General features: G+C 39.3%; 1 protein-coding gene across 9 annotated transcripts; it reads left to right on the top strand.

Annotated features, from left to right (window-relative positions):
* The first annotated feature begins 38769 nt into the window (after nt 1-38769).
* LOC128867309 (uncharacterized) lies at nt 38770-66699 on the top strand. Of its 9 annotated transcripts, none has more exons than XM_054108419.1 (6): nt 38770-38835; nt 52447-53898; nt 57778-57913; nt 57988-58130; nt 58197-58544; nt 58644-59492. In XM_054108419.1, exons 2-6 carry the CDS (start codon nt 52512-52514, stop codon nt 59174-59176), a joined length of 2547 nt encoding a protein of 848 aa, XP_053964394.1. In that variant the 5' UTR covers nt 38770-38835; nt 52447-52511; the 3' UTR covers nt 59177-59492. The 9 variants fall into 9 exon arrangements, with proteins under 9 accessions (XP_053964394.1, XP_053964400.1, XP_053964392.1 ...); XM_054108425.1 differs by lacking the exons at nt 57778-57913; nt 57988-58130; nt 58197-58544; nt 58644-59492 and adding exons at nt 63134-63263; nt 65490-65632; nt 65696-66043; nt 66134-66699 and having other exon boundaries at nt 38802-38934; XM_054108417.1 differs by having other exon boundaries at nt 38808-38934.
* Nucleotides 66700-72089: the final 5390 nt, after the last annotated feature.

Raw genomic sequence — 72089 nt, 5'->3', positions numbered from 1 at the left:
TAGTTCAAGGGTCATATAACCTATTTGGTATTATTTCACTACAAGTAGAACTCACACATTAAATATCTCATATACCTGTATGTAGGCTTGCATGTATTGTGGAGGGTGTTTCAAAAACATTTTCTTTTTAATAAAACTAACTGATTTTATAAGAAACAGAAAAAATCTCCATTTTTTATGGAATGCAAATTGACGTAATAATTTTCTAGCCAGCTTCGTAGTTTAATCCTAACCCACGATTATATAATAGGACTATGAATAAGTTCGTGCGGTTTTTTTTCGAAATTTCAAACTTTATTGACGTAAAATGGTTACAAATTTAATATTCAAAATATTGTCCATCGCTTACTACTACTTTTTCCCATCTTTCTGGCAATTCACGGATTCCCTTTGTGAAAAATTCGGTCGGTTTTGCCGCAATCCACGAATCGATCCATTTTTTGACTTCATCGTAATTACGGAAGTGCTGGTCAGCCAGGCCATGTTGCATCGATCGGAAGAGATAGTAATCGGATGGCGCAAGGTCTGGACTATACGGCGGGTGGGGTAGGACATCCCATTTGAGCGTTTCTAAGTATGTTTTGACCACTTGTGCAACATGTGGCCGAGCATTGTCATGTTGCAAAATAACTTTGTCGTGTCTATCGGCGTATTGCGGCCGTTTTTCTCGCAGTGCTCGGCTCAAACGCATCAATTGTCGTCGGTAGACATCCCCCGTAATCGTTTCATTCGGTTTCAGTAGCTCATAATACACAACACCCAGCTGGTCCCACCAGATACACAGCATAACCTTCAGGCCATGAATATTCTGCGCCGACGTCGATGTTGAAGCATGGCCAGGGTATCCATACGTTGCCCGACGTTTTGGATTGTCGTAATGGACCCACTTTTCATCGCCAGTCACAATTCGATGCAAAAAACCCTTTCTTTTGTGCCGTTGAAGCAGTTGTTCGCATGCCATAAAACGGCGTTCAACGTCTCTTGGCTTCAATTCATACGGCACCCAATGGCCTACCTTTCGGATCATTCCCATGGCTTTTAAACGTTTGGAAATGGTTGATTGATCAACTCCCAAAGTTTTTGCAACCTCTTCTTGCGTTTGAGCCGGATCTTGATCGAGCAATTCCTCCAATTTGGTATCCATGAACTTTGGCGGCGCACCCTCGCGTTCTTCGTCTTCCAAGCCAAAATCACCACTTTTAAAGCGTGCAAACCACTTCTGGCACGTTCGCTCAGATAGAGCATGCTCACCATAAACTTCCACCAAGATACGATGACTTTCGGCTGCTTTTTTCTTCATATTAAAATAATGAAGAAGAATTCCCCGCAAAAACACATTATTTGGCACGAAATTCGACATTTTCAAGTGTGGTAAAAATATTGTTGTTTACGCTTCAAATAAAAAACTTATACTGACGTTTGTGCCTTACGACAGTAGCTCTCCAATGAATGTTTGGAAATGTGGATCGATGGAATAATAATCAAGTTACGCCATCTGTTGTAAAACCGCACGAACTTATTGATAGTCCTATTATATACATATAATTGGGGTGTACACCCTTTTTTGGTGTTTGGCCGAGGTGTTCCTCCTATTTGTGGTGTGTGCGTCTTGATGTTGTTCCACAAATGGAGGGACCCATAGTTTCAATCCGACTCCGATCGCCAGATATTTTTTTGAGAAGCTTTTTCATGGCAGAAATACACTCGGTGGTTTGCCATTGCCTGCCGCGAGGCGACCACTATTCAAAAAAATTTTCCTCTTTCACCGAGATTCGAACCTACGTTCTCTCTGAGCTCCGAATGGTAGTCACGCACCAACCAATTCGGCTACGGCGGCCGTGCTTCACCACGATTAGCTCAGATTATAAAGGGTATTTCAAAAGACGCGCATAGGCGGGTTATAATAAACATGTAGAAATTCGGATTCAATTATATATGAAAAATTATTTTTCTCTTCCTGATGGACCCGAAACCGCATACGCGATTTTTGACGAGTTTAATAAAGCACACCAGTCGTTTCTTTCTCGTGCTAACCGGCGCCAATTGAAAACACCAAGTGCAGCCAAGTCCTTCTCCACCTGATCTTTCCAACTCAGAGCAGATCTTCCTCTTCCTCTGCCACCACCAGCTGGTACCGTACCGAAAATTTTTAGAGCCGGGCAGCCAACGAAACCATTGGATCTTTATTCGCTGCACTATATCTACCCTAAGATCAGAAAGTACCGGGAATGTTTAAATAAAACCAAAACCGAGTTAAATTTTCGGGCAAATTTATTTTATCTCCTTCAAAATATGACCCGTCTGAAGCAACACGCATGTGCCATCGTTTAACCTAGTGCTCCATGCACCCCTGGTAGACCGACGAAGGGATGGCCTTCAGCTCTTTCGTCGCATTCTCTTTGATTTTCCTCTATCGACTGAAATCTCCTTCCATATCAGGTGAATACGGTGCTTGCACGATGGTATTTACTTAGTGTTTGCTCAAATAATCCAGCACAATTTGGGCTGGATGCGATGGCGCGTTATCATCATGCAAAATCTAAGAATTGTTTGCCCACATTTCCGGCCGCTTGCGACGTACAGCATCTCTTAAACGCTTCAAAACGGATAAATAATATTCTCTATTGACTGTCTGGCCTGAAAACATAAGAATATGGACCGGTTCCCACGTGCACGGTACGTTTAAATTAAACATTCCCAGTTGTTTCTGATCATAGAGTATGTCGGTATAAAGCTCATACAGCTCATCGTTCCAACGTCTGCGATATTCGCCGTAACCAACGGTCCAAAAATCTTGCGCAAAATCTTTCTTTCGAACACGCTAAGGGACGCCTTGTCGGATGTTATCATCGTCCAAGACTCTGCGCCGTATAATAAGACGGGAATGATGGGAGCCTTATAAAGTGTGAGTTTTGTTACTCGAGAGAGGACTTTACTACTCAGTTGCCTACTTAGTACAAAGTAGCAATTGTTGGCAAGAGAGATTCTACGTTGGATTTCGAGGGTGGCATTGTAATCTGTGTTAATGCGGGTTCCTAAATAAACGAAGTCTTTTACAACCACGAAATCATAACTGTCAACAGTGACGTGGGTGCCGATACGCGAGGGCGCCAACTGTTTGTTTGATGGCAGGAAGTACTTCGATTTGTCTTCGATCACCACCAAACCCATTCACTCTGCTTCTTTATGCAGTTTGGAGGAGGCAGAACTGACAGCGCGGTTGTTAAGGCCGATGATGAGTATATATATCAAATTTGTGCAGCTGTAGTAGACGTCGCAAGGTCCTATGTTTTTCTTGCCTTACCGCGCCCATCGCATTTCTTAAATGGCAATGATATCAGCCTTTACTCTCACGAGAACGTCAACTAGCCGGGCAGAGACACCTTCCCCATTAAGTGAACAGGCATTCCAGGAGCATGCACTCAAATCGTAGTCCTTAGTTCGTTTGCAGGGGTCGTCATCAGCATAGGAAGTTCTCATCAGAGGCTTTATACATATTTTCATTGGGGGAGATTTTTAAGTGGCGGGTCCTAAACCCAGCGCCTTCACCTTCTCACGTTAGCGCACTCCCGAACGGGTGTTCGGAAGCTACCAAAGGAAACTTTGGAAGTATCATCCTGGCTACTCCACAGTGAATGGTAGATCAGTAACTTTCCTTACTTACGTGGACTTCTACATATGGAACCATCCTCCAAAAAAAAACTGCATCATTTAAATGTCCACCAAGAGCGCCTGTATAGGCAAAAGGTAAAATCCGCCAAACAGTCGATTCATAAATACCTAATTGCTAAATACGCCGAGATATCGTTGTTAAAAGTTTTTCAGCAACACTTTGCATTACAACAGCAATATTCTCTACAGAGCGTCCAATTTTTTGTCTGCCAAGTGCATAGACTAGTCCATACAATAGAATAAGCTCTGGAAAAAAATGCTTTTGTTCCGCCATTTTCCTCGGTGGCTCACATGCGTTCGACAAATTCTAGCACGATTAAGCTGCAAACTTAAAACAATGCTTCCGATGCAGTTTACAGATCTACTCGTACTAGAAGCCTATATCAATGATCGGTATTTTCGAATACAGCATGGACTGGCAAGGTCAAGCATAGAGAAAATTAATGTAGGGGTCCCCAAGACAGCATACTCGGACCTATTTTGTCCTAGTATACACTTACAGATATTCTCGTTCCTCAATCCAACAAAACCTCAATATTTGCGGATGATACGTGCAAACTCTCCGTTGGTGAAAATGAGCGTGCGAGCGACAGAAAAACTACAAACATCGATTGAGAAAATAATTCGATGAACTAGAATATAGAACAACCAACTGAATAAAACAAAATCCGTACACGTAAACTTTACAATCAAACAAATTATCTATCGGCCGGTCCATATATTTTCAGTAAGCGTTCCACACGCTTGCAACGCAAAGTACTTAGGTATTAGGTATAACGCTAGACGCCAAGTTGAAATGGAGGGCGCATGTTAAAATTTAAACAACTGAGCTGAAATCAAATACAATACATTTAATTGGCTTAGCGGCAGACACTCAAAGCTGGGTGTCGAAAACAAACTCTTAATTTACAATCAAATTCTTAACCCAGTACTGACCTATAGCGTCCAGATGTGGGGATGCACAGCGAAAAGTAATTTGAGATGATACAATGCTTTCAAAAGAAAGTGCTCCGAAATATTGTTAAAGCACCTTGGTTTGTTCATATACTCGGACAGTCAAGCAGCAATAAAAGCGCTAGAATCTAAAACACACTCGTCAAAAACAGTCATAGAATATTTTAAACTTCTAAATGGCGTATCTAAATACCACAAAGTACACCTTACTTGAGTGCCAGGCCACAGGAATATAGCAGGGAACTACAAGGCAGACGAACTTGCTCGAACCGGTACAAATACGCTGATACATATACCTATAGTCACTTGTAAACTACTTATAGATAAGGAAACCATCAAAAAGGTAAATATAAGTTGGCAAAACCTCACAACATGCGAACTAAGCAGACAGACATGGCCGAAATGGAACAGCGGTTTATCAAAAAGCTTGTTAAGATTTAACAGAGAAGCTATAAGAAAAAGTATAGGGGTATTAACTGGTCATTGTTTAATAGGCAGCCACACTAGAACGTTAGGACTCCGGTACTTCGATTTCTGTAGAAGCTTTCTTAATACAGAAGAGGAGGAAAGAGTCAGACATCTTTTATGCGAGTGTGAAAGCTTAGCTATAAGGAGGCTTCGTACTCTTGATACGGCATTTTTAACAAATATAGTGGATGTAGCGCATCTAAAACTAACGAAGCTTTGCTCCGTTTATTAAAGCTACCGGATGGTTAGAACAAGATAAGTTCCCGTGGTATCGCAATGGACCTACGAAAGCTCTAAGTGTGTCATTGCGACAGCCACCCCACCTACCTACCTATCTACCTTGGTTTGTTCGGAACGACGACATACACAGAGATCTGCAGGCAAACACAGTCAATGACTCAATAAATTCTTTCGCTGCCAAACGAATACAACAGCCCACCAATTTGGCGTCACTTTTGAAAGACTCTTTGGATTGGTGTGTGACTATCCATAGTACCTTGGTTTGAAGGCTCAGGCATGAAACTCCAAATGATAACAAAGGCTTTTTTTCTAATAACCGTCACACCTCGGCAGGTAATGGCAAACCTCCGAGTGTATTTCTGTCATACACGAGCTCCCCATAAAAAATCAGCTGCCATTCGGAGGCATATAACTGCGGCATAAAACTGAAAGTCCCTCCATTTGTGGAAAAACATCAAGGCACACACCACAAATAATAGGAGGAGCTCGCCCAAAGATCTGGCAAAGGGCGTAGATTTTAGTTCGTCCATCTGTCATCGAATAAGTTCAGGCATTTCTTCTGTAAAGCCGTGCACGGCTCATGAGGGCGGCTTAAGTTTGGGTTTCCTTTCAAGTCCTAAATGAAAGCTTGATATTATCAGATATTACGAATCTTGAAAATCTACGGATTAATAACACTGATAGACGACACTTCCTCGCTTATTTACTTATCCTAGTAATGGCCAATCTGGGACCCCACGGAAAGCATAAAATCACTTAAGGCAAAATATTTATTTATTTATTTCTTAATAATAAAGTAGAAGTAAAACTTTTCTTAGAAGCTATATAACAAATTCGAGGTAGATGAGAATACAGGCTAATATGTAGGCTTATCCACGAAAAAATCCATATCCAAAGAGTTTGAGTATTGATTGAATTCTCCCAAAACTCTAATGATTGGGGCATAGTTGATCTTGGTGCTCTCCACAGAGAAGATTTAATAAGCTTGCAGATTTATATGGCGGATGAGGAAATAAACCCTTTCCAATAGAAAAGAAGACTCTAGAACACCACGAATAGTATTGAACATAAAGCTTAGTGATAGTAGAATCCTTCTATCACGAACGGATTTCAAATTGAGTGTATGAAGAAACACGATCCTCAAAATTTAAAGAACTGAAAGCAAATACTATATCAAGAGAGTAGTGGGATCTCCGCTATTTGAGGTGTCAAAATGATAGGAGGGGTCGCGTGTGAAGTAATATATTTCAACTGATTAGTTACTTTAATGCGTTATTTTTAGCTACTATTGACCAGCCCGGAGGAGTAGAGAAACTCAACTGCTAATAGCTTCGTCTAACTGAAAACTTAATTGTGTTACCTTGACGAACAAGAGCTCTCGGAGGTCCCTCCAAGCTTTTTTTGAAAACGGTATTTCGGAGAGTTTCTTGTTGTTTGCAGTTTAACAGCCAAATTTCACGAATTACGTCCGCTACAGTGTGACATTTGCGGTATTAATATAATCCCATTTGCTCGGACTAAACATTAGTAACTTACACTACCAGCTAGATTTTAGTCTATTGACCGCGTCGCTCGTGGCATTTTTTTGTACATGAAACCATTGAAACTTAAATTTTTAATTATTCTATAACATCTTAAGATTATTGTGTGAAAGTTTGAAGTGCATTAGAGTAAAATTGGCAAAGACACAAAGGATTAAGTATCTACCTCTCCAACCGGATTTCACGCTGCCGAAAATCTTTAAACGCGTTTTTCTCACACTTGCCTTTTTTACGGTCGGCGTCCACTGTAGATTCATATCTACTGCACCGATTCTTTTCAAATTTGGTTTTTTTGTTTCTTTACTTTATTCACGAGGTAATGACGTCGAATTTTTTTTTTTTAAATTTTGTCATATTTTAAAACAACAAAGTTTTCAAGTTTTTTTTATGAAAAATCGGTGTTTTGACTTCAAAGCGCTTTAAAAAATTAAAAAAAAAAAAAAAAAAAAAAATTCGACGTTGTTACCTGCGAAACTTTATTAGCTGATGAAATCAATTTGGTTTTTTGATTTTAGTTGATCCAGTAATGAGTTCTGAGGGGCACCGCAATAAAACTTTTTTATGAGACGTCCCCGAAGATTCGCTGCCACCAACTCATTTCTTCATAAAAATCAATGAAAATTTCACACAATATTCTTTAAATATGACTTTATAATGAAGTAATTTTAAAATTTTGAATAAATCAACTGTGTCGACAAAAAAAATTTCGAAAAATATGCTTGTTTTACACCGAATTAACCATACTACCCCCTTAAGGGAGAGCGGTTCGCGCGCTCCTGTACCTCAAACATTAAACTCATTTATCTCGAAATGACTTTTTTCGGTCTGGTGTTGTCAAAAAAAACTATTCTACCGAATCGTCTGAAATTTTACTATGATTTGTTCACAACATCAATGGCTATCGCCCGTACTAGAATCGTATTATATTTCAATAATTTCGTATTTATTTGATTAAAAAACTGAAAAACCCCAATTTTTTGAGTGTCAAACTCAAAACCGTGCCATTTTATTATATTATTATATTATTTATATTTTTTGTTTTTTTTATTTATTCCTGTAGCGGTTCTAGTAATAGTCGTAATACTGATTTCAGATGAATAGAAGAGCCAAAATGGACAACACCGTACAGGTCCAATTTTTCGAGAGGATCTACTTTAGTGCCATTATTAAAATTATTACCATTAAAAAAAATTTTTTTTTTCATTTCTGTATATAAATGAAGTTAAAAAAAACCCAAAAAATTTAAATATCGTTTTTAATTTTTTTTATTGTAAAAAAAATTCCTGAAAATACCCTATATTTTCGAGCTCTAGTCCATCGGGATCCCTTAAGCTAAAATGTTCTGAGCTGCAATCTCTATTAATATGTGCGAGGAAGTGAACGACCACCAACCACCACCAAGGACACCCCTGGTAGGTATTTGTACTTATGAGCTAAGGCAAATCCGATTTATAATGATGTGCGATGCAATTTAATAAGAAATAAAAAATTGTCAATATCTTAAAATATTGATATTTAATCGAAATGAAGTGGGTAGTTGACAATGGAGGACCCTTTACATTTTTTTCTAACCCACATCATTTAATTGGCCGTGGGGTCAACTGTCATTACATTTCATGTGTCCGCAATTGTCCCCTTTCCAATCGCTTCTGCTCATTCTAACATCCCTTCACGAACTCATAGACTTACCTAGAGGAAAATAAGTTTGTAAAAATGTTATTTTCTCTTCGCGTGTGTCTTCTGTTTGCACGCACGGCAGTGTGACACTATTTGTTTGATTGATTTATATTGAAACATTTTATGTGAAAACTATATTTTTTCAATAAAGTAATTAAAGGTATTATTTTGCTGATTTTCGTATATCGTGCACATAATTTAACGCAAACAAATTAATATTGTCCAGCAATTAAGGCATTTGTTATTTGCATAAAAATTGAATTGCTTTTTTATATTGTTTTTTTTATCTTTGAAGAACATTCTATGGAACTCAAGGTGACCCTTATATTTTTGAATGACCTTTTATTTATTCAGCCACTGAAAAATAATATTTTTATCCTCTATTTCACCAACTAAAAAAAATTTGTATATACTTACGTTTGTGTCCATGTACACGACTGGTTCCAAAGTAAATTTCTTGGCCGTTCTATGTCCTCCAAGAAACAATTTTTCTTTAAAAACAAAATTTCCTTAGCCTTTGATTGACTAACCTGGAGTTTCACCTTTTTATTTGATTATCACTCTGCCTCCGCAACTTGTCTGATATGATTAATAATAAAGGGTTTTCCAATAACAGGTGTTATTTTGAATAGTCCGCTATTTCGGTAGATGGCACTTTTGAAGCTGTCATTTTTGATATTTGACAAGTAGAAACTACGCCATTAATAAAAATGGAACGATACACGCTTAAGCAACGCATTGGAATTATTAAAATTCACCATAAAAATGGTGAAAATTTGGCAGAGACGTTTCGTAAAACTCGAAAATTTTTGGGTCATCGTGAAGCACCTTGTCGGCCCGCAATACAGAAATTGGTGAAAAAATTCGACCTGTGGGACAAGTTAGTGATGTGAAGAATAAAACCCGTGCACGTCGCTCAAGAACAGCCGAAAATATTGCTATTGTAGCCGAAAGTGTTGAAGAATACCCGAGTTTGTCAATTCCTCTTCGTTCTTTGGAGTTAGGCGATCCACAAACGTCATTACACCGTATTTTGCTTAAAGATTTGGGTCTTAAGGCTTATAAAGACCACTTAACACTAGAACTCAAGCCAGCCGCTCATCTACAACGCCGTGTCTTTGCTGATTGGGTCGTTGAAATGCATGAAAATGATTCGGAATCCCATCGAAAAAACATCGTGAGTGCTGAGGCCCATTTCCACCTCGGTGGCTTCGTCAACAAGCAAAATTTTCGGATCTGGGGCTCAGAAAATCCAAGAGTTATTGTTGAAAAACCTCTCTATCCTTAACGTGTGACTGTTTGGAGCGGTTTATGGTCCGGTGGAGTCATTGGACCTTACTTTTTCGAAAATGAAGCTGAAGCAACAGTTACGGTGAATGGATTGCGCTATCGAGAGATGATTAACTATTTTTTATTGCCGGACGTTTATTTTCAACAAGACTGCGCTATGTGCCACACAAGCAACGAAACCATTGGACTTCTTCTGTCTGTCTGTAGTTCTGATTTGGTCGACACAGAAACGATGTGGGCGGTTATTTTGTATGGCTGTGAGAGCTCGCCCCCAAATAAGCTGCAAGTTTTTATCAACAAATGCTTAAGACGTTTATTGCTGATTTGATGGCCCAGAACAATCAACAACAGACAGCTTTCGGCGAATTGTAAACAGTTACCCATCCAGACTGAAATAAAACAGAGGAAGTGGAAGTGGATTGGCTGTGCTTTTCAAAAAGATCCCACCGAAATATGCAAGCAAGTACGCCATTGAAACCGTCAAGGTGGCAGAAAAAAAGGACGCCCTAGATGCACTTGGAAGAGAACCCTCGAAAAAGACCTTAAGGCTGCAGGGAAATCTTTCAAAAAAGTCAAACTCATTACAAAGGATCGTGACCCTTGGAAGCGTTTTGTAGAGGCCCTTTGTCCCACCAGGGAGGGCAGGTATTAAGAGAGGACTAGTTCTCGGTGAACGGGAACCACAATCAGCGTTAATTACCTAGAGGGTTAAGATCAAGCGGGGATTGAATCCCAGTTCCAATAGGATTTAAATGCAGAAGTATTTCCGACCATCAACTTTTACAATCATAAGTGACGTCATAAGTGGAGTACTTCGAGAGTCAACAGAATTACTAAACTCCTTGGCTTGAGTGCAACCCCAAGAGAACATCCGATTCAGGACAGTCACATCAGAGTGATGGTATGGCCCATAATATTAATTGAAAAAAAAACTAGAGGAATAAAAATAAACAGGAAACAGTTGAAGGTGTTCATGTGAGAAAATAGAGTTGGATGGAGTTAATATTGATTTGTCCAACAATAGTCTTCTTATAGCCGTTCTCAATTTAAACAACAGCTTTGGTTTATCTTAACAGATCCACTTAGAGCATATGGCACCGAAAAAGAACGTACAGACATACATAACTGCCAATTGTTCATTGAGTACTTCCCAGTTGCTTTAATCTAACCCAACCTCTCGGTAATTTGCGAGAAGAAACAAAAGCAAACATGCCTGGAACCTTAATGGATACAATTCGCCAAGCCATTCACACTTTGGATGAACTTTTTAAATGTGGGAAGAAATGAGTGCAATTACCAAAGGTTCTTGGCTCACGAGCGCTCAATAGTATAGCTAGTACCCACAGGTTTCCATTACTGAATAAAAGAAATAGCAAAATGAGGAATGCTCTCTTGGGAAAATTCACAGTACGGATGAGCGGATGGATGGATAGATTTAAGTAAAAAACTATAAGGATTTTCCTAGCACTCAGGTGCGTTACTATTTGCATGTAAGACCTAAGAAGGGATTTCAAAACTCCATAATAATATAGGATTGAGAAGTTTGACGAGGGGTGGTGAATGTAACTCGACCATTCTCAACACATTCCATTTTTTAGGGTTTATTGTTTTACAAACAAAAGGTATTAGATTTAAAATCTTTCCAGTTATTAAGACTTAAATAGTCTTATCTGACGCACTTCGATATTTATGATATACAAGTAGTACTGGCAAAGTCCTGTATTAGGGCATAATAGAAATTTTATGCCAGCCACTTAAAGTGATCTCATCCAAGAACTTGGAATATCTAGCTCCTACTTGCCCACCTATACAGGTTATCATGACATCATTAAGGTTATCAAATTTGAGCAGAAGTTCAAGATCGATCAGGGCAATATAGTAAACTGGAGAATACTTGCATTTGAGAGGAAACTCCAAGGGTGTACTTAAATCTAGTCTACAGATGGCTCGAAGAAACCAGAGGGCATAGGCGCTGGAATAAATTGCCCCAAAACAAAGCGATCTGAGCCGATGGGTAGTTTTCCCAACATCATTCAAGCGGACCTGCATGTCATCTGCTTCTCATCTACAAATATCAACTTAGACAGAAACCTCCGGAATAAACGAATTGGAATTTTGAGCGACAGTCAGGCAGCACTTAAGGCGTAGTCATCTTTTAAGGTTAAGTCCTCAAAGGCTACGCAAGGCAAAGTCCTCACTGGTGGGTATAATCAAAAAAGGTTAAGGCAACTCAATGAAGGTTTTCTACAAAAATATTTTCTTTGACGTATTTTATATACTTACGAGCATATAATCAGAATATATATTCTTGTATATTTATATGGGCCCTGTTCCAAAATCCACTGTGGGTATGCAACACCAAATTATTAAAAAAGCTATGAGGAAGAAAATTATGAAAGTCGCTCCTCGACAGACAGTGACAAGCTTCCAAGTGTACCTTCAGACATAGAAAATGTTCGCATAAAAATACATATCTCGTTCGGAGGCATCAAAAAACTGTAGATCTCTTAATTTTTGGATAAACATCAACATCTTCCTTTTCTTCTTAAATGGCGCGATAACCGCTTAAGCGATTTTGACCGAGTTGAACAAAGCGCGCCAGTCGTGTCTTTCTCGTGCCAACCAGCACCAGTTGGACACACTAACTGAAGTTTAGTCCTTCTCCACCTGATCTTTTCAACGCATCTTCCTCTTCCTCTGCTACCACCAGCTGGTACCGTATCAAATACTTTCGTACAGTTTGTACCCATTCGGACGACATGACAGCCAACGTAGCCGCTAGATCTTTATTAGCTGCGCTATGTCTATGTCGTCGTAAAGCACATAGAACTTATTGTTCTATCCCCAATGACACCCGCCGTCGCCAACGTCAAAAATCCAAAATTCTTCCGTAAAATCTTTCTCACGAACACTCCAAGCGATGCCTCCTCGGATGTTGTCATCGTCCAAGCTTCGCCGTCATATACTAGAACGGGCATGATTAGAGTCTTGTGAAGGGTTAGTTCTGTTCGTCAAGAGAGAATCTTACCACTCAATTGCCTGCTTAGTCCAAAGTAGCGCTTGTTGGCAGGAGAGATTCTCCGTTGAATTTCAAGGTTGGCAAGAAGCATATAGGACAAACAAATAGGAGGTGAAGGTCGGCCAAGCACCCAGCAAAGGACCAATTATACAATATACATATATTATACATATATAAGGTGGCGCAAAACTAATCATCTATTTTTTTTTTTTTTTTAATTTTTTAATAAATAAAAAAAAAAGTTTGAGTTAGATCTTTATTTTGACTTTTATGCGCTGCGTTGCTTGTCTGTTGGTTTTCTGCAGCTGTCTTGTTCAAAAGTGTCAAATATGATTGACGTACGAATTCACTTGCAGAAATTACAGATCTACCCATAGAGTGATTAATTTTGCGCCCCTTGTATATATACAAATATCTTAAAAATATTTAATTTTAATGAAAAATTATGCGTGAACGTTAGATAAAAATATAATTACATTTCATTTGAATATTCAGATTTTACGAGTAGAAATTTGTATGGTCTACCTTTTTTTCTTTAATCCGAAATTATTATTGGGCATATCACCATTCGAAAACTACGTGACTATAAAAAATCCTGATATTGAATGGATAGGTTGCGTTTTTTTTTTTTCTTTTTCATTTGAACGTAAATTCATAACTGCAAATCGAAATTTATTAACCCACACATCCGAGTTAACTTTAATTTCAGGTTAACTGGCCGCTGTAAGGCCGGCGCTACATAAAACTTAATCCTTAAATTTCTCACAAAATAAAACAAAAAACAAAAGAAACATCAAATTAAAACTCTTCAAACCAAATAATTTAATTTAAGAATTCCATAAGAAACCACAATAATAATCACATTTTAGATCGGCAAATAAATATCAGCACAGACACCATATCACAGCCGTCCTCCCAGGACGCACATAACCAAGTGCAACAAATTCACATAAACATATACAAACATATGCATGACAGCAAGTTGGCCAACTGTCCCATATCGGCATAGACGAACCACAGCCACAACAAAAACAACAATAGAATTAATAATAACAACATTACTCTAAGAAGTGAAGTGCGCACAAATCCTCATAAAAAGCATATCAACTCATATCCAAGTATCCTCTTCACATTCGTAAGTTTTCTATTTTCTCTATCTGCTGTGGAACACTCGAAGGCAATAAGTTTTTGTTAACAAAGCGAAGATGTAGATTTTGACCGCAAGCGTCTTGAGAGGAAATGCAAACCGAAATGTGCAGACATTTTGCAACGAAAATTCCTTAACATAACAAAGTGGCAACGAAAGGTACAGCAGCGCAGGCAGCCGGCAGTGGGTAGTGAGTACGAGGGGCCTTCAATATGATTATGAGAAACATCACGAATTTAATTTAATATATTTTTATTTTCCAAGTTGGTCCTTCATAATCTCAATACACTCGTTACATTTTGAATTTAATTCTCCAATGTGCACTAAAAAATATCTTTCCTCCTTATCCGAAGAATTTGCTTTTGTTGCTGCCTTGAGCTCTTCATTGTCAGAATTTCTTTTTTCTACGAAAACGTCATGGAGGTGGTCATCAAAAGACTGCAACGTCACGTGAAATGCTTCAAAAAGTGAAGAAGCGACTTGAGAGAACACCCCGACGAAGTGTCAATCAAATGGCGAAAGAACAGAAAATATCGGACCGTAACAACAGCCGCATACTGAAAAAAGATCTCAAATCCAAAAGGCACTTGATCTCACACCAAAAGAACAACAAGTCAGACTTGAGATAACGAAGGAGTTGCTTCGCTTGGCCGAAAGCGGTCAATTTCCGAACATTGTGTTTTCTGACAAAGAAATGTTTCCCAAAACAATATGATTTATTTCACTGAAGGTTCATACAAGAATTTGAGTGATCGATTGGCCACCAGGAGGCAGCACCCGCCACAGCTTTCTCTTTTTCGTGAACTCAATCGATAAAACTGATTTCGAATTCCAAAATATAATATTATAACCAGGATTTTCCCGGTGGAATGTGTGACTTAGTAGTGTCTGCATCCTTTGTATGCCAAATGCATAGAATCGTACTCTCTTTTAGTGCCATAGTGATGAACCCATGTTTCATCTCCAGTAACAATGTAGCCGAAAATAATCTTTGAATTTATCCGACAGATCTACAAAAACACTCTGCCGCACACAACTTACACTTGTTTATGAGGTTCCGTGAGCATTCGCAGTACCAGGCCATCATTACACGAGCCGCAAAGAAGATGAGAAGACCTAAAGGATAATTGACGTACCAGCTAATGTCACATCTCGAAAAAGGTAAACAGAAAGCATAGATATACTGAGTATTGCCTTAGGCAGATACTCACCGATCACGGCTACTTTATGGAATATCTCCACCGTTTTCAGCTAGCAGATAGCCCATTTTGCCCAATATGCCCTAATGCAATCGAAAGCGCGGCACACGTGACTTTTCATTGAGATCGCTTCGCACGAGAACGTGAAATACTTGAAAGAGTTTTGGGACACCCACCTAGTGCTATCGACCTCATAAGGGGCCTGTACTCATCCAGTGCTAAGTAGGAGGCGGTTCGTGCGTTTGCTGGCAAAATAGTGCTACGACTTGAATCGATTGAAAGAGAGCGCAAGGGCCAGCAGCAGCAGCTACAGTTGCAAGTACGACAAGGAGATGAATTATTTCTGAATAGGATGACGACAAACGCTGACATTTGAGCCCATCACTCACAATCACATCAGAGAGAAGGCAAGACGATAGTCGCACGTATCAAAACAGTGGGAGGAGTGGCTACTATCCCTAGCGTAAGATCTTCATACGTCCAGAAGCGAGAGACCAAGATGCAGGTATCTACTTGCGTCTATAGACATAAACGCGACTCCACCTAGATGAAATGTTTACAGCGGTGCCAGAGTGGAAATCAGCCGAAAAAAAGGCCACTGCATAGACTCTTGGTTGCTTTCAGGATCATATGTAGTGATGAGCCCATGTATCATCGTCAGTAACAACACGATCGAAAATACTAGTTGAATTTATCCAATGTTGCTCCAAAAACTATCTTCCACACTCCACTCGCACTTGTTTTTGAGGTGAAGTGAGCATTCGCGGTACCCATGTCGCACTCACCCTTGAGAGGGTTAGATGTTCGTGAGGAATAGCGGATTGGTTTAGTCTTCTCTGCTAATAATTTACCTTTATTATGACGACCTTCAGTAGAAGTTTTGCAACTTTTTTGGCATTTTCTTCTGTTAGCGGCAGTAAAGGGGACTGTGGTGAGCCTGATCGATGATTATCTTCAATACTCACCCTGCTCCTTTCAAACTCCCTTGACCAGTTTTGAAATGAAGATAAGGACCTTGCAAAATCGTGATAGACAACCACCATTTCTTCAAGAAGGGTTTTTGACTTTTGCTTTTTTTTAAGGAGTTAAATCAGAGCGCGAAACTCGACTTTCCGCAACATTGTCGTGTCAGTCTTTACGAACTTCTTTCCCCGAGGATTACTAGACAACTAAATATGTTGGTTGGTTGATTAAAGTGGTGATTCATTCAGAACACAAATAGCGCTTCCGCACCATTTTGTGCCCACGTCCTCGCTACCAACTACTTAAACAGTTATTTACAGCAAAACTATATCCAGTCTGTGCAGTTTAAGAATCTTATTAGGTTGTTGACGTGTAAACCAGATAGTTGTTCGAGACTCTCGAACAGTGGTTTACAAAGTGCTGGCATATGGCAGGGCATTCACAGAGGAAACCGAAAGTTGTTTCCTTTTTCTCTGTTTGCTTAAAACTGCGGCAGTAAGTGTTGTAAGGGATGGCCATTTTGGCAGCCTTTTCCCCGATAGACTAAAAGCCTGTTATAACTGCCGTAAGTCTCCAGGCATCCCTTCATTTCATATTTGTTAATGTTGATGTTTGTTTGTGACTGTAGGTGGGCCATAACGTTCTGCTGTCTTTGCGTGTTGTCTGGTCTCTCAATCTACAATTCGCGAGTCGGAGGTATTTTGAGGAAATTGTATTCTTGATTGCACCCAGTGGTGTGAATATCGATTCTGCAAGAACGTTATTCATGGCAGATTCCTTTAATGTTCCAATGTCCCGGGGCCGAGCTTAAGCTAACTTTATGGTTTACCTTCATGGTGTAGGTTTATTTCTGCTTTTTTCCACCAGTTTAGCCGTTGTTGTAACAGAATCCAGTGCTTGGATTGCAGCTTGGTTATCCGAAAGAGAAAGATTTTGCCCTTAAAGAGAAATCTGCGATTAGTAACCTACAAGCTTCTTCAATTGCCAGTACTTCCGCTTGAAAGGCTCTGCAGGCAATGGGAAGACGTGCAGATTTTTCAATTTTAAATCTATGGGAATATACACCTGCCGCAACACCACAATCCAATTTAGAGCTATCTGTATAGACTGTAGTGCCGAAAGTTTTTAGCGAGAATCTCTTACTCCATTCCTCCTGAGGTGGAAAGAGAGTGGCAAAAAGTTCTATTGAATGTTACCGTCGGGACGATATAGCCAGTTCTCTCCAAGGTATACTGAGCTTCTCGCAATAATAGGCTGGCATGGCCATAGGTTTCTTCCTTCCTGCGGCCCACTTTATTTAATCTAAATGATGTATAATTGTATATTTTACAATATTTAATGCAATTATTAAATTACCCAGCTCACTATTAAATTATACCGATACCGAACATGCACTGATCGTCCCTCGTAGTGCGTAGTTGAGTGAAAGTGGTCGAAAGATTATTACAAGTGTCTAAGAAAATATTGCTGACTACTGTGAGATTAGTTGTGGGGCAACATATGACGATAACACAAAGAAGGTGAAGTCTAAAAAGGAAGTGGTGTGAGTTGGGCAAACAAACATATTAAACGCATATGAACCGCATATCTGCCGACTGACAAGCTGTCAGTGGGAAGGACCAACAAAGTAGTGTGGGCAACATGCATGTATGCTCCTTTATGTATGGATGTAAGTGAGACATATCACCCACATGCAACCAAACCACAAATCAGTGCTCCGACTGAACGCCTTAACTTCTTGGCAAAAAAAAAGAGTGCTTTTGCTGAGACAATAAAGTGACTACGAAGACAGAAAGACAGGCAGGCAGAACTACAGGCAACCTGCTTGGCGTCCGGGTATCTATGCATATCCGGCAGGCAAGAGCAGCAATAAAATATCATATTTCGTTTAGTTTATGTTTTGTTTAGTAATTTGCAGTTGCTCTATGAGAGACTGTTACGAAAGTTTATGCATGTAAGTGCGTATGTATGCGAAGGATACTGTTATGAGTTTATGGTATGCGATATAGTAAAAGATGTGCGAAACTTGCTGTATGCTGCAAACTCAGTTGTCTCGCCCACAATGACTAATTGCTTAATTAGCATATGGTCGTGACAGAACTATGTATGGATGTATGTAACTTACAAATAACATAAGCAAAGGACATCGACGAGGGACACACCTTGTCCTTGAAAAAAGGTTGACAACGTCAAAAGAAAAAGTTAGATTTGCCCAAAGGCCGCAAACAAACAGAACTTAAGGTGCACAAGACCTTGTCACAAATTTTTTCTACTCCACACATACGAGTACAAACAGCCACACATAGATGAAGGTATGCATGAAGAGAAGAAATAACATATGTGTGTATTCCTCACCCCTAAGATTCTATCGACATTGCTGTTTATGCGTATACACACATATGAGCACACGTAGACACGTGACATTTATTAGCGGACTCATGCAAAAGAAAAGTTGTTGCTATTAATGAGTAGATATGTAGGACATGTTTGTGCCTACACGTTGCAAAGGATATCCAAAGGCGTGCACATCTTTAGCCCTTATTTGTATAATTAACATACGGTTAAGAAAGCAAGTGAAATTTAAAATTTAAGGGTTGATTGGCATTTCAATCTCATGCTTGGTTTCCTGCTTTGTTTGCTCGTAAGTAGGTTATCGATTTTTTGGAGCTCTTGTATGTAGTCTTGGCACAGGAAATTAAGAATTTGTTTTCTTTATTTCATAACTGAGATGTTTACAGAAGTTTCTGCGATGGATATACAAAATACTTGCAGCTTCTGCAATTCCGCTTCTTTAAATAATGAGTGTTTTTCTACTTGGCACCACCGCTTCTACTGACAGTAAATTTGACAGCTGGCAACTGGTTTGCGCTAAGTATCTTTTCTAATTCAGTACGAAAACACTGATTTGAAAAATGGGGCATTGAGGTCAATAAAGACAAAACACAACATATAATATACGCGAAGAGAAAATCTGCAAGCATCCAATTCAATGTAACGGAGAAGACATAAAAATACACTCAAGTGCAATTTATTTAAGCATCACGATTGAATCCAAACTCACATGGAAACAACACATACTGAACGAGAGAAATGAGATGAAAAACAAATTCCGACAACTCTACTGGCTACTTGGAAAATAATCAAACCTTTTTTCCAATTTAAAACGTGTTTTAACAAAAAATGGTTACAAATTTAATCTTCAAAGTAATAGCCATCGCTAGCGACACATTTTTCACATCTCTCAGCCAATTTGTGGATGCCGCGCCAAAAAAATTCGCCGTCTTTGGCCGCAAACCAATCATCGAGCCATTTGTTGGCTTCTTCGTGAGAATTGAAGCGCTGCGCGGAAAGTGCGTGGCCCATCGATGCAAACAAATGATAATCGGAAGGCGCCTAGTCTGGGGAGTAAGCCGCATGCACCAGCGGTTCCCGATCGTACGTCTCCACCAATTCCCGGGTCGTTCTTGTTCGATATGGCGGTGCATTATCATGAAGAAAAATTACTTTGTGACGCCGATCGGCATATTCTGGGCGTTTTCGGTGCATAGCGCTGTTGAAATCGGCCAATTGTCGTTGGTAAAGTGCACCGTCATTTGTTTCACCTGGTTTTAATAGCTCGTACCAAATCATACCACGCTGATCCCAGAAAACACACAGCATTACCTTGCGGCCGAAGCGATTTAGTTTGCCGTTGTTTTTGGTTTGTGGCCGGGCGGACCATAGAAATACACCCATTTTTCATCACCCGTAACGATTCGATGCCAAACAGACTTCCTTTTGAACCGGGAGAGCAGCATTTCACAAGTGGTTTCACGATGTCCGCAAATCGTAGTTTGAAGGCACGAAATTCGACATTTTTAAGAGCGACAAAAATGCATTGTTGTATGAAACGTAACAAACAATGAACTGAATATTGTTTACAGATGACAGCCGAAAAAACAAGACATTTGGGAAGGTTTAAAAATACTTCTAGCGACATTTATGGACTAATAGCTGAGAGTTTCACTTCATAGGCATACCTGTACCGGTAAATCAATAATTGGAACGATATGGACCTACGGACTAGAAATTTGAGGGGTGCCAGTGAATCAAACCTACAAATTATACAGAGAAGTCAATCTAAGATGCAAAGAAGAAACACAAACGCAAATTGGTACATCAGGAATGACGATATTCACCGCGACCTCGGCATAGACACTGTCACTGAAACAGTAAAAAGAAGCAGTAGTAAGCACATCTTGCGACTGTTAGAGCACAAAAACCATGAAATGAGACTCATACCGGCAATGGAACCAACCAAGAAGACTAAAGCACAAAACACCCACAGATCTTGTTCGTACTGTAATACAAATAAAATTATAGAAAACTATGTTGTGTTAGTAAAATTATAACTGAATACCACTAAAGGCAATAATGTTCCCTTCTAAGGGAAGGGGCATTTTAATTCCAAACCACAATACCAATTACTTATTGTTAATATTAACAGATTGTAATTTATAATAGAGATGAAATAAATAAATAAAAAGTACGAAAACACTAAAATCAAAGTTGAAGCCCATTAGTGCATTTTCTTCCCTTCCTCTTCGTTTTCATCGGGCGTGATTTTTACGTGGCGGGTCCAAAACCCACCCCACAACCAGCTATCCTGGCTTTCTTCACCTTCCTACATAAGCTTGAACAAGTGTTCGGAAGCTATACAGATACTTGGTCTAGGCCTGGATGTTGTGAGCTGTTTGGACTATATGCAGAAGAATCGTCCTGGCCACTCCCAAGTTAAAGGCAGTCAGTGACTTTCCTCACTTTTGTGAACTTCTACATATGGAATCATTGGTGAATTTTAAAGGAGTGAAATCGAGAACCCATTATTACTTCCACAAAAATCCACTATTTTTGTGTGTTGGTTGAAGCATTAGCCCATATTATTCAAAACTATTGGTTATACTCGTGCATTTGTTACATTCTTTTTGTTCCCGACCTGTTAAAGAGCAGTAAGAAATTTCTAAGTTTCATTTCTTCCATTTCATTTCCATTTCCAAAACGAACTTAGTCCAACAAAACTTGTTCGCGGAAGAAGTATCTGAAAGCAAATGGTCGCCTCTTTTTCGCAATATCTAGCCATGTCACAATTGTACTACCAGAGAAACGTAAAACAGTCAATTCTGAGTGGTACACAACCATTTGTTTGCTATAGGTTTTCGAAGAATCAAGGAAAACCAACCGCCCAAGTCAAATCATCCTTCACCAAGACAATGCGAGCTCTCAAGTATCGGCTCACACAAGAGAGTTTTTGAGAACCCAAATGATCGAATAAATAAGTCATCAGCCTTAGAGCTTCGATTTGGCACCTAATGATTTATTTTTGTTCCCGAACATCAACAATAAAATGCGAAGTCAACGTCAATATCTGCTGAGTGGCAGAAGTGCTTTGAAAATTAATTCAAGCGAAGGCAAAAGTGTCTTGACTGCCAAGGGTAATATATTGAAAAACAGTAAAGCGATTTTCCTTATTATTTTACAGTGTTTCCATTATTGGACGCAAAGTGTGTATACAGGCGTGTTTGTGCCTATACCAAACACCACTAAGCATCTGAACATCCCTTTAAATCGAGCCACACTTTATCTTTCCTTCTTACCTTTTGTAAGTCTTACTATAACTCCAAGTCTTGCCATAACTCCATTTCTTTTCAAGTTATTGGCTCGATTTATTATTTAATTCCGATGCGACTTATGTACCTTTTTCGTGCCAGCAGTGCTGGCATTCCGAGTGCAAAAGGAAATATGAAAACTGATTCTGCGGTAGTTGGAGCAGATTACATCATCAAACATCTTATAATGTTGGTGATCTCTGTCAAATTAAATATCAAAATGAGTCAATAATTTAAAGAAGTGTAACGAAACCGACTAACGTGTTACTGTGCTGTCCTTCAATTAGATTTGCGCAAAGTAGGTTAAATAATATAATTATTTATTTGAAATTAATATTTACTTAATACGATTTCCATATTGATTTAGGATGACATCGCAGTTTCTAAAACAAGCCGCGCCATAGCCAAGCAGCTCACTCAAAACTTCTTTTGTAGCTTGCCGCTCCTCTCAGGTAATAGAAAACCGATGTATTACGACTCAACATTTTTGCCTGAATAAGAAACACAGAAGAGGTGATTGGGCTCCAGGTGTACATATTCATACATCCCTTTAAATTTTAAAAATTGTTTTCAACTCACTTACTCTAAAATCGTGATATTCTACACTCGTCATATTATACATATCTCTACTAATGGGCTCCAATCTATAGATGAGATCAAATCCTGCGAGTAATTTTTGATTCTAATTTTTCATTCTCAAGTCATATTAATTATATTATCTCAAAATCATACTCGGTCTTAAGATTTGTTAAACCTAAACTTATCAGAACCTCACACAACAGTAATACGTTTGTTCATTCTACGTTAAAACATACATCATTTATTTGGAGACCTTATCCCCAATTTGCTCTCAGAAGAATAGAACATACAAAAGTGTTTATTAAATTTGTCCTAAGATCTTTAAATTTTTCTGTTCCATTTCCTTCTTATGGCTCCCGCTTGTTATTAACTGGACTAAAATCGTTTAAATGTAGAAGGTCGATTCTATCGATTTCTTTTGTGTTTAATTCAAGCTGACATTGATTGTGTATTTCTTTTGCAACGCGTCAACTTCCTTTTTCCGGCGAGCACTTTATGAAGCTCTTATCCTTTTTATCTCAAGATATTCAAAACGAATTTCGAGTCCAAATCGCCTGTTGGTCAGACTCTGCGCGAATTTAATGAGATCTCGAGTTCCATAACGTTAGAATTTACAATAACTAAAAATCGATTTTCTTCTTTAATTTAAATAAACGGTGAGTGCGTGAAAATGCAGATGTTCTCAACAGACTTGTTAACCGAACCAGCTGATTTTGTCTTCTAAATTTTTGTTATAAAGGGGGTTACCAAATAGCAAAGTCGTTAAAATTGTGGTTAAGGAAAGATAGCAATGTGAATATCATTAAAATATGTTAGTGGATCCACTGCAAGCATGCTACCGCCTGACCGTGATTAGTTCGTTCATTGATGAGATAATTGTGCTATTTTACAGGCTTACTCTTAGAGACGACTCAAAGTCCAAAAATTTTTGAAAAATATGTTTCAGCGTCAATCGCATTTCTTGTGTAGCGTCAAAGACACGAATGCATCAACTAGACAGGCACCTTCTTCTGGGGCACCTTCTTGTAAAGGCATCCTTCTCTTGTTACTTAAAAACAATCGAAGTTATACAGGGTGGGCCAAACAAGACCTACTAATAACTAAGACTACTGCCTAGCAGTATGCGCAGTTGCTCCATCTTGTTGAAACCACAAATTAGGATACTGCTCCGCCATTGGCCGCAAAAAGTTTTCAATCAATGTTCTGTAAGAAGCTCCTGAAATCGATTCCGGCTTTTCATCCTCATTTTCGAAGAAATATGGACCGATAACTCTAGTTGCCATAACACCGCACCAAACAGTACATTTAGATGGGTGCAACTGATGATGGTGTGTTGCCCTTGGATTTTTAGAGCCTCACAATTTTCAGTTTAGTTTGTTGACATAACCATTTAAATGGAAATGCGCTTCATCCGACATCAAAACATTATTTAAAAAATCAATTTGTGTGGCTAATTGTGTAAGAATAGAAAAACTCGATAATTTAACGCGATATGTTGTACTGTAGGGTTCCATAATAAATTTCAAACAATTCAATTATAACCTACAAAAAGAGAAAAATAAATTTGTCAAAAAATAAAAAAGTTAGTAGGTCTTATTTGGCCCACCCTAAGGGCGCCCTAAAAAACTAACTTTAAAATAAACGCACTCGGGCAGCAGCACGTGCTTGTAAATATACGTTTCAGGAGTATTGGGCCAAATGACCCAATTAATGCGACTAAATGAAAACTTAGTTTGACGAGAGTTAGATGTTTTTTGACTATTTATTTATCGGGGTTACTCACTTTAACTGGGATAAATCCTTTCGATGTAGCAAAATAGTTTGGGTTATGTTAAAATGGTTGCCCAAGAAGTGGACACACTTCGATGAAGAAATTGAATTCATCCTTTGTGATACCATTCTGAAAGGAAGTAAGGGGGAGGAAGACCGATAGGCCGAAAAGAGCAAGCGGAGATACGTGGGGCTGGGGTGGTTAGGAATATGGATTTAGAATATGTCAATTATAAACGATGACTTCGGTTGCATTAACCGCTTTATACTACTGATGAAGTTTATCAGATTTTTAATATCAAGGTCTGCAATATCAGCAGGCGTAGCAAAGAAGTAAGAGCCACGATGCCTAAATCTTAGCGCCGCTTAGCGTAGCTAAGCAGAAGAGGCTGAGATGATTCCATCTCATCCTCCATACAGCTGACGCAAAAAGGACTCGAGGTAATTACAAGTCTCACAACATGTACACCTCGCGGATAGTGCGCTATTAGAACACCAACAAAATACGAGAGCTGAGATTTTTTCAATCCCAGAAAATCGCTCGACCGTCCCCGATCCCCACGTAGCCAGAAAGATTTCGCGACCTTCCAAGTTTGTATACTTGCTCTAGCTGATTTGGTGCGAAGCCCATCTTTCCAGGAGGAGATCGCAGGTGGTCGCCCTTCGCGGCGAAATCACATCACATGTCCCTTGTCTGGCTAGCTCATCTGCTTCACAGTTTCCCACAATGTCACCGTGACCAGTAACCCAGATGAGCCTTATGCCAAAGTACTCGGCTGCTATCGAAAGGGAAGCCAAGCATTCCCTGACCAGTTTCAAATGCACCATCATTGACCCGAGGGCCCTAATTCCCGCTTGGTTATGGGAGTAAATATTTACTTTCTTGAGTTATTGCGGATTTGTGTAGCCAATCAGCTGCTTCTTTGATTACGGCTACCTCTGGAACACACTGTAGTGGTCCGATAGCCTAAATTTGAGTATGATGGGGAGCTCCTCGCAGAATACTCCTCCACCAACCTTCCCTTCCAACTTCGATCCATCTGCGAACAAGTTCACGAGGTCCTGTCTCCAAGTATAGGGGGTTGAACCCAAAGTTTTTTAGGATGCTTCAATATCAATAAGCAAGGTAGAGCCTATAGCCCGAACCCCTCAGTCTGATTGTGGTACATGCAGCGGAATAGAGAACTCAACTGGCTTTGCTTATCGCCATAGTGCATTAAAATATAGGAACTTCTATATTATACCCTTTTAACGAATATTTATGTAAAATTAGATATTCATCCATCCTTTCATGCTTCTGCATCTGCACTATTTATATATATTTATTATACTTTTATATTTAGAAGCAACATTTATGAACTCCTCACAAACACACTTACACATGCACATAATTAAATATGTATTTGTGTTTCGAAAGTAGTTAAAAACATAAAAAATTGCAGCCACTTATGCAAAAAAGTTACAAAAAACCTCAGTGTGGTTTCACTTAATGAAATCGTAAGCACTCTTCAGTTGCAGCCTAAGGAGGATCCTTGAAACAGCGAAGCATGCAGTTGAACGCAATCAACTCTCCAACCACTTAGCTTGATTAAGCGGTGCAGTGTTAAGGAAATCCTTTGCGGAATTAAAAAACTTTGCCGACCGCATTAACAGCATCAGGGGGGCGGTGGTGAAAAGAGGGACAGAGGCCATACATTCAAATAGGAGGCGGGGAAGGAATGGGAAGGAATAATGTTGCGAAGGAAGTTGAATGCAAAGTTAAAAATAATAAATATTGTGCCATCAAAAAATGCTTGTAAATTTTTGCGTATGTGTGTGGTTGCACATATGCCTGGAAGTATGCGTTAAACTACAATTAATTACGTAAGATGCAACTTGTAGAAGTGCACAACAACACACACCAAAAAAGGTTGGTATGAGAAATCGCATTTGTATGTGTACGCTGCGTTGGAAGCTCAGCCAACTTTTTCAAACGCCCACACGCCCACACGCCTACACATATGCAACGCTTTACATATAAAAGTATATTCGTTGTTGTCAGCGCCAAATGTGCTACTTAACTTTCAAAAAGTAACAGGAAGAGAAGAGAAGCAAGCGAAGTAAACATTATTGTTTTGTTAAATGCTACAATTGTTGTTGTTATTATAACTATTCTTGCAGTGGAACGTGAGATTTTCACATTTACAAAAGTTTTACTGAAAATGAAAAGTTTACATTTTTCGTGAATGCGGTTATTGCCTGTGGCAATGCAACAACAACTCGTTGCATCATCTGATGAGCAGCGCAGAAACTTTTTAAGGAATTGTTTGTGTAAAACGCAGCTGTAAGTTGTAAGTAGTACAGTTATCAAGCCTTTTTGCTTAAAAGTGGATGCTTAAGGTACGAATACTTTCTTGATTTTAGAGGTTAATGGATTAATAATAATGCGTAGAGTGCCTTTAGGCGACAGCGCCAAGTGAAGTAAACTCCACAGGAATTTATTTTTGCAAATATGCACCCGAAAATAGTTACAGTGGGATTATAGCAGTACATAGTGTAAAAAACTGTTGCATATTTACGTCTTCGAAATGGGTTTTGGGCCAAACTCTCTTCCAATTTGTTTGCGGTTTGTTGTTTTTCCACAAATTAAGGGATCTACAGTTTAACGCCGTCTGCGAATGGTAGATGGTTTTTATGAGCAGCTGTTTCTTGGCAGAAATATTTACATTCGAAGGTTGACCGTTATTCAAAAAAAAACACAGAATCATACGAATGGGCAAATGCCGTTAGAAATAGCTTTGTTAATTTTAAAGCTTTGTTGAAAATGGAACTCCAACCTTGTTGTATGTATAAGTATAAAATCTAAGTAGCGAAATCAGAACTAATCGCTAAATTCTCAATGGAAGAAGAATTGTTTAAGGTGCTAGGGGTAGTCAGAATTAAAAAAATGGATTTTTTTGATTTGCATTTTCTTAAAGTATAATATCTTAGAAATGTTGTGTGAAAATTTGAAGTGAATCCGACAAATATTTTTCGAGTTATTCAACAATTAACAAAGGGCGCTCGGGCGCTCCGGTGCATTCGAGAGCAAGAAGCTAGCAGCAGCTGTACGCAACCGACTTCTCGGGTTTTATTGTTATGAATGTCCATTTTTATGTGTACAATAGACCAATTAACTGTGTACTATGGCTTATACGCCGGCATTGTGATTCTATTGAAGATATGAAATCTGCTATAATGGCAACTTTTGATCACTTCGGCCTAGCGATGAAAAGCCGACTCATGATATGTTTCCAAAAGGCGAAGATTCTTGGTGCTCTTACCGAAGCGCTGAAGCAAGAGGGGAGCTTGCTACTTATACTCACGATTATTCTCTTTTGCCGTCTGATGTTTTAAAAGCTAGCAAACTTACTTACGAAGATCTCAGTAATGAAAATTTACTTTCAAGATGTGTAGGTGGATTCAATCAAAATAATAATGGAAGCTTTAATCAACTAGTATGGAAAATATGTCCAAAAACGGTAAATACTAGTTATACTCGTACTATCGTAAAAATTGCTGCATACATAGCTACTTGTATACTCAATGAAGGTATAAATTCATCACAGTTTATAATGAATAAACTGGGTTATAATGAGCACTCGAGAAGGTAGAATGCTACGTAGCCAACAGCAAATCGAGCACCTATTATATGGCCCAGAAATAGATGATACAGTGTAAGTAATTAAATAATTCGTATAACTCTACATAAATCGATAGCAAAACTTTAAATGAGTTTTTCTCAAAACTATGTTTTTTGAGCTGGTGTTCACTGTAACTTAAAAACCGCTTGGTAGATTTCAATAAAATGTATGCTGCATTTGAAAAACATAAAAAAACTCGTGCCTAACGAAGAATTTTTTTTTTTCAAAAATTTCAATACTTTTAAACAATTAATTGTCGGCTTTTTCTCGAAAATCAGAAAAATACCTCCTGAGGCCGCCATATTGTTAATTTCGATCAGGCACGAGATTATCTATTAATAAAACTAATTTCTCTTGTCCAATTGACTTTAGACGAATCTCCAAGGACTTGTGATGATCACCGCAAGGGACTTAGGGACTTCTGGAGAAACGAGCTCCATAAACAACGATAACTTTCACAATTATTAATTTTTTGTTTTGAAATTTTGGTAAAGTCAAGTCGAAGCATGATTTATTAATGCTGTGTTTTTATTTTTGTAAAAAAAAAACAATTGACTAGCAAAAACGAATTTATGAAAATCATCATCTTTTCGGGCTTCTGACTACCCCTAACCCCTTAAAACTATTATTAAGCATAAAATGCAGTTTGCTTTTCCAAATATTGTGTCCCCGTTTGGCTTCATCAAAAGGAGATCCACTATAACTTTTCTGACAAGTTTTTTTTATGATTACCTTTTTGAGGAGTTGTTGTCGAATAATTCGTGCAATTTTTACGAACACTTTTTTATGTTTTCTGGCCGGGTATCAATATGTAGTCCCGAACCTTTTCAAGACACAGTTGCTCATAAATTTCAGCTCAACAAAGTAGTATGCAGGGTTTTCACGCTAATTTTCTAACTTGTTTTATGACTCATTTATGTGATTGGTGCTGTTCAGTGTTACTCGACAACACGTCCTTTAGCTATTATCATGCAAATGCAATGTTACTCCTTACGTTTACAAGTCATATAAATTTTGTAGTGCAAGTTCCTACCCCATCTTAGCATTTGTCCATGAGAACAAATATTTTGGATCCGCATGCATAGGTTAGGTTTAAGTTAGGTTAAAATGGTTGCCCAAAGAGTGGGAACACTTGGACAAAAACAGTTTCCCGCAATGTCGCTATGGCCAGGTATCCAGATCAGCCTTATGTTAAAGAATTTGAATTCGGCCGAAAGTCAGGCCAGGTACGGTTATTGAGCCCACAAGGCCCTAAATGCCGCTTGTCTATCAGGGCAAATATTTACTTTCTTGAAAGCTATTGCGCAGGTCAGTAACCAATCAGCTGCTTCTTTAATCGCGGCTACCACTGCTTGAAACACATTGTAGTGATCCGGTAACCTAAATTTGAGACTTATGGCAAGCTCCTCGCATAATACTCCACCAATCCTTCCTTCCAACTTCGAGCCATTCGTGAACAAACCCTGTTTCCAAATGATGCGCCCCGTCCACTCCTCCTTTGATGGAATTTGAGTGGAAAATATTCCGTTTGCACTAAGCGAAGGTTTACATTAATGCATGGTCAGGGGGTGAATCCAAAGAATCCAACAGAACTGTTTCTCATAGCCTTCGGTTAGTTCCAGCAAAGATGCTAACATCACTGACGCACCAAATATGATACCATAGCTCGTATTCATGTCCCAGATGATACGCCTTCGCATAGTATGTAAAACATTAGAACGTTAGCCTATTCCTCATTTGTTTACTTTGTTAAGTTCAAAAGCACAGATCCAAATCTTATGCACAAGGCAGGTCACAGAGTTAGAAAAAGAAAGAGCCTAAAACTCCACGTTTTTACAGATATTTCCCAAGCGTAGCACATCTACCATCGACAAATCTCTTAAGTACACAAAAAAAGATTAAAAACCCTTAACGTATGTCCACATATAGGTTCATTCGACCGCTAACAAATGTTCATCCGACCTTTTTCGATTATTTAAAATATATCAGGTACTAAAGAAGTACTGTTTACTACCCATGTTTCGTTATGTTGAGCTACCAGCTGAGTCTATTCAATTATATCATATTAATACTTTTATTCCTCTTTGGATACCTAAAAATACTATACGTACTAGGTTTTAAAATAATTTTCAAGTATTTAAATTTAGTGTATTTTATAGTGTAGCCACATATTTCAACAAAATTAAAAAAAAAAAACATTTCTAATTTTTTATTTTTATATTTTGCTAACTTTTTGCTGATTTTTGAGTCGATGAAGTTCGTTAGAAGCATAATAACACCTACCTTCAGCTCGTTGGGAATCTGTACAGACTTCCAAATACCCTGAGGGTCAGCCGTGAGGGGTTCTGCATTGATGTTATCTGGGTTATGGTGCTTTATTGGCTTTTAGAGCTCCATTAGCTAATATAATCTCACTTACGTCTGGAAAGGTGGTAGCGTTATCGCGCTTTGGAAGGGGGCGTGGACAATTGGTGGTTAGTATCGTGCTGGGGGCCTTCACATGCTTCACATGTTTTATCCTACATCTCATCGGCGTAATTGAAGAGGTGTCTCCTGACGTGCTTGGGAGGCGGCTCGGCTCAAGCAGGTGTCTGCATGGGTGGGACCTACTATAGCACTCTAACTGAAACTATGTACTCGCTGAACACTTTGTTGTGCTCCTTTACAGGGAGCATCTGAGCCTCGTGGTGTAGGTGTTGAAGCGGGGGCATCAGTAGACATCCCGTCGCAGTCCGAATGGCAGTGTATTGGCAAGTCTGAAGCTTCGTTCACTGCGATTCACTAGTTCCAGGCGACCAGACAGGCACAGCATAGTTTAGAACCAGCCGGTCAATAGCCTTAAATGTCGATAGTCACATTTCTTTGTCTTTGCCTCAAGTGCTGCTGGCAAGCGATTTGAAAACCTTGTTGCGATTTTGGACTTTATTGGCAACAGGGGTTATATGCGCAAAGAAGGAGAGTAAACTGTGGAGGAACTCCCAAGATTTGGGGGTTGTTAACAGTCGGTATTGATGTGTCGTCGCCTTTTACCTTAAGTTGCAGTATGACCTCCTTTGTCCAGGTGGTAAAGAGAGTCGCTGGGGACTTCGAGGGGGAAAGTTGTAGATTCCTCACAGGGAAAAAGCGAGAAAGATCGGTGAGGTAGTCCTATACTTTGGCACACAGGCCATCAATATCGTTGCGCGACGCCATTGTCGTACAATCGTCAGAATGGGAGACCAAGTAAGCTCCCTCTGATGGCTGGAGGAGCTTCGATATGTCGAAGTTGAAAAGCAAGAGTTAAAAGACACCACCCTGCGGAGCACCGTGCTTTATCTTCCTCTGTTTAGAGATTTGGCCGCCTTTTCGCCTCCCTGGCGGTAGTGTCGACTGTATATGTCATCTAGTTCCGTGGAGTGGTTGACTGTGTCGAAAGCCTTCTTCAGGTCCATCGCTGCTAGGACAATCCTCGCGGTTTATCTGGCAGTTTATGGCTGTGGTGGTACTGTTCACTCTTCGGAAGTCATGTTAATGTCAGACTGGGGCCAGATGTTTCGTGTAGAGTGGGAGTAAGAGGGCTTCAAGAGTCTTCACTAGTGTGGAATGAAGAGTTATCGGCCGATAAGAATCCCTCTTTTTTCTGCTCTTGCACTTTCCTTGACTTGCTTATCCATGTCGTTGAATCGCTGCGGTAGGACTGCTTCTGACGACCTGGTCTTCCCACAGTTGAGTTGGTTTCTAGATTTGCTAATAATAAATAAGTAAATAAATAAAACCTGAATGTCTCTTAGCGGCCTCCATCTTCTGGCCAAACATCTTTTTATCTGCCGTCGTCCAGCATAAAAAGATGCCACAGGTCATTTTAGGCCTACTGATAGCTACGCAGATCCATAAACCCCACGCCTTACCGAATATTTTACTGGAAGGGTACAAAATACATAAATAGTTAGAAATGCTAATATTAAGTTCACAAATCCAGCAGCTTTTGTAACCACTACATTCACTTCAAAGCAATTCACTAACGTGGCATTCAAAAATCACTGAAACACAGCCAAGCAGCATTCATAAATTAGCTGAGTGGAAATAGAAGTATGCACAAAACCAAGTAAGAAATTAAAAAAAGGTCTGCATTAAAATTTTATTTACACTCTTCGAGCTGTTCACTCTCTAATTCATCTTTAGCAACAGCGAATCCTTTTACTTCGAACCTTACTTGCACATACACATACCCACATACACTCAAAGGCATGCATTAGCAAACAATTTTTTATTTATTTATTTTTTTAAGTTCATTTTATTTGTGATTCCGTTGCCTCTTTCATTATTTGTCCCTCCTTGTGAGCTTAGCTAGGCTTTGCTGAGTTTTAGTTACCTTGGTTTTGTTATTTATTCTAATTTTTCCCATTTTTGTAAACCTGCAACAACAAAGTTTGATACTTTTTGAGAATGAGGCTATGGAGCAGTTTTCGAGTGGTTCGCCATAGCGCTGAAAACCACTTTTGGTGTTTGTCGTTTATTTTTAGTTATTTGTAAGCTTTGCAGGCTTTATAGGCTTTATGGCTTATTGAGTTGGCAGTGCAGCGTAATCGGTGAACCGCTTAACCAAAGAAGCAAGCCCGAGTCAATGGTCAGTGCAGAATCCTTTTCAGCGTTGGTTTTTAGGCTTAGAGTATTACTTTCAAAAGCTCATTCAATTTGAATGCATAGCAAGAGGAATGAGAATTTATGTGTGAGTGTAGTAGTAGGATTCATGCGAAATGAAATATTAGATCCTAATATGGGTATCACTTATACTTGTACATATACACATACATATGTAGATTACGCATATTAGATAATTCAATGGGAAACGTCCGAATTACCAAGGACTCCGACATGAAACACTGAAGAATAACACTCCTGTGTAGAAACATTTATTCCAGAAAATTATGGCATCGATACTACTTTAGTCTGGGTAGCAAAATTTGTGAAGCAAAAGCGGTCATTCTTGAAGAAGTTGTTTAATGTATTCACCACAAATTCTTCAAGTATTCAATGATATACTTCCAAATTTCGGAAGACGATAAAAGAGAAAAGAAGAAAAAATATACCAGCGCACAGCACATAAGGAAAGAGCTGACATTCACACGGATAGCCCAAGGATTGTCGAAGTTATTCAGCGGTAAAGTCTATTAAAAATATCAAGGCTCCTGGGCACGACAACATCTCACCTGAATTGTTGAAAGCAGATCCCGCGGTCAAGGCGAACTTAATATAGCCATTCATTTTGAAGTCCTGGGAAACATCCGACTTGCTTGATGAACTGAAGGAAGGCGTGAACGTGAAAATCCCTACGAGGGTTGCCTTTTATATGTCGGGATTAGAGAACAAAAACAAATTTTAATCATCGAAAATCACTTTATTGTTTTTCAATATATTCTCCATGAAGATCTATACACTTTTGCATGCGTTTGAACCAGTTGTCGAAGCACTTTTGCCACTCTGAATGAGGTACCTCCAAAACATGCTTTCTGAATGCCGCAACCGCTTCTTCAGGTGTCGAAAAACATTGACCTCTCAGTTTGTTTTTTACGTACGGGAATAAAAAGAAGTCATTCGGTGCCAAGTCAGGACTATACGGCGGATGACCCATTAATTCGATGTTTTGGGTGCTCAGAAATGCAGTTCTTCGAGCCGATGTGTGAGAGCTCGCATTGTCCTGGTGAAGAGTGATCGGTCTTTGGCGATTGGTTTTCCTAATTTCTTGGAAAACAACTGGCAAACAAATGGTTGTGTACCACTCAGAATTTACTGTTCTGCGTTGTTCTAGTGGTACGGTTGCGACATGTCCAGTTTTTCCAAAAAAACAGGCGACCATTTGCTTGGAAGTGCTTCGTGCGCGAACAACTTTGGTTGGATTTGGCTCATCTTGGATTCGGGCTCAAATCCATGATTCCTGTCACGATGTCATAGACGTGTTTCGAAGCCCCGCGATCGTATTTTTTGAACATTTCCTTCGACCAATCGACACGAGCCTTTTCTTGAGCGATTGACAAATTGTGTGAGAACCAACGCGAGCAAATTTTTTTGACAGTCAAATGTTTATGCAATATTGAATGTATGCTGGTCCCACTAATGCCTAAGATTGTCTCAATCTCACGATAGGTCACATGACGATCTTGCAATATCAGTTCGCGCACAGCATCAATGGTTTTCGGAACAACAACTGATTTTGGACGACCTTCACGAAATTCGTCTTGGAGTGAACTACGACTACGATTGAATTCACCATACCATCGATAAACACTGGTCCTTGATGGAGCTTCATCGCCAAAAAATTAATTAAGTTCATCCATGCAATGTTGCTGAATTAATCCACGTCGAAAGTTGTAAAAAATAGTCGCACGAAGATGTTCACGATTTAATTCCATTTTTGGACCGAAATGAATCTTTTAAGTTACTGTAAACAAACACAAATAGCTCTGGTATTTCAAAACGTTCTGAGTACGTAAAAACCAAAAAATGTCAAACTTTGCGATACAGCTGGCAGTTTCCAGATTGCAACACCAGGGTTGCCAAATCTCGGCACCTAAAAGGCACCCCTCGTATGAAACGCAATCTGACGGAATGTAAGGCATTACTTTGCTCTGTATGATTAACAAAATAATGATTCAAATCCGAAAAGAAACACAAACGCCTTTCAGCGGTGCTACAACCAGAACTCAGATAGCAACAGGCGGGCTTCAGAGCGAACCGCTCATGTATCGACTACATCAACAGTCTCCGGGTTATCGTTAAACAGTCAGTTGAATAGAAGATCCCGCTCTATCCCGTCTTTATAGACTTCCAAAAAGTGTTCGATACTTTACATCACTGCGCTATTCGTAATGCCCTCAAGTACAAAGGAGCCCCAACGAAATTGTTCAAACTCGTCGTGGCACTATACGCGGGCGCAAGCTGTCGGATAATGCATGAGAAACTTCGGGGTGACAAAATCAAAATATTAGCAGTCGTACGACAAGGATGTGCTCACTCGCCACTTCTCTTTTACATCGTTTTGGACGTTGTCATGAAAAATGTCTCGTCATGTGGAGGCGGTATTACCAGGGGACTGCAAGGGCACCTAGCGGATCTTGACTTTGCAGACGACATCTGTCTTCGGTCTTCACATGGCAGCGAAGATTCAAGCTGTGCGAGAAGCAGCTCAGAAAGCCGGCTTGAAGATCAATATCCAGAAAATCAAAGTCATGCGTATAAAGACGGGAAATAAGCAAAAGTTCTCAATTGCTGGTATCGATCTCGAACATGCACAATCTTTCTGCTATTTAGGTAGCGTTATATCGGTCTCTGGAGTTTCGAGCGATGAAATCAAAAGCCGAATAGAGAAAGGTATGGCGGCATTTGCTTCTCTGCAAGAAATTAGGAACCCATCACACATTTCACGGCGTACAAGACTGCGAATTTTTTACTCCAACGTAAAGGCGACTTTACTTTACGGTTGTGAAACGTGGAATGTGACGTCATCTGACACGCTCATTACAAATTTTTGTAAACAGATGCCTGCGAAAAGTTCTCAAAATATTATATCCAAATATAATATTATCTCGAATGCTGACTTACGGGCCACAACACAGCAGAAGCCAATACTATTAGAGATCCGAAAGAGGAAATGGGGCTAGATTGCCCATGTTCTACGCAGAGGAAATGGTGGCTTAACAAGAGTCGCCATTAAATGGAACCCCCAAGGAAGCCCAGCGAATACCTAGAGACGACTGCTGGAGTCAGAAACCCGCGCCATGCAGCTTAGCTGACAAGAAGTTAAGAGATTGACGCCAAACAGACCCGCATGGAAGAAATTCGTTGTGACCCGATGTTCCACACTGGAACTCTAGGAATTTATGACGATGATATTTCTGTTGGTTTTACTGCAGCTACTGAAAGGTTAGTTGTCTGCTGATGTTACTTCCAGGAAATACAGTGAATAATGGAGAATTTCATACCCAAGCTCTGTTAACAATTGAACGGTCAACTTGCAATTATTTGATCTGGCGTTATCTGGATAGAATGGAGCCCTTCAACCAGAGCTAACGGGGTCTAAGTGCATTGCTGTTATTCTTAAACTCTGCCAGTCCTATTAGTCACTCAGGAATGAGCTGGTGAATATCCATTGCCGGTCCACCAAATCGTCGGATCATTACTTTTTGGAGTGGTTGCACTATTTGGCCTTATCACTTGGAGTACTTTCATGATCTAACCACAGGACATTTTGCTTAACAATTCATTTCTCTCTAAAAATAACTATCTGTTGCGGAAATGGGCTTCTTGGTTGAGATTAGACGATGAAATTTGAACTCTTCGGAGCTTGTTAAGCAGTGTAGAATCAACCTTTCCTCTTTCGTCACTTTACCCATTTCTTACAAGTGATGTCAACCAAAATGTCCGTTCTGTTTTTTAAACTAAAAAATCGACATGAATGGGTCTGAAAGAAAACAAAGAGGAAGGATTTCCTCTCGACTTTCCATCACTGTTATCAACTATAGCACCGAACTTCATTTGCTTAATAAGCGGAATGTAAGACCTGAAGCCCGACGAGCCCGAAGCATCACTCTCGCCAATGGTATACAGATAGACTCAAAACACTGCAGGGGGTAGAAGTAGCAATAGTGGGGCCTAGAGCACACAAATCTTTATCACTGAGCACAGATACCATAATTTTTCATGCACAGCTTCGCGCCATAATGGAAACAGTCAAAATCTTATTCAAATGAGGGTTTGAAAAGTTTTTTGTTCTTGTTCACTCGTCTCGGGAGCATAGGGCCTAGACAAGACTCTTTCATCGTACACGGTTTTGTGCTGTTATTTTGCACCGTCCCATGAGATGTCGGCATCTGCTAGTTCGCGCAACATCGACCTTCTCCGTGTGTTATTTGGTCGACCGCGACCTCTGCTCCCTTGCGGGTTCCATTCCAGCGCCTTTCTTTGGCCTTTGAAGGGAACGAGAATACAGACTTTTATGCCAAAAAAAGGGCAGGAGAACCATTTATTGGGCTAACCCCAATTTTCGGCTTTAAGAGAAACCACCTTAAATAGAAACCAAATAAAAACCAATGAATACTGGAACGGCACAAACGGCCTTAGTCACTACAAAAAGTTCCTGAACTTTAATACCAACAGACCAAAATCTGCTCTAACCGTAGGCCTCAGATTACTCTATGGAGCTTTTACAGGCCACATTGCCTGCAATAAAAATTTCAATACAGTAGGACTTTCTAGCACTAGTTTATACAGGTTCTGCTGTGATGAATTCTGGAGGATGAAGACTTACAAATGCTCCCTCCTAAGGAGCTGCTTCCTTCCTCACTTATACAAATCAGTTTTTTTTTTTTTTCAAAGTTATTCAATGTTTTCATAGCGACATAAAAGATGGCGCACCCTGTACAAATTCAAAAGAGAATGAAATTTTGAGATTTTATCTCCGACATTATATTTCGTAAATTCAACTTGTTAAAATTCATTTTAGAGAAAATTTGGTCACATACATTAGCTTGAGTAGATATCAATATGTAACACATGAGCTGAAAAGTCCCTGGTCTAACAAAGAAAACACGTTTTGTTTTTGGTTCAAAATTAGCTGTATTCATCAAAGTAATTTTCATCAAGAACAACGCAATCATTCCAGCGCCGCTCTAAAATTTCAATACCACTTTTGTGGAAAGATTTATCCTTTGTCTCAAAATAATCCTCAGTTTTAGCGATAACCTCTTCATTCGAGCGAATTTTCTTATCGGCGAGCACTTTTTTTAGGTCTGCGAACAGGCAGTAGTCGCTGGGAGCCCAATTTGGTGAATACGATGGATGTGGGAATGATTCGAAGTTCAATTCATGTGGTTTTGCTATTGTTTTGACTCATTTATGACGCGGTGCATTGTCTTAAAAGTAAGCAAACGCGGCATCCACTTTGAACAGAGCTTTCTCATAGTCAAATGCTTATGCAATATAAAGCCCAAAAGGTTCTTTTGATATCTTTATGAGCTCAGCTAACTCACACAACTTCTCTTTTCGATCACTCAAAACGATTTTGTGGATTTTTTTGATGTTTTCTGGTGTTGCCAACGCATTTGGACGTTCACTGCGTTGTGCATCATCGGTGCCTCTACGACCACGTTTGATGAAGCGGCGTCCCTATAACACTTTTCAGCCGTTGCTTTGCTGGATCGGTATTGTTTTCCAGCAGCAGTGTAAAAGAAGCAGTGTAAAATTAAAACACAAAATTCTTTTTGATCCATTGTTTTGAAAATAACAAAAGAGGCGTCACTCTTAGCGCCATAACTCACAAACTAATTAATAGAGTATCATGAAATTTGAACAGCTCTCTTTTTAAGGTTGGTACTAACTGAAAAAGAGGTGAATGCAATAAAACTAGTACCATCTATGTGTTAGGTTCGAGACTTTTCAGCCCATGTGTTATGTGCATGCGTGTGTGTATGTGCATATATATGCACCTTTTACTTGAACATTTAACTGTGGTGAGTATAACTGTGCTATTTTCACATAGTAAACTTTTGAAAAACTTATCTAATCAGTATTTAAATACATTGCAGATATGAATGTATGTATGTATGTTATGTATGTATGTATAAGGGTACTAAGTACGATGAGAAAGCTGGTGAAGAGGAGAATAGAGAAACCAAACTGAAGAAACAAACTAATTTTTATTACAAATTAATTGGGTTAAAAAATTCAAAATGTTAAAATTTTGGCATAAACTCTTATTGCTTCTATCGGGGCACAATATTTGAGCACAAAGAAATCCATTCTTCCGACGTACTCGCAGGTATGATAGTAATTCCAACATGAAGTTGTATGAGTTCAATGTTAGTTAGTCAGCGCTTGGGTGTCGAAACTTTGGGAAACTATGGCGCGCTTGATAAGTTCTTATCGCATCAAAGATAAGCAAACTCTATAAGCCCACATACCGAATATGAAAAGGTGTTGGTCATTGCGAAAACGAAAATCAAAAAACAGTACGACTAAGCGAAAGAGTGGGTAAGGTGCGTTTGCCTCCATAAATTGAATAGCAGCTTTTTTTAAGTATTTTTGTGATTTTATAAAGTAATTTGAAATAAAAGAGAACAAAGTGAGCTAGAATTGTGAGTGGATAGTAAGCAATAAATTGGTTTATTTAATTCACAAAAAAAAACAGTTTAAATAAGAAGCGGATTAGAAGATTATGCAAATTAAATAAAGACTAAAATATGCAAAGAGGCGAAGCTACAAAAATAAAAAAATGAAAAACTATAAAAAAAAAATTTGCAGAATCAACTAACTGCTGAACATTAAAAACTAATAACTGTAAGAAATAAAAAAAAACTACAAAAACAACGAAATACTGCAATAATAGCAATAAAATATAATATAAAATATGCAAGAATCCTTAAAAATCACATGTTGCCGAAAATTATAGACCAAAAACTATAAGAGCACAAAGTTTCAAAAATAGTAGCTGCAATAAAAAGTTAAAAAAAGCAACAACTGTAATTACAAAAAATTGGTCTGCAACCAAGAATTATTGAGAATAATTTAAAACTCCTTATTTGTGTTATTTATAGAGCTGAAAAATTGAAAAACGCAGTAACTATTTCACTTATCAGTGCGTTAAAACTATCTCCCGACAGCACAACCACACTCAGGTGCGTGTTGGTTTGTTTGTATGTGTGCACACTAACTATCTTATCGACAAATTTAATTCGCTTTGGCTCAAATAGTTAGCCAAATGGCGAAGAACTGAAACAAAAAAAAAAATTGTGCAAGAAAAACCTATTCAACAGCAACAAAAATCATAGTGAACTATCGGCTTTGTTTGTACAACAAGACCACCGCATACATACAGGTAGTCTCCACACATACCCCGAAATTGTTTACCGTTATACTCGTACATGGCATATGCGAGCACAAACTGCACCGACACGAAATTCACCTGCTGCTTATCAGTTCGTATGTCCAAATATCCGCTAAGCTTTACAATGCCGATAGCTCGCAAGTGCTTGTGTGTGTGTGTGTTTGTGTACGGCTGTGCGATTTACAACAGAGATACAGGGACTATGACTAATTATCGGACTAAAGTAGAAACTACTTACACATACAAAAAAAAAAACAAAGTGAATGAATTTACGAAGCAAAAAAGTGGTGATAGATTCGTATTTTTCGTGGTTCTTCATTATATGTAGTAAAGCATTAATATATGTATCTAGTGGTAGTGAGAGGCCTGAAAATATGATGATTTTCAATCATTTTTTTTTTTTTGGTAGTCAATTGCTTTACAAAAATAAAAACATAGCGTTAATAAATCATGTTTCGACTTGACTTTAAAAAGGTTTAAAAAAAAGAAAATTTATAATTGTGAAAGTTATCCTTGTTTGTGTGGAGCTCGTTTCTCCAGAAGTCCCTACGTGCCTTGCGGTGATCATCACATGTGCTTGGAGATTCGTCTAAAATCAATCGCACAAGAGAAATTAGTTTTATTAATAGATGATCTTGTGCCTGATCGAAGCTTTTTTTAAAAAAAAAAACCGACAATTAAGTGTGTAAAGAAACCGAAATTTTTGAAAAAAAAATCCTTCGACTGGCACGATTTTTTTATGTATTTCAAAAGCAGTATACATTTTATTGAAATCTACCAAGCGGTTTTTAAGTAACAGTGATCACCAGTTCAAAAAACATAGTTTTATACGTATACTTATACTAATAGGTTTTGGTATATTAAGAGTTTTGGAGACAACTTCCTGTAGGACATAGTAGCATCTTGAAGCAGATCTCCCCTTCCTTCTCTGATATTCGCACCGACCTCTCCATCCGCAAACTGTGCTTTGAGGGTTGTGCTAGGGCTATCTTTCCGAGCAGGCAAGATTGGAAAGAGGGGAGAGTTGGTGCGGATATAGATGCCTCTGTTTTCACTGACGGATCCAAAATGGAGTCTGGAGTGGGAGGGGGGGTCTACTCTAAATCAGCCAACATTTCGGTCTCCTTTAAACTGCCGGAGACAAGCAGCGTCTTTCAAGCAGAGATCTTCGCGATCCTGCAGGCATGCAAAATGCTTCGGGATCGCTGTTGGGAGGGAGACATTAATATTTTTTCCGATAGCCAAGCTGCAATCAAGGCACTGTCGTCGCCGTATTGCAGCTCTCTTCTCGCGAAATTCTGTAAGGAGGAACTCAAGCGTCTCGAACGTGCGGGAAACATTTCCCTCATCTGGGTTCCTGGGCACAGGAACATGGAGGGAAATGAAATTGCCGATGAGCTTGCCAGGAAGGGTGCGGCAGAACCAGTTCCAGCTGCCCCTTCTCAAACATCGGTATCCCCTTGGCCGTCGTTAAAGGGAAACTACACAACTTCTTTCTAAAAACAGCGCAAGACAGATGGAGGTCTGTCTCATCGTCTGCTATTTCAAAAGCACTATGGCCTCAATACGATAGAAACAGAACACTTAAGGTGATGGGAATCCCGCGCCATTCAATTTCCAAACTCATTGCGGTGATCACTGGTCACTGGGTGATCGGCACTCATGCGGAGAAGCTTGGAATTCCCTACAACCCCTATTGCAGAAGCTGTGGGGATCCTGCAGAGAAAGAGACTGTGGAACACTTTCTCTGCAAATGTCCGGCTCTGGCGGCTAGGCGCTTGAGATTCCTTACTTGACTTGATGAAATTCTCCTCCGCTACATCAACAGCACTGGATGGCTGTAGACGGTTTTCTCTCCTCCCTAAATCCTTTCACAGGTAGTGGTCCACATTATGGTATCAAAACGGCACGTAAGTGCTACTTGTAGTGTACCTGGGCTACTCTTGCCATCCTACCTACCTACCTAAGAGTTTTGATATATTGAAGCAAATCTCTCCTGGAAGGTCATAAATTGCATAGGCTTACAAAAGAGTCGTGCATATAAAATAAAATGTGTTAAAAACCCATACAATTTATTTTCAAACTGCAACAAATTAAAAATTACTCAACCGCTTGGAGTATTGTTTTTTTCTATAAAACTATTGAATATTTGCTATAATTTTCATTAATCAAATTTATCAATTAAGTCATATTACTCTAAAATTTTTGAAAAAAAAAAATATTTTTTTTCAAACACCTAACAAAAGTGTACGCGTCAATTATTTATTTTTTAGTCTTTTAAGTTAACGCTACTTATCATTTATTTTGATTTTGATAAACCCGGTAGGTTGTCCCAATATGTCTTCCCTTCACTTCCTCATTACCATTTGCTAAACCACAAACTGCCTTTTTTTCTATAAATGGGAGGCAACCCCGTTCCTGACTAATTCATTTGCCATTTTGTTTCCAGTAATTCCTATGTGTCCTGAAACCCATTGGGTGCGTACTCGGTTATTCTGTCCTAAGATATTCGGCTTATCAACATATTCCAGCGCCATCTTTGGTATAGCCTGAAAAGCGTTGAGTGTCTTGATTGCTGCCTTTCTATCATTAAGCATAGCTATGCTTCTGTTGTCGTTCTTATGTTCAAGGTTAAAATGAGTGCATCTGTCCATTGCGTATACTTCGCTTGAAAACTACATATTTGTATGGTTGCCTCGAAAGCGCTAGTCTGCAGCCATTTACCGGTGCACCCTCATCCATGAGAGATCAATCCGTGCACTATGTTACCATTTCCTGAAAATGTTATAATTTTTTAAAATCGCGTCGTACGTCAATCATATTTGACACTTTTGAACCAGACAGCTGCAGTGTGCAAACAAGCAAGCAATGGAGCGTGTAGAGGATCATCACGATTTCCATCACTCAAAAATATTTTTTTATTCAATAAAAAAGTTACTCAATAAACTTTGTATTTTCTTGCAAATCTTAGAATCGCAATTTTTGCTGGATTTTTGTTCAGGCACACCTTTTAGTTAGTTTTTAGTACTCGGGCATAAATATTTCAGTTGTTGAGTGCAATATTATTCATTCCGGAAATTTGTTTTTCTCTTTTGTGGAAACAGAAAAGTAAAATTACTGTGGAATTTACATATCTTTCGTGGAAGGGCATCATCCATCACAAACTTTATTGTATAAAGAGCTTAGGTATGCGAGCTTTCGGTATTGTTTTTTTATATTTTCACAAGAGCAATAGACATTCTAATCTCCAAACTCATCTTAAGGAAATTTACTCTTAACAAAATTAAGTATAAAAAACTTAGAAGTATATTTGATTGCATGATTATATATGCAAAATATTATATTAGGTTAGGTTAGGTTAGCCTGGTTGGCAATAAGCCACGCATAGACCTTTTAGTCCCTAGCGATACCAGATGACGACCGACCTCTATGATTTCTGAAAGTAAACATCATGTAGGATGTCAGCGCTTTTGGCGAATCTAAGCAGCGCTGGGAAATCCGCTTTTGACACGTCCTCCAGACCCTCAAACAATGGGGCTCCCAGGCATTTTAAATACGTTTTTAATAATGCCAGACAGACGCACAGAATGTGTTCATGCAAAATATTAGCTTGAGGAAAAATAAATCCATTATTTTTGAGTAAAACTTTTACGCAAATGCTCTAAAACTGTTTCATGGCTGATCTTTAGCTGCCGGGCGATGTAACGACTACTAAGTTTCTGGTCAAATTCGATTATTTCTATGAACAGAATCGACGAAACCAAAACTGCACGTGATCAGCTGTTACAGTATGGGCACCATAAACACACAATTTACCATTGCAGCAGCTTGGCTTGCATTTTCGCCATGATCAAAGGAAAACTGGAAAATGCACCGAATTTTCTCTTTGTTGATTTAGATTGTTAACACCCTGTAACTCACAACGGAATGGAACAAACAAAAAACAGGGAACGTTTTTTTTTTACTGTGAAATGTCACCTTGAAAACGAACATAAACTTTAAATTGTTTGATCGATACTTTACGAAATATCGATCACTACAGCCATATACCGAGTAACTATATATATAATTGGCGCGTACACCCTTTTTGGGTGTTTGGCCGAGCTCCTCCTCCTATTTGTGTGTGTGCGTCTTGATGTTGTTCCACAAATGGAGGGACCTACAGTTTCAAGCCGACTCCGAACGGCAGATATTTTATGAGGAGCTTTTTCATGGCAGAAATACACTCGGAGGTTTGCCATTGCCTGCCGAGGGGCGACCGCTATTAGAAAAATGTTTTTATTAATTTTGCTTTCACCGAGATTCGAACCAACGTTCTATCTGTGAATTCCGAATGGTAATCACGCACCAACCCATTCGGCTACGGCGGCCGCCGAGTAACTAATGGATTTCTTTTTCCCCAAACTAATCAATCGTATAGTACTTGTACCAGTTTCATGGTAACTAGTTACTAACCTAGTACTCAAAGTGTTTAAAAGTAGCTCTTTGCCATTTATAAAATTATATAATATGTAGCTTTTTTTATTATAACAGCGCATATAAAATATGTGTGTACATATTCGCATTCACGAACTGTACTCTGTAAAATTATTGGCACCTGCCGTTATCGACCCTTTTCTATTCGCATTTTTTACCCCATATACTAACATACGAGTACATACCAGCATAATCACTTAAGTTCTAATTTTACCTGTTGTATACAGTTTGATATTTCTATACACGAGTATTATTACTTTTAGAGCATTTTATGTATGCCTGTAGCCATTAGGTGACGTCATCTCTGAAAAATTTCATTCATTTTTTTTATACAATAGTTTGTGATATTGATAAGGCAACCAATAGATAAATAATCAAGTAAATAAAAAATTCATAGATTTCACAATTGAATTTTCATATCTACAATACTTATGGAGGTATCAGGTGAATCGCTTGTAAATGGAAGGCTATTTAGCAATTTCGCTCAGGGTGAAGTATTATAAAATTAGCTTTAAAAACTTTTACATTTTCGAAATTGGGAATGACACATAAAGTGAGTCATTACATGTAAGTTAAACGGTATTAATCAGTATTACTATTTTTAAACTATGAACGATTTCCCATTTTTTCAATAAAAATGTAATCAACATGTAAGCAATTTAAGTGTTACGGGTAAAATGGTTTCTTGCGCAGTAATTAAGGTGTTGTGCACTACCCGATTTTATTGCACAAAAGCCTCATGATGCCTTAATATTTTATTCAGCGTCTATCTCTAGAAGCAAGTCCGAGTTCATCAATTCCTAGCAAACAAAGAAAAAATTGGAACACAAAACAATCATTTAATAGCTTATTAGCTTTTTCGAAACCCCATCGACCAGAGAGATTGCGTAGAGGGTGCATAGAACTGCACAAAATATGCGATTCTTGAATCGGGAGAATTAAGAAATATCCACACTCAATTGGCCTGCTCTCATATGTTAACCATCGTTTTCGAGATTAATTCAGTAATTGGACGGTTTACTTCCGAATAATTTCAGGTATCGGCTCGATTAGAATTAGGTAGATTAGACCTCTGCCTCACTGAAGTATATTAGGCGGTGTAAGTTTGTAAATATGACATGCAAAGAGGTAAAGTTCAAAGAATGGCTCTTCAAGAAGATATTATTACGTATGGGAATAAGTTTCCGCCCTCGTAAAAGAGGTGTCACCGCTGATACTATTTTTGTGTTCGCTTAAGTAATACCTATACTGGTGATTTGAAGCTGTATGTGTGGGGTCTGGATCTCAGTAGTTCAAAAATGTCTACGTTCATCCGAAAAACAGCATTTGCGGGAAGTCCTGCTTCATTATTACCTTTTAAAGAAAAGTGCAGCTGAAGCGTGTCGTATATTGATAAGTATTTACGGTAATCACGCTCCATCCAATACACCTTGTAAAGAGTGGTTTCGATGCTTCCAAAGTGGCAATTTCGTCGTATATAATAAAGATCGCGAAGTGGCAATGAAAAAATTCGCAGATACTCAACTACAATAATTACACTGTGGAACAAATTCAGGTTAGCAAAAAATAGGTCCATTCTGAGAGTGGCGGGTGAAAATAGAGGCGAAATTAGAAGACCCGTATCGCGCCATTTTTTTATGTTAGTTCGAATTTTTTTTTAATTGGCATTCGAAGTTCGAAATCGGAGCAAAATTGTTTATACGGTTTTTTGGCTATAACTCGTCGACTAATTGATATTTTTTCAATCTGTAAAAGCCAAATTATTGCTAGAGACCTGTGCAATAATTACAATTTTTGAAAAAATTGATTTCGAAAATGTTTGTGGTACTTATGAAACAATATACCGAAAATCGGCTCCGATTTCGAACTTCGAAGGCCGATTAAAAAAAAATTCGAACTAACGTAAAAAAACGGCGCGATACGGGTCTTCTAATTTCGCCTCTATTTTCACCCGCCACTCTCAGAATGGACCTAATTTTTGCTAACCTGAATTTGTTGCACAGTGTTATTGGATGAAGATGCATGTCGAATTCTTGGTGATATGTCTCAAGAGTTTGATGTTGACAGATCAACCGTTGGTAAACGTTTGCACGCGATGGGAGTAGTCCAGAAAGCAGGTAACTGGGTGTCACATCAATTGAAGGAGAGGTTTGGTGACGTGTGAGATGCTTCTTGAACGGCAGAAAAGAAAAGGTTTTCTGCATCGCCTCGTAACTGGCGAAAAATGGATCTATTATGATAACCCTAAGCGTCGAAAATGTTAGAGCCTGCCAGGTGAACCAGGTCCATAGGTAGCGAAACAAAATATTCATGCTTCAAAGGTTATGTTGTGCATCTGGTGGGATCAGAAGGATGTCATCTATTATGAACTCTTTAAACCATCTGTAACCATCACTGGCGATTGTTAGCGACCGCAGCTAATGCGTTTGAATCTGTTCCGATCAATGCAGTCAGCCCTTTGTAAAGAGCGGTTCACTTCATACGAGAGCATCGTAAACTAAGCAGAATGAATGGATCAAGTCAAAAGAACTCGAGTCGTCAGAGGAATTCGTATGATGCTTGAAAGATGGAGTAAAGTTGTAGCTTCCAATGGCACATATTTCATATGATATCATGTATTATTTAATTGTTTAAATAATTCGTAGCTTTGGCTAAGAAAGCACGGAAACTTATTCCCACACTCAACTTATTCATCATTGTTGGAAATTCGGACAGAAAGGGCTGTCTGCCATCATAGAACGGTGGATGTATTCCCGAAAAAAGCCGTGTCCGCCAAGCAACTGCGAAAGGTGATAGTCGGTGGCTCAATGTTTTTTTCCTAATCACTCATCAACACGTGGTATGCGCCAATTGTCAGCAATCGCTCAGCTACTTTTTGTGCTGATGTATGCCGTGCTCCTTGCAGAACCAAGAGGTCCAAAGGGAACTTTCCAGCTGTTAACACAGTTCTGTACGCGCAAACTACATGCAGCGCGCCTTGCCTGTAGGTCTGGATAACTTAAATTAGGGTTGAAAGGCTTATTTATGAAATTCGCGTGCCATGCTTTACTTTTTCCTTTACCTGTCATTGAGATTGAAGCACTATGCGCGCTTTATGAAGCTTCGAAAAATGTGAACACTCAACTAGATCTCCTTGCCATTAAAAGAAGTGTGGTCTCGCACCTCAGCCGGAGGTGAGGGTAGTAAAGATAGTATTCAATACTATCCGTTTCCTTTTCAACTCTGTGGTCCTACTTATAAAATATTGAGGCAAATCTTCGGTGCATTCAAAGACAACGGCGAATGGCGATGGAACCATGAACTGGATCAATTTATAAGGGGAGCAAATGTTGTACGGTTCATCAAAGCTCAGAGAATAAGATGGCTAGGCCATAGCATGAGAATGGCCCACACGAGCCTTGACGCTAAAGCATTTGTAACGAATTTGATGATTATATGCACATGACTATGAATATTCTCCTTGCACAAATTAAGAATTTGTACAAGGATTTTTAATCAAAAAAATATTTCGTCAAAATTGTTTGATCAAAATGATTTGATCCCATCATAGCACGGGCTTTTTGACTAGTGGATATACGAGTATAATCAAGCGACTTTGATATTCTTATATCGAATCAGTGATAGCTGTAGTCCTGACTATTCCACCATTTGTCTTTGCAATGAGCGTCGCCGCAAGCCAGTACTTATATGAAGGTACCCTATGATCAAAAAGTACCGAGAAGGTGATGTTAACTTTTTTCTTCAATTGCCAAGGCGTAGTGTACCATGAGTACCTTCCATTGGGCCAGACAGTCAATAGAGAATATTATTTATCCGTTTTGAAGCGTTTGAGAGATGCTGTACATCGCAAACGGCCGGACATGTAGGGAAACAATTTTTGGAACTTGCATGATGATAACGAGCCTTCGCACCGAGCCCAAATTGTGCTGGAATATTTGACCAAACACCAAATAAATACCATTGTGCAAGCACCGTATTCACCTGATATGGCCCCGTACGGCTTTTCTTTGTTTCCCAAGTTGAAGTTGAAGGAGATTTCAGTCGATAGAGGAGATCAAAGAGAATGCAATGAACGCTCTGAAAACCATCCCTTCGTCGGCCTACCAGAGGTGCATGGAGGACTGGGTTAAACGTTGGCACAGGTGTGTTGCTTCGGACGGGTCATATTTTGAAGGAGATAAAATAAATTTGCCTATAATTTAACTCTGTTTTGTTTTATTTAAACATTCCCGGTACTTTCTGATCATAGGGTAGTAGATTAATTGTAATTTGAGCAAGATAAGGATGTACCTCTGGTAAGGAACCCATTCTACGTTTATGGTAAGTCACGCAAACAGCTCGTTTGTGTTCCTACATCAGCTAATAGCCAATTTAGAAGAAATATTGTGGGGCTTCTGAATTCACAGATTAAATTTTCATGAATCGATCGCGTTAGGCTCCCACCCAAGAAGTTGCTCCGGATTTCATCTGCTTTAAAAAGGCGTATTCAAACGATTTGTTTGCTTCATGTAAATTTATATTCATCGCAACTCCTTTGAATTGCAATTGATATCTTAAATTTCATTTCATTATTTTGAAATAACTACTAATAACTTTAATAATTGAGAGCATACATATATTACATTTATCATATTAGCGTTTTCAAGGCTGATACGAACTCATCGATTACACCAGATAATGTAAGAATTAATTTATGACTTCAAGCCACTAACACATTAGCAATATAACCATAACTACTTGTATTTCTGGAATCGATTGATTCTGTTTAATTGTTCCTAGAAGTAAAGTTAAGACACGAAATAAATACATTTTATTATGTTGCTATTAGTTTAACGGTAAATAACAGCAGGTGCTTTAGGTGCTTATGAAAGACAGACGCTAGCCAAGTAATGCACACAAACGCAAACATGCGTACTACCAGTATTTCTATGTAGTCGAGGAGAAGCAGGGAAAAATACCAACGAATGCTTATCAGTAAGTTTAGCCAACTTGCTAGTGCACACATACACACAAAGAGTGTAAAATCTTACAAACAAATTGGTACATATGTATAGGTACATATATATTTAGTATGTAGAATGAGTAAAAAGCACGTATAAACTATTTGGCGGGTATGACTAGGCGTATGATTAATGAATGTTTTACACAGTTGTATGTGAGATTAGTATGCCAAGGGCAGATAAGACTAACAAAATTTGTGTAATATGAACAACAAACATACACACATAAAAGGGGGTACATTTTTTTATAAATACACAAATAAAACATCACTACTTTTTTTCTCAAAAATTTAAAATCTTACTTTGAGCAAATATTACAATAGCACATCTATTCTTAAAAATATATCTCAACGCTGAACATAACTTTTCCCCATCTTTTTGGTAGCATATTAGTTGTACGTTACAAATAACTCTTTTCCGCTTGCGGTGTTATAAAAATTCTCAAAATCTTTTACTCTTCATAAGCACAGAAGTGTTGCTCAGCCAGGCCACTTTTCAAGCATACGGACCAGATGGAAGTGGGAAGAAGCATTGGTTGAGCTATGCGAGTATACAACTTTCCATTTCAGTGTAGATTTTAAAGAACTCAGCAACATGTGACCAAGTCTTCTTCAGCTTTTGCCAGTTTGTTTCGTAGGAGATTCCGTGTCAATTGATCCAAGTATTTTGGACCTTCTCGATATTTTTGCTAAAAATGTTGTAGGTTTGAGTGTAGGCAGAAATAAACAGAAACATTTTCCCAAAAAGTAAAATAAAATAAAATTAATTTGCGATTTAGACTTTACAAATATTCTACACAATCACAAGGCTCTGGAAATTAATAAAAGGTGGATTATTCATTGTGACTTTGACTTAGTTTTCATGGGTAATGAATTTTACGTGGCGGCTTCCAAGCTAAGCGCATAACACCACCTTGTGATATTTCAATTAAACCGCATTTACGGCAAATATACAGTAATTTAGTACGCCTCTCGTCCCACGACAGACGCCTAATACCAGACGCATCTTTTGATGGGCAGACACAGCTTCAAAGCTTCAGCAAAGCTTCCTCTCTTTCCGACGTGGCCTGAGCTTCAGACGAGTTTGCGTATAGTCGCACAACTGTAACTGTATACACAGAAGCATCACTATACCCTTTTTTCTATGCTATTTGAGGGCGCAGAAGCTTGGACGACGGCAACAACCGATGAGGTGGGCTTGTAGTGGTCGAGAGAAAAATTTCGCGAAAGATTTTGGGATCTTTGCATGCAGGTAATAGCGAATATGACAGAGGAATATAATAGACCTAGTAGCTCCGAGAAAAAGGTCATGTCATCCAAATGGTTACAGAAGCTCCAGCTCAGAACGTATTCGCTGTGGTACCTGCTGATGGCAGCAGAGGAAAATAACGTCTTCTTTGTATTAGAAACATCCGGTGGAGAAAGACTTACCCGAGGAAGAAACGACTTGGGCTCTTTATTGAACTCGGCCCAAAATCGCTGAAGCGGTTAACGCAACTGTTAAGGAAAAGGAAAAAAAGAAGAGGTGTGTCCCTCTTTATTGGCGTGCGATAGGTGCCTAATGAGCGCACCAAGAAGCTCAGATGGCAGTGAGAGAACCAAGAAATGTACGGATCTGGTTGAAACTTGGTATATATTCTTCCAAGAGATGCTCCTAACTAAACATTACCTCAACACGCGCCAGTAAAGTCATATCTCTGACTTTGTACGGATTAAAGTAGCAGAAATATTTAAGGAATAAAAGGTAGCCAATACGATCGAAGATATTTATTCACGATGTGGAGAATCCTCTCTTGGTTCCTCCACTCTACCTAAGCTAATCAATGAGTTTCAAGCTAATGAATGCTTAGTCTAGTGGTCAACGTTGTTACAAGTCCGAAGAGTTTCTACAATTTTTGCCCTATATTTCTTTGTCAATTAGATCCACTTTTCCTTTTCATCACAATAATACACAAAACCACTGCCTGTGTCACCGTAGGAGTAGATGTTTAAATGGAAAAAATGGAGTTCAATGTCTCTCGGCTTAATTAGAAGGGAATTCGATTTTCTTCTTTTTAAGTCATTCGAGGCTCTTAAATGATAACAAAAAGGTAGTTGGATCGCGCGCCATGAATCTGTAAGCCCTAGTAGGGTTTGATGCGGATATCCATTTATTTAGTACTGCTAGAAATTTTGCTTCTTCAAACTTTTCGTCCATCCTGGAAGCTCTCTGCGCTTAGATGTACAAGTCATTACCTTGAAATCTTTCGCCATATGTTTTTTTTCACAAAAAGGTATTTTTAAATACTTAACTGGAATGCCGTAGCATTTTTTAACTTTTTTTCTTTTGTGCTTTGTTTTACTTTTTTTTTAATACTTTTTTGTTTATATTTTTTATTATTTTTTTTTTTCATTGTTTTTTTTTTGTATATATATTATATATATTTTTTTTTATTTGTTTTTGTTAAAGGAAAAAAACTGCACCTCTTTGGGAAAAACGCAATTTCTTATTTGTACACTGAGTACATAGATTCACATGTATTTTAATATATTAATAATAATAATAAAGGGTGGTTAAGTTTCAAGGGCCGGTGTTGATTTTGAATCAAATACAATTCTTTTAGGAAATTATTGTCATTTCTCTTTATTATGATAATATTGGTATAGCTTAATTGCGTATAGAACAAAATATTGGCCAAATGACCGCCGCGGTCTCGGCCATTGTTTCGTTAGCTGTGTGACAAGTGACACCGTCCTGTTGAAACCACATATCGTCCATATCCATATCTCCCAAACCGGGTCATAAAAAGTTCGTTATCATCTCACGATAGCGAACACTATTCACAGTAACTGCCTGACCGCCCTCATTTTGGAAAAAATACGGCCCAATGACGCCGCCGGCTCATAAACCGCACCAAAAAGTCACTCTTTGTGCATTGGTTTTTCGGCAATCACTCTTGGATTTCTTGGAATTCGGCCAAATGCGGTAATTCTGCTTATTGACGAATCCTCCGAGGTGAAAATGTGCCTCATCACTGAAGATGATTTTCTTCACGAAGTGCGCAATATGCATTTTGATTTGTACGCCCGTTTTCATAATAAGCCTGAATAACTTTAACGCGGCGCTCGATTGTATATCTTTCCATGGTTCAAATTGAATTAGTCTGTAATTAAAAAATGTCAAATGAAATACAGAAAATAACTTGACGTTTAGGTGTGGCTTACATTCAACATCGGCCCTTAAAATTAAACCATCTTTTATAAAAATTAAATCACTAACAAGCATTTCCATCTTTTTCCCTTCCTCAGCCGCTAAACGATTTCAAACTTAACGAAGCACCACAACAGGATTCCCTAGTAATCCATCAAACAAGATGCTGCAAACGAATGTGTTGCGCGCCGTCGCACCACTGCTGCTGCTCAGTGTTGCATTACTATGCGGCAGCATAGGCCACACGCAAGCACAAGAGAACACCATGCTACAAATTCCGCCGTCGCTGGTGGAATGTTACAATACCAGCTACTTTATGAATCGCGACAACCGTCTGCCCGCCACCATCGATACGCTCATCTCGCTGATCGAAAAAGTCGAGAACACGCAGAGCTACACCTACACTATGCGTACGCTTGCGGTGGCGCTATTGCAACGCTTTCGGCAGGATGGCATTCAGCGCACATACGGCGTAGCCGAAACACCCGGCGTCATACCCTACAGTCCGAGTGGTTTCCAGTTTCCGAAATGCCGTATATTGTTGTCACGCCTCATACCCGGCAATGCCATGACTTTTCCCAACCAGACGCTAACACGTGAGGAACGTTGTTCATTGCATTTCATGCTCTCCAGTTCAATTGAGACGCGCATGCGTGGCGATGAATCACAAATATGCAGTCAATTGTCACAGTATCGCGCACAGCGCTTGCGCCGCTCACCAAATACGGAGCGCAATAGCAACTTTATTGGCGATGTGGAAATGTTGGAGAGCGTGAGAGCTAAAGCACAGAAACGCGGTCTTAAGCAAAAGGGCGCTTACAATTCCTACGACTACGATTGGGGCTGGGCTAACTCGGGCACCACGACCAGCACCTCGATCAGTCAGTGTCCCGTTGAGAATGGTGTTATCTGGACACCTTGGGGTACGGTGTCTGCTGGTGCGCTCATGGCGGGTATCGCCACAGGTTTACAACAACAAACTGTGCAGTTGCGCACACTGCTCGCGCTGTCGAGCCGCCAAAATGGTTATAAGAGTTTGCCACAGACAACCACCGTCAATGTAGATAATCGTTGGGCTGCTACATTGGCTGGTGATCTGTCCGAAGTGGCGTTGGTGCAGGTGCCTTTCACAACCACCGAAACAGCCACGGTGGGTTCGAGTGGTGCCTGGAATAGCACAGTAATGCCGAAATGGTATTTCTTGTCGCAGCGACAAAACATGGAAATGACTGATGCCGAGATTCGTGGCGGTCTGGATGGTCTGATCATTGCTAAAAACATTGTCACCTGGCAGAGCCAGGCGAGTGGTATGAAACTATCGCAGCTACTACGTATGTACTATTCTATGAATGGCGTTTTGAACAGCGGCATTATGGCGTGCAATCGCATAAGTAATTTCAACACATACGCACCCAGTGCGGATATGGTGGCACAGACGAGCGCCTTCTCGCAGGTATTAGATCGTGAAATGCAATTGGGCGTCACTCTATCGGCAGCAAACATTGCGGAGTTCTCCGGGTCAGCGGCCTCTGCGCTTCAAACCTATGTTCGTAAGTAAATTTTTAAATTTTAATACTACAAATTGGGTAAATTAGATAATTGGGCACGGATATGTCGGTAGTATAATTTTCTTCAAATATTTTAGAAGAATTCGCAAAGTAGTTGTTGGTTAGTTATTTATTATAAATGAATATCAAGAATGATAGAATATAAGATTACGTCTTCCCAAGAGCCGTGACGTCAGCGCAGAAAATAAATGAAGGAAAAGAAGAAGAAGAATAAGCGAACGTAATGTTAAGGCATAGATTGATAGAATAAATCGTGCTTAGGGCCGTGAAAGTACAGAAAAGAAAAAAAGAAAAAGAGTCATCTTAAAGCCAAGATTGATAGAATAAATCATGCTTACAAAGATTTTCTTATTTCTACTGGCATCTAATTATGTTTATTCTGTACTAACGTCACTTAATTATCAAATGCACCAAGAACAAAATAACGGTTTTCGGATGGCGCCACCTTTGTATTCTTCACATCGTGAATTACAATAATATTTCTTTGGATCAAATATCTCTAATCGTATTGACTACCTATTATTTCTTAAATATTTCTGATCCTTTAAACCTAACCTGCGAGGGCTGTTTGAAAAGTCCGTGCAAAGTCAGAGAGATGGCGCTATTGGCGCATGTTGAGGTTATTTTAGTAGCATATCTTGAAAGAACGCACAGCAAGTTTCAGCCAGATCAGTACATTTTTTTGTATTGAGCATTCATTTGAATTCAGAAAGTCGAGTGAGTTTTCTTTTTCCTCGGGACACCGACCAGTTCACGCCTCAGCAATAGAAATAATGTTTCCACTCGTTTCACATCCCCCCTTTTCTCCAGACTTGGCTCCCTCGGTTTCCTCGGTGTAATATTTGTTCCACAATTTGAAGAAATGGCTGGGTGGAAAAAGAGTTTATTCAAACGAGCAGGTGATTGCATACACGATTGCCTATTTTTCAGACTTGGATAAATCCTATTAGTCGCACGGGATCAACAAACTAGATAGCGTTTTGCGAAAACTACGTCGAAAAATGCAAAAGGTTTAACCCAAACAATGAAATAGTTTTTAGTTCTGCACGGGTTTTTCAATCGACCCCTGTATAATAGAATAACCTTTCGCTTGCTACATATTAATTGTCGGAATGTAATTTCTCCTCAATTTTGGGGCTCATTTGTGAGAGAAGTTTCTTGGGATTCCTATCTATCTCTCAAAATAAACACAAAATTTTCGGACCTCTCTAAAACTCGATTAGGTTATGTTGGTTGCCATTCTCCATCTGGGTGTAGGAGAGCACACCTAGAGGGGCCCATTATGATACCACTAGTTTGTGTTCACGATCCTCCTCTAATTCCCAAAGTGGTGAAATCGTTTCGTTTGTTTAATAAATGATGAAATATTGTGAATGGATGCGGACTCGAAATCTGCCAGACATCCAAAGAAGTAAGTGTTCAGCGCTATCGCGTTCTGGCAAAAGCTTAGCAGTGGAAAGTGTCTCTAAGTTGCGCTGAATACATACCCGACGCATTCCCGTCTTACGTAACCTAACGATAAGACCAAAAGCCGTTCCCACAACAGTCAGTTCTATGTTAAGTGAAACACCCGGATTTGTATCCGGCCAAGGACTGCTGAAGTGGCAATCCCCGTACATATATGGGGAGTGTTTATGCTGCGACAAGAGCAACGACAACAACCAGAAGCCTAGACGAAACGGAATAACCATTCAATCAAGCGCAAAGTCTACTTCTCTCTCCGAAAGTGTAATAACTTGTAAACCAAATTGCTTTCTACACATTTTTGCTCGGTGATGCCCGCAATTTGTAGCCATGGTTTCTATAGTCTCCATGGGCGAAAGAAATCACACGAAGCAAAACCAGTCCTCCTCTCATTTCCATCCTGTACAAAATACGGTTTAAAATTCTATTTGGTATCAGTCCGAGGAACAGTGAAATTAGGTAAAACGGGTAAACGCCCTTGAAGACTTCACTTATCTGCCGCAAAGGCTCATTTTGATGCCCGAGCCCCGATTTTCTCCCTTTGTTCTTTCAGCTCTTTACAGTCAGCTCTGCAAACGGGTCTTTCTAAGACTGTCCAGTTACTGGAAAAAGTGATCAATGACCATACAATAAATTATAGCTGTTCCAAGATATGACGAAAGACTAACCTAAAAATATAAAGGATGAAGTTATGCAGCCTCAAGTGTATCGTATTCTTAGCTTAACAAAACTAGGTATGCTGAGGTGGGTTAGGTACAAAATGGCATACAATAAATTATACCTAAAAGCATGGCTGCGCTATTTGCTTATTATTTCACACTTTTACCGGGCATATCCGCAATTCTCCATTGACTTATGACATAATCTATCGCACGCTGCTTTCATCTTTCAATGAGGCTATCACTTGTAGCTGGCCTTATTTTAAATCAGGCTCCTATTAATTAAAATTTCCAAGACTGCCAAAAAACGGAAGTCACGGAGCTCTTATTGAGATTCATAAATCTTAGTTGCGATATCATTTCATTAACTTGTTCGTATATGGAGCTAGTAAAAACTACAATGTAATCTTCCTCAGGATCATGCATGAAATGAGCTCGATCTGATAGTCCGTTTGATTTACAATCATGCGAAAGTGATTTACTTATATATGACTGCCCGTCAATGGATGTAACCAGCATCTCAGAAACCTTCTTTTTTTTTGAAATATAAAAAGTCGCGCCAAGAAGCACCGAAAACCCTCAGACAAAAAGGCCATTGTATTTAAAGCTCTGGAAAGTGAAAGGCTAGATAGTCAAGTAGGAAAGGAGTGAAGTAACAGAAGAAAAAAGATAGGATAGAATAGAGACATAGCCGTAGTTAGTGCTGTAAGAATTTTCCAGATTCTTTGGTAAATCTCAAAATATCCTCCAGTTAGAGGGAATAAAATTCGTTTTCACGATATCGGAACATAAAATTCGCAGCTTTGCTCTTTCAAATGCAGGACACTCACCGAGAAAATGCTCAGTGCTACCCACCTCTTCTAAGCAAGACAGGCACATTGGGACCTCAGTGATTCAAATGATGGTCATATGTTGACGCACCCATGAATTTCGTGCTGTAATAATGCCGACCATCAACCGAACGTCTTTGCTTGCAAGTTTTCGATGAAAGTTCGACAGTTTTCTGTTCGGTCTTGTTACAAAACACTTTGCAGTTATTATATTATATTATTGCATACATAATCGCTGATCCACTGATCATGATTCTTGCAGAACGGATTCCGATTACTGGCTCTGGTTCCTGAGAGGTAAACGCTGATCCACAGTTAACCAATCCATCAGCAATTCCATTCCCTTGAACACTGCAATGTTCTGGACTCTATACGTACAATCCTATTCTGTCTTGCAACAGAATTGAGCTTCTTCTTACATTCTTGAACAATCTTTGAGATTTGCTTTGCGTTCTCCAGACCCTTTAGTGCAGCCTGACTGTCACTAAAGACTGCATTCTGTTTCCCACTCCATCTAGTCGACCAGCTGCTACGCGACAACAAAAGCCCAACCAAGTCAACCAGCTTAGAAAGCTACTTTTTGGTGCTTCTTTGTAGTGCTATCCCATGCACTCCGCGTGACACTACTGACCTCTTCGCATGCCATCTTAAACTCACTCATCTAACACCTCTTACGCTCTGCTTCCACCTTGACGAAAGAGTACAAGAGGCCCTACACTGAAATGAGATAGACGACGTTGACTGACAGCGTCGCAGCACTGGACAGGGTTTTGTGAGCTGTTACAACAACAAAAACAATAAGTTCCTCATTCGCTTGCTCATTGTGCTCTATACATTTTTTTTTTCACAATACAACCCTCCGCTTTGACCTTTGTTTACTCATCACTCTCTGCTTTCTCTTATTTCAGCGAATAGTCTTAATGACGTCACCTGCCCTGTTAGCAGCAGCGCCAACGACATAGCCAATGTGACAACACCCATGACTAATATCTATGTATTCTTGGACACCACGTGGCAATACAGCAACATCGTTGACTATGTCAAGTGAGTGTTTAATCTCATATTTCACAATTTGTATGTAACTCATTCCACTCACCATTTTCTTACCTGTTTTGCAGTTACATACTCCAGCGTCTGAACGTGAAACCCTATGCCAGTATGGTGACATTACTTTCTGCAGGCAATGGTTCAATTATTGTCAATACTACCAATTACCTGCCCGATCTTTATCAGGGGTGGAATGTGACCACACAAGCACAATGTGAGTTGTAGTCGATAAATTAGAGTTTAACAACTAAATTCGAGCTTTATACTTTTCTTTCGTTAGACCCTGCTGGCTTTAATTTACCCACCGTTTTACAAACAATAACAAACCTCACGCAGGCCTACATGAATGCTGAACAAACGAATTCATCCGTTGGTGGGCGCTCTCTAGTCGCTCTGCTGGTCCCCTACAGTACTGTTCAGGTGAGCTCCACCGACTCAACTTACGCCATCACACAGTTGCAAACTATTTACGAACAAGTACCCGATCTGCACTTCATTTACTACACAAGCGGCACAATCAGCCGCTTTGCCAATTTCGTACGCAATGCGACCTCAGATTTGTTTACACTGAGTACGGCTAGCACGGCATCCACTTCTTCCGGCCCTGTGGTGTCGCGTATTATTCAGAGTAAGTTAGTTGTTGCAGCTTGTTTTTTTTCCTTTTTGTTTTTTTATTATCCTTCACAACACACCATCTCTGACTGTATACACTTTCGATTTTCCACAGTTCCACGTCGTCTAATCAATCCACGTTGTGGCTCTACCTGGTACACTCCATCTTGGGGTACTGATCAATTGGCGCAGTATATAAATCCGAATGCCATAAACTTCTATCGTATGGCACCCAACTATTTCTATGGCACTGGCAGTAATCGCAACGTAGCCATACAATCCTCCAGTGGCGTACAATTCATCATTTGCACCTCGCGCACCGTTCCTCTGCCTACCCAGAGCAATGCCACCAACAGCAATGGTGACATAACTTGTGCCGCAATCGGCAATGGTTTCTCGTATGACTTATCGAATGCATGCAACGGTTATAGTTACATTGGTCAATGTCCACCGCTCTACATCTCAGTGCAATCACCAGCCTCAGTGACCTCTTCGGTATCGTGCACCGAAAACGCATGCCAAGCACCGAATCAGGCGCGCTATGTAGTCTCGGTCACGAACCTGGGTTGTTACAGTGGCGTAGCAGGCCTCTTTGCCAGTTTTGCCACCCTCGTGCTGGCGTATGGCTTACGCGAGGCATTGCAGTAGAAACGTAAGAAAAGCTTGAAGTTCTGATATGGAAAGCGACGCTTTCTTTAAATGTTTTTGCTATTTTGGCTTGCCAGTGTTGCCAATGTACTTAGTACAGCAGTGAATCCAGCGTTAAGTTTATCAGCATACCGCATGATCCTCCATAGTACACAAATTTCATAAGTATATTTAAATTATGTATTTTTATAGACCTTTAAGTTCATCAATTTGCTTTTCTATCATAAAAATCTATAAAATAATATTGTTGGATAGCCTTTCATTATAACTGATTTGTATGATGAATAAAGTTCTTAAACGAATAACTTGAATGGGAACCAACAAAAAATGCTTTGTAAATGTTTTATTTTTTATTCACAATTTTCAACTCACATTTGAGAAAATAGCTGCGCCACATAAGTAAAAATTACATTTTACCAGAAATTAAATCAAGAGCATAATAAGCAATTTTGAGGGTCAAGTGTATAAAATGTAATCAAGTTTGGAAAAATTAAATTTTATTGTACACCTACAGGCCGATGCACTCTGCCTAAAAAGATCCCTCAAGCTGCATGGGTGATCTCAGTTTGAAAAAGATGAAACTGAAGCGATTAAGTTGGGACAGACGGAAGGCATGCAGCCAGTCTTCTGGACTAATTGAAGATCTAAAATATTCTCTATTCGAGTATAAACAATTTATCTAACATCGAAGCGGATCATTACCTCGTTACTAAACTTACAACGGCAGACTACAGGGTGCGGCACTCGAAGTGTAACCAATTAAAAAAGCCATAAATTTTGTTTGGAAAATTGCTTTTATTCAATTCAAAGTAAAAAATGTGTGAAAATAATACAAAACTAGGAATCAAGTAACTTTTTGTGCTCGATTCGACCACCTTCTGCCTCGACTATGGCCTTGAGGTGGTCTAGAAACGAATCGCAAGCTGCCCGAATGTGACTTGCAGGTATTTTGGCCCACTCGTGGACAATGGCCTTTTTCAGCGCCTCGAGACTGGTGAATCTTTTAGTTTGGACTTTGCTCTCCAAAATGGTCCAAAGAGACCGGATTCGCATCTGGTGAATTTGAGAGTCATTGTGTGGACGTTATGAAGTTCGGAACATTGTTTTTTAGCCATTTGTTGGTTCACTCGACCTTTGTGAGACGGTGCTGAGTCCTGTTGAAACGTCCATGTTCTGCCACCGAAATGTTGTCTTCCCACGGCTTCAAAGCAACCTCCAGAAAAAGAAGTGGATGTCCTCGCTTGGTTCGAACCAGTGCAGCTATAAAAGCCCTTCGAGAAAGAATTTCCAGAAATCCTCTTAGAATGGAGAAAAGCATGTCCAGGGAAAGGAATGTATCGAAGAGATCCATGTGAAGACTCATTAGAGATGATTTCTATTTGAAAGCCTTTTGCTGATCAACTGGTTATATTTTAAAAAGGCGTTTGAAGAAAATTATACTCGACAGATGCAAGCAACTTCTTCAGTGGCACGCGGTCAATGGCCATGAAATTTTCACAGATGAGAAAGTTTTTACTGTTGAAGAAGTTTTTAATAAGCAAAATGACAAAATCTATGCAAAAACTTCTAAAGGTCCGGAAATGTTGTTCCAAGGGTTTAGCGTGGTCACCATCCAGCCTCCGTAATGCTTTGGTGGGGAGTGTCTTGTAAAGGCGTGAGATCTATTCATTTCTGTGAAAAAGGGGTTAAGGCCGGAGCAAAAGTGTACCAGGAGTATGTCTTAGAATGCGTGGTGAGGCAGTTGAGCAGTATTCTCTTCAGTGGAGGGCATTGAATCTTTAAAGTCACTCAGCAGTGGCTAAAAAACAATAATTCTGGGTTCATAGCCGCAGAAGATTGGCCGTCTGGAAGTCCATATCTGAATTTATTGGACGTCTGGAAGTCTAAATCTGAATCCATTGGCCTACAGTTTGTGGTCAGAATTGGAAAACATGGTCTGTCGAAGACCTCACAGAAATATGGAGAGCCTCAAATAATCATTGGTTCGTGCAGCGACGTCATTAACCATGGAAAACGTGCGTGCTGCAATAGTTGAAAGACCCAATCGTCTAAAGGCTTCTGTAAAAGCAAATGGCCACCATTTCGAATGAAAATTTTAATTTTTTCTTTTTATATTTAAATGTTTAAATAAAACTAAATTCATTAAAAAAAGTATTATTATTATTATTATTATTTATTAGATATATCAAAATGTTTATATCTAAATATAGAGGAGTACTAGCTGCCAGGGCTTACGACTCTTTCTTTAAGTATATAATACCTGTGTTGATTTAGTTCTAATTATGGAGTTTAAATAATCTTTATTGACTTACATTGTTTCAGAAAGTTATATATTTTGTGAATGTTTTCAAAAGAAGGTTTTTCAAGAAGTGCGGAGGGTTTAATGTTGCCAAATATTTTGATCCTGTGGCTTCGGAGATTGGGGCATTCATCTATTAAGTGCCCGACCGTGGAAAGTGATCCACAAAAAGGACATGTGTTTTTGGGTTTCCCTATGAGGAGGTGTTCGTGTGTCAAGAGGATGTGCCCAATGCGTAACCTTATAAAGGTAGTGGTTTGGCTCCGAGTGATTTTATTTGGAAAGTGGGGCTTTTGTCCTAATGGGTTAACTTTGCAGTGCCAGGATGAAAATTCTTTCCAATTCTTATCTTTCTCACTCTGAATATATGCTGCAACAGTCCTAATCGAATCGTGTTTTTCAAATGTTGCAAAAGTAGGGCAGGGTTGGAGATGGATTTGTTTGGCTGCCGCATCTGCTGCCTCGTTACCTGGGATCCCAGCATGACCCGGGACCCATAATAATTTGATCTTTTTATGATGAGTATTTAGTGCTGCTTTAATATTTTGAATTAGACTACTGGAGGTGTTTACGCTTTGGAGTCCACTCAAGCATGATAAACTGTCTGTGCATATTACGAAGTTCCCCTTCAGTTTTGTCGCATATTCAATAGCAATTTTGATTGCCAGTGCTTCGGCTGTGAAGACTGAGGTTCGACCGAAAAGCGAACTACCTGATATGATTAACCCTGTGTTGGAAACTACGGTGAATGTGGCAACATTATTGGTTTTGGATCCATCTGTGTAGATGAAGCTCCAGTTGTCTTGAGTATACTTTTCAAATTGTTCGCGAAATAGAGCTCTGTAAACTTCAGGACTAGTATAATTTCATACCTATAACGGACTTCACTCGTAACAGAACTTATGGCAGGACTAAGTACAGAAGGTTGAGCATATGACGGCGTCACTACTCGACTATCAGGGAGTTTCGCCTCTTATAGAACTGACTTTGTTTGCAAAAAACTTATTTTCTTTCCACTCTCTTTGCTATGATTTTCCGTATTTACATTAACTTAGTATACCTTTCCATAATTTTAACAAAAACTGACTATTTCGACCCTCTCTTCTTGGTGCTCTCACACACCTCATCTGCAATTACGTCATAGTACAGTTACATTTATTTTTTCGCTTCAACCTGCATAATCGTACATTCCAGCATTCTTTGTTTCTGACAAACAAATTTTAAAAAATATTCATTTATTTGGAAGCCGATATCACTGATATCCATATCGCAATTTATCACGATTCACAGAACACAAAAGTTGGCGCCCGTCTCGTACCGATTTTACGCTCTCAGAATCGTTGTGTATTTGACGTCGCTCTTGTGCAATTTATTTATATTTATTTATGAAATAATTCTATTGTTCCTTCTTCTTCTTCTTCTTCTTCTTCTTCTTCTTCTTCTTCTTCTTGCATTCGTTCTTCTCATTTTCATATTTCTCTCACGCAACTGCACCAGCGCAACGGCACGCAAAATTTACTAATCTTGTATTTTATCATTCTTGGCAATTTACATACCGTATGAATGTATGCCTAAAAACACCCAGTACTAGTTGGTGTGTGTAAAACACATTGATACTTATTTAAATCGGTACTTATTTCATTCCATTCTATTCACAGCTTGGATGTTTCCCTACAGCTACGATATTGACGAGCCCCAGGGTATACAGAATTTAACTACAATTATGACTAATGTTCTGGTTTTTCTGGATACCACGTGGCCATATTATTTTATCGTGGATTATGTTAAGTATGAAAATTTACCGATATTACTACACAACTTTAACTAATTACTTATGAATGTAGATAAGAAATTTCGCTTACATAGTTTTATAGAATTTTCAGCGGTGACGGTTAATTGTTTGGCGACATTCATTTGAAGCTAACGCGTGCGGTAAGAAATATACTCGAAGACTGACTGCTTTGGTCAAATAAGCAGAGGCTTATGCTGGCAAAAATATTATTTTGCCATTCTTCCGACCGTTATTAACGAAATTCCTAAGAACAGGAAGACATTTTCAGCTAAGCTCGGTTTTTTAAAACATTCGCTACCTTATGCTGCGCTCACCATTTAAAAGTTTGTAGGGAAACCTAATTTTGGCACTTGTACCTGGTTACTTTGGCAGTTGATTTGTTGTTTGAAAGCATGAAGCAATATTTTGCAGTATTCATTGCCTTTAATTGTAGGACAATTCTTGTCGCACATTACACAAATGAAAGAAGAACTTGTGGGGAAGGGCCCATTGTCTAGGTGTGAAAAGAACTGACTGCTTTACAGGAACTGATGGCAAATATTTCCCATACTCAAGGTTGCCATTTCTACTTTGCGCCCAATAATGAAAACACAGTAAAATAATAATGAAAATATAGTAGTTTACTGTTTTTCAAAATATTCTGCTTGGAAGTCAATACACTTCTGCATTCGTTTGAACCAATTTTCAAAGCACTTTTGCCACTAATAAGTGGATACCTCCAAACCGAGCTGTTTAAGGGCTTCAAGAGCTTCTTCAGGCGTTGAAAAACATCGACCTCGTATTTTATTTTTAATGCTTGAGAGCAAAAAGAAATCATTAGGAGCCAATCAGAGCTGCAAGGCGGATGGCCCATTAATTCGAGCTTTTGAGTGCACAAAAACTTTCTTGTAGAGCTCGCAGTGTCTTGATGAAGAATGATTCATCTTCGGCGGTTGGTTTTCCTTAATTCTCCGAAAGCTTCTGGCAAACAAATGGCTGTGTCCCACTCAGAATTGACTGTTTTTTTTGTTTCCCTGGTACTACAGTTGCGACATGGCTAGATTTTGCGAAAAACAGGCGACCATTTACTTTAAGGTACTTCTTCCGCAAACAAATTTTGTTGGATCATGCTCGTCTTGAAACACCTATACTGTCGATTACTGTTTTGTTTCTGGCTCATATGCCTAGATCCAAGATTCGTGACCTGCTACGATATCATAGACGTGCTTTGACCCACCGCGACTGAATTTCTTCAATATTTGTGTGCACCAATGGACACGAGTCTTTTTTGGGCAATTGTCAAATTATGCGATATTCAACGAGAACAAATCTTCTTGACGACCAAAAGTTCACACAACAATGAATGTAGGCTGGTCACACTTATGCCTAAGTTGCCGTTTTGATTTTCACGAAATTCATCCTGCAGGGGTCGTCGACCACGTTGGAACACGTTGCATCAGCGTTTCACTGTGGCTCAAGAGAAAAAAGTCGAAGTAAGTGGATCAATGCGCTCTTGTCTCGATAATCCACACCGAAAATCGTAATAAAACATCGCAAGAAAGTTTTCACCATTTTTTCTTTTTTGTCGGGACACACTAGCAAGTACAGCACTCAGCCAACATGAAGGCCATTGTACTGCAATCGAGTTCCCTTTTTAATTTTCTTTAATTCTGCCCGACCGCCGAACAAATCGGGGCAGATCTTGTGGTGCCAAGCAGCCAAGGTGGTCGCTTCTTAACACATTAGTGCCAAAGACTCCAAGCGAAGGCCGGGCAGACGCACAGAAAGTGGTCCGCCACCTCATCCTCCTCTTCACATGCTGGGCAGAGTGAACAGTCTGTGATGACTATCTTTTCCATATGCTTCGCCCATAAAAAGTGGCCCGTCATCAGTCCAACCAGCTGCCTATAGTCCTTTCTGTTTAATGACAGGAGGATCAGCGACAGTCGGTCAGACACGAAAGCAACATCAGTTTTGTCCATCTGAAGCCTCTCGCAGCCTGCCAAGCTCACTTGTGGGCTCCGGGCCCATCCTAACTAAAGAGTCAGAGACCTCGTTATCTGCCTATCAAAAACCGATAAAACTTTCCCTCCAACCCAATATAATTTGCTGCTTTTCAATGCCTAGCATCAGAATTTATGCATTAAAACATAAAACCAGAAAAAGGATGTTTTTTAATCTATCTGTGTTATAGACAGTCTCCTTGCCAAACGTGGGTCACCACTACTTTCATTTTTCCACAGCTTTGTACTCCAACGTCTCAACATAAATCCATATGCCAGCGCTGTAACACTACTCTCCGCCGCCGATGGTACAGTTATGGTCAACACCACATATTATTTAACTGAAGTCTATGAGAACTGGAATATCACAACGCACTCTTGGTGTAAGTGCTCTTGTCAAATTATTCTCAACTTTTTTTCTCTCGAATAACCGACATATCTTGCAGACAAGCCAGGTTTCAGTCTACCGCAAATCCTAAACACTGCAATGGAACTGACAAAGAATACTATGAATGTTGATCGCAGCACATCTTCATTGGGTGGGCGGTCACTCATTGCTTTACTTGTGCCCAGCCCAGTTGCCTTCGTGCCCGATTGGGATATGCGCTATGCTCTAAACTTCCTGCAGCATCTCAACTACACAGTGCCGGATTTACATTTTCTCTACTATGGTGGCGGTGCGCTCATACGCTTCAAAGATCTCGTACGTAATCCACATAAGGATCTCTTTCCACTCGGAGAGGAATTTGATGCAGGGACAGCTGGAACACCGGTTGTTAGACGCATACGTGAAAGTGAGTGAAGTACCGATTTGCTAACTAATACACCAACACATACCAACTACTCCATAAGTAATAAAAACTCTCACTCTCACCTTTTCGCAGTTCCACGTCGTTTGGTGAATCCACGTTGTGGCTCCGCTATGTACGCCAGCTCGACGGGTCCCAATGAGATGGTGCAATATGTGCGCACAGGTGGCATTAATTTTTACCGCATAATGCCGAACTACTTCTTCGGCTACACCAGTATGCGCTACCTACGCATAAGCCCATTGAGCGCAATATCTTTCACTGTTTGCAGTTCGCGTACAAATCCATTGCCCTATCGTAAGGATGGCGGGGATGCTGCGGAGCAGGTCTGTGGTCAGACAGCCGCCACTAACGGTTACGCTGTGGACTTGAGTGAACTTTGTGTTGGCTACACGTACATCGATGACTGTCCACCGTTGTATGTGTCCGTGCAAGCTCAACACTTTACCGGTAGCAGCCAGTTATCCTGCACCAGCCCGGCTTGCCAGTGGCCCGATGAGGCGCAATTTCTCGTTTATGTGAATTATTTAGTTTGTAATACAGCTGCGAAATTGACAATGACGTCAGCTGCAGCAGCAGTTCTATTCATTGGTATTTTAGTACAAATCTAGTTTAAGCGTTAAAGTACTAGTTTTTTTATTTTAAGATTTCACATATGAAATAAGAATTAAAAAATAAATAAAAAAAAAGTTGAGTTGGCTACTTCCTCACTTGTCTTCAAATCCAATTTCTGAATTTACTTGCGTTCCCGCCTACACTTGCCATTACAGGCGTTTACGACCCTCCTACCCTCATGGGAATAGTAGGAATGGGACGATGTAAGACAGGACGAGTCCATCCATATATCCGCAGATGGCTCAAAGCTCGAGGGCAGGGTGGACGGAGGTGTATACTCTGAACACCTGGAGATCTCCTTAAATTTTCTTCTCCCCGACTACTATAGTGTCCTCCAGGCTGAACTGATAGCAATAATGAAAGCCGCGATACTGATGCAGTATGATGCGATATCCGGAAATTAGATCTATATTTTCACTGATAGCCAAGCGGCAATAAAATCCCTCACAAAACAGTCGACAACCTCCAAGGTAGCCGTGAAATGCCGCACATCTTTTTACGAGATGGCTGAGTGATTTCACCTAAAGGTAACATGGGTTTCTGGCCATCGCGACATTGAGGGTAACTCTAGAGCCGATGAACTAGCGAGACTCGGCACCAAATTGACCGATGAGTACATAGACAATGACATAGGGATATCCTTACAAACATGTAAGCTACTCATCCTTGAAGAAATCGTAAGGAAAGCAAACGAAAAATGGCGTAATCAAGCCACCTGCAAAATCGCCCGTCAACTGTAGCCGGCTCTCAATGCTAAATGCACAGAATCTCTGCTAAACCAAAATAAACACAGCCTTAGCACTCTGATTTCAGTCAAAACGGGGCAATGCCTAATAGATAGACACGCCCAAAGGATGGATGTGCAAACACATGACTTCTGTGGAAGTTGTCTAGATAAGGACGAGGAAGAGGAAGAGGCAAACTCGCACCTGCTGTGCCACTGTCCTGCTCTATTCAGACGTAAGCCGTCTATTCTGGGTAAACAATTTTTTAATGAGTTGGTGCCTTTTGCTCTTGCCAGAAGCCCAATCTACATATGGAAGAAAAAGTGTTATTTTCAAATTATAAAGGGGTTTTTAATAAGAGGTGTTATTTTGATATTCAAAGAAAAATTCTTTTTTTTAATATAAATGAGGAAGGTAAGCCGTTAATAGTGGAGAATAGCATCAGGCAAATGACCACCACGACCACACTTACAGGACAATATCCTTTTCATGAAATCTTCCATAACCGAATTGCAAAGAGGTTGCCCTATGTCCTCGATAGGCTCACGAATTCAGTGATGCGACTAACAGCCTGGTGAACCCTAGCTGTCAGCACTTTGCATTCGCGCAACAGCTTACTTTGCGCTTCCACCTCACCACGTTCCGGCATCTAAAATGAGAACTTTCGATGTTACAAGCGAAATCTAGAGTATCTTTGGCGAAAGTCTGTTATTACCTTATCGAAAATGGCACCTCGTATTTCAGCTACTTGGTCAGCAACGCCCAGTTGACGGGATCGACGCTATCCAGTTTTGCCAATATTTGGCTTGGATTTCTGGATAGCGTTTAATTCAGGTATTATTGCCGCGTGTCTGCCTTTAAATGACGACACATCTTTAGGAAGAGCGGCAGTTTTGGGGGAGGGCGCTCGTCATGGGGACAATCCACCCCAAATTGACGCTTTTTAATTTTTATTTCTGAAATAAAATAAGAATATATAAAACCATAAATAAAGGTGTATAAAACTGCACCGTCATTTTCTTTCCATTGGCTTAATCCCACTTCTGAACATGGCTCATCGAATATATCCTGGTCCGAATCCATTTAATATTATCTGAAAAAATTATTAAAAAGGTGATAGAGTATGGGTATAAGTGAATATAATATTTTCCTTCAAATGGAATACAAATATATTTATAACTAATGTCATCTATATTTACATCTACTTAATAAAATGCCAAGACCAGTTGAGAAGTGCAGCGACTCTTCAAAATAGTTATCAGAGTTTGCTAAAAGGAAAGCTTTGAAGACATTTGTTTCTAAATGTTTGCCTATAATTTGCGGCCGCCGTAGCTGAATGGGTTGGTGCGTAACTACCATTCGGAATTCAGAGAGAGAACGTCGGTTCGCGTCTCGGTGAAACACCAAATTAAGAAAAACATTTTTCTCATAGCGGTCGCCCCTCGGCAGGCAATGACAAACATTCGAGTGTATTTCCGCCTTGAAAAAAGCTCCTCATAAAAAATATCTGCCGTTCGGAGTCGGCTTGAAATTGTAGGTCCCTTCATTTGTGGAACAACATCAAGACGCACACCCCACAAATAGGAGGAGGAGCTCGGCCAAACACCCAGAAAGGGTGTATAATATATATACATATATATATATATATAATTTGAATAGGTCCTATTTTAGTGCTAAAACCACAACTACAGTGACCGACAAAAGTCTACATGCACTCATTTCCCCCGGATTGAAAGTTCAAAAACATTACTGAAAAATGTGTTTTTCTAATCATTATCCGGCGCACTGAAAAAAATCGCTAAAAATTAAGCACAAAGATTTTTTTATTTCATTTATTCGAGACATTTAATGAAGAAAATGTAAACAAAAAATGTTTATCCTTGCAGGAGTTTGTACAAGGATGTGGTACGATTTTTATACCATCGCGCATGGAGTGCGAGGATTATTTATGAATCTCATTGAAACAAGTTTTTGTTTTGCTGAGGCAAAGTGGCACATTACAACTTGAGCACATCCACTGAGTCCTTCTTTGGTGGCTTGTCGTGCTGCAGTACGCACATCTACGTAAGGTTGTTCTGACTGGTTAGTAAGATGACGAGGATCGTAGGCTTGGATCTACATACGGATTGTTTTTCTTTATGCGGACTCTAGCTTGCTTTTTATTTTTGGTTCCAAGAGTAGGTGGTGAGGCTGAACTGCATAGTATTGAAATCAAATCAAGTTTGAAGTCCTTAAGGGGTAAGTGGTACCCTATACTTTTAGAAATAATAAAAGAATTTACGACTGCAATATCAAGAAAGTGAAAAAATATTCGGTGCCACCACTTGCGGCTTTTTCTGTTCAGCTCGTAGTACTTCTTTAGCCGATCTAACTTGTCAACGTTATTCATGTGCATATTATAGTCGTGTATTATTTCAGGCTTTTCGATTTCTTTGACAGAACCATCGCTTTTGCATTGTTTTACCTTTACAAATTTACTCGGATCATGAAAGTCAGATAAAGCTGTAACCTCTCTTTTGTCAATCCATTTCATATCGGTAGGAAGAAATTTTCGATTGGTTCGCACTGTTCCGCATCCATTTATCAACTGCTTTTTCAGTTCAAGAATCAAGTTGAACGAAGTGAAAAAATGATCGAAAAACACTTTATGGTGTTTCCCCCCAAAATCAGTAGTTAAGCCGAGAACGACCTGTTCTCCAAGCTTTTTTTCGACTAGATCTCCTTTTTTACCCGTATATAGTATATCTCGAACCCTGCTTAAGTTTTTTAGCCATTGTCATTTACATACGTATATACCGCGCGGTGGTATACTTTTTGTACCAGGAACTTTAAACACTTTCCACACTAAGTCTTTTGATTATTTTTATTCCATTGGCTGAGAAATTAATTCATTAACACTTAATTTTATTAAAATTGCAGGAAACCGATACTGTACGTGCTTTTATTTACAAAATATGATAAATTCTGAGTAATACTTTAATACTTCAATATTCTACTCATTTTGCGTGTAAAAATCATATATATTTATCTCTTTCAAACACTTGTTATATTTTTTTTTAGAAAATATAAGCTTAAATTTGTCTGTACAAGTGGTAAAAGAATTATACCAATGCGCATAAAATGCAGGAAAAACATTTAAATAAGTGGTATAAATTTTATACCAGCACCCCGTAAAGAGTTAAAAAAATCCATACATTAATATAAAATAGCAAAGCTATAGCAAAAAACCTAAAACCAACGTTGACAAAAGTCGGCATACAGTACACAAATATCTTACTCCAGTGTGAAAAACTTCACTTACCTCTAAGTAATATTGCTTCTTAGTACTTAGTGTGTCCACCATTAGCATCAATTACAACTTGAAGCCATTGTGGTATCGAGGTGACTAAATTTGTTAACTCTGCAGAAGTTATATTGTTCCAAGCTGCTATTAGACGTTCTTTGAGTACTAAAGCGCTTGAAATCGGATTTTTTCTAATTTTTTGATCTAAGATTTCCCAGATATATTCAATAATATTCAAATCTGGCCTTTGCGGTGGTGTATTTAATTGCCTTGGAGCATGGTAAAGCAGCCAATGCTTCACAATGTGTGATGTGTGCTTTGGATCGTTATCCTGTTGAAAGACCCAACCTGAACCAAGCTCCAAATCATCCACCGAAGGTTTCAGATTGACTTCCAATAGTGATTTGTATTTATAACGATCCATATTACCTTCAATAAATATAGGGTGGGCCATGTAAAATTTGTTTTTGAATTGGCTAAAAAAGAACTAATCAATATGTTTTGAAACTTTTTTTTTATTTTGAAGATTGAACATTGTCATTTATGAATGAAAAATAATATCGTTCAAATGACTGCCACGACTGGCTTTACAGTAAGCCATTCGATCAACCCAATTTTTAAGCACATTTTCGATTGTTTGGCCTCCAATTTCATGAGTGGCGACTGAGATTTCGTGTTTGAAAGCATCAATCGTCCTTAACGGCTCCCCACAAAAAATAGTCCAACGGGCTTAAATCACAGCTCCGAGGCGGCCAATTGATATCGGAAATTCGGCGGATTATTCGGTTTTCAAAAACGGTAGCCAAAAGTTCGAGTGTAACTTTGGCAGTGTGACAAGTTGCACCGTCCTGTTGAAACCAAATGTCGTCCACGTCATCCTCTTCAATTTTTGGAAACAACTCGTTGCGCATGTCACGGTAACGCTCGCCATTTACTGTAACCGCGGCTCCTCGCTCATTTTCGAAAAAAAAATGGTCCGATGATCCCGCCAGACCAAAAACCACACGAAACAGTGACTCGTTGTGGATGTATTTGCTTCTCTACAGTAACGTGTGGATTTTCTGAGCCCCAAATCCGACAATTTTGCTTATTGACGTAGCCACCGATGTGAAAATCAGAAAAGAAGAAGAAGACTCATCACTTTGGAAATAGGTTTTCAATATTGCCCAATTTTGTTCAAGCATATAGCGTCCCATTTCGTAAATGTCAAACCTTTAAGTAAATTATGAACACATTTGACATGTCATTTGTATTACCATTCTCAAAAAAAATAGTTCTGCCAAAAATCCACCCCTTTTCCCTGTGTGCTTTGGCGAACTCCAGGCGCAGTTTATGGATTTTTCAGAAATAAGAGGTTTTTTTCGTGGTGTTCTAGTAAGAAAGCCGTTTTTGTTCAGAGCTCTTTGAA

Source organism: Anastrepha ludens, chromosome 6 (assembly GCF_028408465.1).
Source record: "Anastrepha ludens isolate Willacy chromosome 6, idAnaLude1.1, whole genome shotgun sequence".
NCBI lineage: Eukaryota > Metazoa > Arthropoda > Insecta > Diptera > Tephritidae > Anastrepha > Anastrepha ludens.
Note: the sequence above shows the minus strand (reverse complement) of the source record. Positions and strands in the feature narration are given on the sequence as shown.

Coding starts and splice junctions, on each gene's coding strand:
- LOC128867309 (XM_054108419.1), top strand. CDS start 52,512: ATGCTGCAAACGAATGTGTTGCGCGCCGTCGCACCACTGCTGCTGCTC. Junction 57,914..57,987: donor AACATCGTTGACTATGTCAA/GTGAGTGTTTAA, acceptor CCTGTTTTGCAG/TTACATACTCCAGCGTCTGA. Junction 58,545..58,643: donor GGTGTCGCGTATTATTCAGA/GTAAGTTAGTTG, acceptor GATTTTCCACAG/TTCCACGTCGTCTAATCAAT.